Source organism: Pinus tabuliformis, chromosome X (assembly GCF_031772625.1).
Source record: "Pinus tabuliformis cultivar Carrire ecotype Pingquan chromosome X, CPIR1, whole genome shotgun sequence".
NCBI lineage: Eukaryota > Viridiplantae > Streptophyta > Pinopsida > Pinales > Pinaceae > Pinus > Pinus tabuliformis.
The window spans coordinates 699,402,756-699,474,844 of NC_142308.1; the positions used below are offsets into that span (position 1 = coordinate 699,402,756).

Below are 72,089 nucleotides of genomic sequence, written 5' to 3' on the forward strand. Positions count from 1 at the left end.
ATTCTTAACTGCTTGATTTTTAATTGGATTTCTAAATATTTTCTTCTCTTTCAAACCATAAATCTTAAAGGATCTAGTGAATTTTCCTAACCTGCCCAGTAATCTTAGCCTACAAAATTTGTATTCGAACACCTCAAACCTATGACTCCATTTTCCAAATGGCCTTTCTTCCCAGTTTCAACCCAACAACACAAAAACCCAAACCTGAACTTAATAGCTAGGCAAATACCTTCAGTCAAACAAAGCTAAATCATAAAGAGAGATCCCTCTCTAAAACTGGAAGGGCTAGATTCCTAGTTTCCAAAGTGGTTATGTGGTTACATTTGAAATTTCTTTCACAGCCTTAAGAAATTACAGAGTGATAACATCTTGGCGACCATACTAGGAAACAAATAGTTTCATCTTCCCCACGAAATATTATTAAATTTCAGATCTCATTGTTGGTGGTGGACAACAGTCGGACATATGATGGTTGACACATTCACCTGGAAACTCCATGTTCAAGAATCTGTAGCTCAAATCTTTCATGGCGACTCCACTGACCGAAGAATCCAGAGCTTAAATTGCATAGCTGGTTGCCACATTAGTCACAATGTCAGGATATGTAAAATTTTCTCTTTCTATTGAAGCTTTAAAATAATTCTGGGATGAGTTTGCAGATTATCAAACTGATGAAGTTTTTTCAAGGGTCATGTTTTATTGTGTGAAATCATGCAAATTTTCGTCGGAAATTAAAGGTTTTCTTATTGAGTCATTTGATGAAAGACTTGAGAAGTATATTGAACTCTTAAATACTCAGATTCAGTCCTATAGTTTCCAATATCCAAGACAATTCTTTGAAAATATTCCTTCGCTAAAACAAGAGGAGATTGTACTGCCCTTTGTTTTTCAGATTGATAAATGTTGTGTTTTTGAACACAAGACTTGCAATGTACAATTAAAATCATGGTTCAACATTGAGGATACAACTACAAAACTTAGCCACGTTAAATTGGTCATTGACTACCTTGAGGATCAACTAATATATTATGTCTTTATTTATCCCGTAGCAAACTACATGAAGGGTTTTTTCAGCTTGAGTTTTCAGCCATGTTTTCACTGTGAGAACCAAATCCATCATCAGTTGCAATTCTTACTACATATTCCAATTTTGATGTTGTTGAAGCACAATTAGGTAGCTATTCAACTGAGAAGTTACTTTACGACTTCACTAGCATTTTTGTGTTATTTGATATTGTAGTCATTTAAGCTTATTAGAGTGAGTAGGTGTGTGCCAATAAGCTCAGTACTATGAGCATCTTTGCAGTGTTTTCAGTTTCAGCTTGCAATAGTCTTTCAATTTTTTCAGTGTACAGTTCAGATTACAACTTGATGAATGGATTTGGTTTTGTTTGAGGATTAGAATAGATGATCAATTGGTTTTTAGTTGTAGTGGTTTCATGGCAGAGCATATGGCAGGCTTGGTTTCATCCCAATGGATCAGACTACTAGTCTATGATGTTATTTGTCACCTCACTGGGAGGATTCCATCCCCTGTTGGAGCCACTGTTAGGGCCATATGATTCGTAAAATCAAATGATGATTGAATATTATCTTTCAGTTGATGGAATTGTAAATAATATTGTATTTTACAAATTATTTCCAAGAAAAAAATAGAAAAAGTAAATAAGGGGCTTGCAAGACAAAATGCGCCCTTAGGGTTAGTTCAATATGTTTTAGAATAATAATCTTGCTTATAATAATTAATCATGTCATTTAATCATGATTAACCATTTGTAATAAGGCATTTGGCACTAAGGTTTGGTTTTATGATAAAACAACAAAATGGTTTGTCGACATGTGATTATCAAAGGCACAAGACTCAACGACGAGATCTCCCCCACCCGGATCAAGCGAGGGAGTGTTTTCGGGTCCCCCTGAGCTCCATTGTGTTTTATATATGTGGGGGCGGGTGTCTGAAAGGGTTGGACCCAATCTTCTGTTTGTCACCCCACAACATTTCACACCCCCCCCCCAAAAAGTATTCCAATGTTGACCGCTCACCCCGCCTCCATGTCACCTCCCGCTTCCACACCATATATCCATTCCAATCCCACTCCTACCATATCAATAGTGAATGTTGGAAAATTAAATTCAACACCGAGTTGGAAAAATAATCAGTTAAAACAATGTTTTTTCCTATATAACACAGTGATTTCGAGCATGGTTTCCAAACAAATAAGAATGATTTTATCAAAACTAAAAGAGGTTAATGTCCAGAATGGACCCATTTAAAAATTTCTATCTTAGTTTTCTAATAGCTATTATGGTTTAGGATATTTAAATGAATATTTGAAGACATATTTTCCATAAATTTCCTGTTTTAAGCCACTGTTTTCAAATGCGGTTTTGGGACAGATGAAAACCGTCATGGTTTGAGATATACAAAGGGATCACTGGACCCTAGTTTTCATAATTTCGTGAGGAAAAATCTCATGGGTAGTTAGTGACTTGGATGCCACCTCATCAATTAAGACTTGCTATCAAATTCGAATTGCTGTTCCTTGTCACCAAAAATCCTCAAAGATAGTGCCAAGCAAATTCATTAGTTTTGAATGTCCTATATTTTAGTCCTATTTTTGTAATACAGTTTTCAGATATTTGTAATAAATCTTGATATTTTTTATCAAGATATATAAATACTTCATCATTTGAAGTAATATATGTGGGGACTTGTTTTGAATAAAATGAGTTGTATTGTAAAGCAACTCACAAAGCCACCGTTGATCAGATTTTCAATAATATAGTGAAAATCATTACATGATTCTTGTGTCATTTTTATTGGTGAAGTGCATCTCTCTTTGTCAAATTGATTTCTTTTTATTTTCATGTGTGATTCTAAAATCTGAATTATTATAAGAAGATAAAGAACAAAATTTGTTTGAATGTAAACTCTGTCTCTGGCTTAAGAATATATACTTTTTTTTTTAATATGTTTTCCACTGAAGATTAAAATCAAATTTCTTAACTGCTCTATTTTTAATTGGATTTCTAAATCTTTTCTTCTCTTTCACACCATAAATATTAAAGGATCCAGTGAATTTTCCTAACTTTCCCTATAAATTTAGCCTATAAAATATGTATTTTATCACCTCAAACCTGTGACTCCATTTTCCCAATGGCCTTTCTTCCGAGTTTCAACCTAAGAACACAAAAAAACCAAATGTGAACTTAATAGCTATCCTAATACCTTCAGTCAAACAAAGCTAAATGATAAAGAGAGATCCCTCTCTAATACTAGAAGGGCTAGATTCCCAATTTCCAAAGTGGTTCTATGGTTACCTTTGCAATTATTTTCACAGCCTTAAGAAATTACAGAGTGACAACATCCTAACGACCATACTAGGAAACAAACAATTTCATCTTCCCTAGGAAAGATTATCAAATTTCAGATCTCATTGCTGGTGGTGGACAACAATCAAACATATGAAGGCTGAAACATTAACTTGTCAAATCCATGTTTAAGAATTTGGAGCTCAAAGCTTTCACGGCGACTCCACTGACTGAAGAATCCAGAGTTTAAATTGTACAATTGGTTGCTGCATTAGTCACAATTTCAGGATATGTAAAAGTTTCTCTTTCTATTGAAGCTTTAAAAGAATTCTGGGATGAGTCTGCAGATTATGAAATTGATGAAGTTTTCTTAATGACTGTGTTTTATTGTTTGAAATCATGCAAATTTTCGTATGAAATTAAAGTTTGCTTTCTTGAGTCATTTGTTGAAAGACTTGAGAAGGAAATTGAAATCTTAAATAATCAGATTTAGTCCTACAGTTTCCAAGGTCCGAGACAATTCTTTGAAAATCTTCCTTCGCCAAAATGAGAGGAGATTGTATTGTTGTTTGATTTTCAGATCTATAAATGTTATTTTTTTGAACACAAGACTGACACTGTATAGTTAAAATCATGGTTCAACATTGAGGATACAACTGGAAAACTCAACCATGTTAAACTGGTCATTGAATACCAGAAGGATTGACTAATAGATTATGACTTTATTGATCCCGTACTAGACTACATGAACTGTTTTTCAGCTTGAGTTTTTAGCCATGTTTTCATTGTGAGAACCAGATCCATCGTCAGTTGGCATTGTTACTACATTTTCCAATTTTGATCTTGTTGAAGCAAAGTCAGGTAGATATGTCAACCGAGCAGTTACTTGACTGGCTTCAATGGATTTCTTGTGTTATTTGATATTGCAATCATTTTAGAAGATTAGAGTGAGTAGGTGTGTGCCAATAAGCTCAGTAATATAAGCATCTTTTCAATATCTTCAGTTTTAGTTTGCAACAGAGTTTTTCAGTTTTTTCAGAGTACAGTTCAGATTACAACTTGATGAATGGATTTGGTTCTGTTTGAGGATTAGAACAGATGATCAATTGGTTTTCAGTTGTAGTGGTTTCATGGCAGAGCATGTGGTAGGCTTGGCTTTAGCCCAAGGGATCAAACTACTAGTCTACGATGTTCTTTGGCACCTCACTGGGAGGATACCATCCCCCACCATTGGAGCCACTGTTAGGGTCTTATGATTCATAGGATCAAATTATGATTGACTATTATCTTTCAATTTGATGGAATTGTAAATAATATTGTATTCTGAAAATTATTTCCTAGAAAAAAATAGAAAAAGTAAATAAGGGGCTTTCAAGGCAAAATGCTCCCTTAGGGTTAACTCGATACATTTTAGAATATTAATTCTACTTATAATAATTAATCATGTCATTTAATCATGATTAACCATTTGTAATAAGGCATCTGGCGCTAAGGTTTGGTTTTATGATAAAACGACAAAATGGTGTGTTGACATGTGATTATAAAAGGCACAAGACTCAATGGTTGAGATCTCCCTCGCCTAGATAAACGGCGGGAGAGTGTTTCAGGCCCCCTAAGCTCCATCGCATTTTATCCACAGGGGGGTGGGGGGGTCTGAAAGGGTTGGATCCAATCTTCTACGTGTCACCCCCACAATGTTTCACACCCCCCTGCCTTTTCACTCATCGCGTCCCCCCCTCGAAAAGTCTTCCAGCAATGACCGTTCACCCCTCCTCCATGTCACCTCCTGCTTCCACGTCATATATCCATTCCATCCCACTCTCGCCAGATCAATAGTGAATGTTGGCAAATTAAAGTCAACACCGAGTTGGAAAAATAATTAGTTAAAAATATGTTTTTTCCTATACAACATAGTGATTTCAAGCATGGTTTACAAAAAAATAAGAACGAATTTCTCAAAATTGAAAGAGTTATTTTGTCCAAAACAGACCCAATTAAAAAATTGTGTCTCAGTTTTCTAAAAGATATTATGGTTTAGGATATTTGCATGAATCTTTGAAGGCATATTTTCCATAAATTTCCTGTTTTAAGTCATTGCTTTCAAATGTTGTTTCTTAACATATGAAAATGAAATTTAAAAAAGGGAAAGAGGTTTTTGTTGGTAACATCCTTCTCTACAAAAATCTCTCTTAGTCTTTTAATATCTATCATGGGTTGAGATATACAAAGGGATAAATGGACCCTATCAAATAAGACTTGCTATCAAATTTGAATTGTTGTTCCTTGTCACCAACAATCCTAAAATATAGTGCCAAGAATACTCATTAGTTTTGAATGTCCTATATTTTACTCCTATTTTTGTAATACAATTTTCAGATATTTGTAATAAATCTTGATATTTTTTGTGAAGATATTATGTGAGGGATTGGTATAAATACTTCATCATTTGAACTAATAGATGTTGGGACTTGTTTTGAAGAAAAATCTTGTATTATAAAGAAGCTCATAGAGCCACCATTGATCATATTTTCAGTAATACAGTGCAAATCATTACTGGATTCTTGTGTCATTCTTATTGGTGAAGTGCATATCTCTTTTTCAATTTGCTTTCTTTTTATTCTCATATGTAATTCTAAAATCTGAATTATTCTAAGGAGATAAAGAACATAATTTGTTTGAATGTACACTCTGTCTCTAGCTTAAGAATATTTTTTATGTTTTCCACTAAAGATTAAAATCAGAATTCTTAATTTCTATGTTTTTATTTGGATTTATAAATCTTTTCTTCTCTTTCACACCATAAATCTTAAAGGATCCAGTGAATTTGCCTAACCTGCCCTGTAAGTTTATCCTATAAACTCTGTATTTGGTCAACTCAATCCTATGACTCCATTTTCCCAATGGCCTTTCTTCCCAGTTTCAACCCAACAACACAAAAAAACCAAACCTGAACTTAATAGCTAGCCTAATACCATCAGTTGAACAAGGCTAAATCATAAAGATAGATCCGTCTTTGAAACTGGAAGGGCTAGATTCCTAGTTTCCAAAGTGGTTTTGTGGTTACCTTTGCAATTTCTTTCACAACCTTAAGAAATTACAGAGTGATAACATCCTAGCGACCATACAGGGAAACGAACAATTTCATCTTCCTTAGGAAAGATTATCAAATTTCAAATCTCATTGTTGGTGGTGGACAACAATGAGACATATGAAGGCTGAAACATTCACTCGACGACTCCATGTTCAAGAATCCATAGCTCAAAGCTTTCATGGAGACTCCACTGACCGAAGAATCCAGAGCTTAAATTGCATAGCTGGTTGCTGCATTAGCCACAATGTCAGGATATGTAAAATTTTCTCTTTCTATTGAAGCTTTAAAATAATTCTAGGATGAGTTTGCAGATTATCAAATTGATGAAGTTTTTTCAACGACCATGTTTTATTGTTTGAAATCATGCAAATTTTTGTTTGAAATTAAAGTTTGTTTTCTTGAGTCATTTGCCAAAAAACTTGATATAATGTTCCTAAATAGGAATAAAAGTGATATAAAGAAAATAATATGTGCAACAAAATATAAAAACGAAATACACATTAAACACCTATGAAAATGCTGCAAATATGGAACTGCTAAGCCATTTTATTACTTATTTGAGGGAAAAATACAATGGATAACAAAATGGTGCACCTGGGCTTGTCTCAATGGACAAGCATGACCAAACCCAGCTGAGAAAATGGTTGATCCAATGACTGCTCCAACTGTTGCACCAATCTGCATTGCACTGCCCAAAAAACTACCCTTTTGCTAGGTTCGAATGGCTAAAAAATCCACTTCCTATGCCTAGAAAATTATAAAATTTTAATCCCAGACTCCTTGGCCCAAACGAAGAAAAACCCACGAAGGAATTTGGCTAGTTTAGACTTCCAAAATTCGACCCCCTTTGAGCCCAACTTCAACTGCAACTGCAGAACTCGGCCTGTTGGAATCTGCCTGTAAATCCTCTCAGAAATGGTCCCAAAGTGCTGGGCTAACCCCTATTATCAATCCACTAACTTCCTGGATGGGATTCCAGCCTATGGTACCTTCTCCTAAGCTCCACGAAAATGTTGGACTGACTGTCTACGCTGTCCCCAAGCCCAGTAATTCGAACTGCTGGGATGCTGGCTCTGCTGGCTCCAAAACTCATAAGAAATGATGGCCTACTAATGCTCTCGCAATCCTCTAACTCTCCCAGAAAATAGTTTATCAATGATAGTTTCAACTCCTCCTGTGTATTCTCTAGCTAGAAAAAAATATACACTCCCTGCTTGTGGCTAAATGGTAGTGCTGTAACAGACTCTCAAATCTCCCAAAATGAGTATGGAACTGCCTCCCTAAGGCGGGCACAGAAGGTCCCCTGAAGGAAAGGTTGAATCTCCCACTTTAGATATTTGTGGCTAAACAGTGGATTGACTCAGCTAAACATCAGATCGAACAATCAAGTATTTTTGATTGCAAGGTGTAAGAATGAATCCAAATGAGAGCTTTGTCCTCCTTATAACTCCTTGGGCCTTCCTTGCCTCATATGGGCCCCTCCATCCAGCTATTCGACTTCCCTCCAAGCCATTCGAATGGCCCAGTCCTAATTCTCATGTAGGTGGACCCCACATTCCACTAGTTGCCAAATAAAGTCTAATTGCTTCCTAAGTCCCTAAGTCGAAAATGCTGGGTTCTCTTCCTTAGCCAAAATTGTGCAACATTGTGTAGCAACACCTTGTTAAAAATGTATTTGAGAAGGGACATGACAGTCCTACCCTCCAAAATGTTTATTTCCCTCAAACAACCTCAAAGCAGGGTGCTGAAAATGTGCTCACCCTCCCAGGTGGCATCTTCATCTAGAAAGTTCTTCCAATGCACCAAGAAGTCCCTGATGGTCCTGCTCCTCAATTTCCTTTCCCTGATCTCCAAGATGGCCTCAAGTTCCAAAACCAAGTGGCCCTCATCATCTAGTGGGGGTAAATTAGCTGCTATTGTCACCTATTGTCCCAACACCTTTTTAAGGCACGAGACATGAAATACATTATGGATCCTGCTCCCTTGAGGGAGCTCTAGCTCTTAGGCCACCTCTCGCACTCGTATAATCACCCGGTAGGGCCCATAGAAGTGTGGTTGTAGCTTCTCGGCCCAATTTTGCTTCAACGTGGACTACCTGTAAGGCTGTAGCCAGATGTACACCAAGCCCCCCTCCTCGAAATGCCTCTCTGTCCTATGCTGGTCTGCGTACATCTTCTACTGATTTTGGGATGTCACCAAGTTATCCTTGAGAGCCTTGAGGACGTCTTAGCTCTCTTGGATCCAGTATTTGGCCTTTGGGGCTTGGCTATCTCCAAAACCAATGTCAGTAAAAGATAATGCATCATATCTATATAAATCATGGAAACGAGTCATACCAATGGACATGTGGTGAGTGGTCTTGTAGCAGTACTCGCCTAGATGTAACCACCGAATCCAAGCTCTCTGTTGACTGGTCATGTAGTTCCTTAGGTACCCCTTTAGCCATTGATTAACCCTCTTAGTCTAGTCATCAGTTTGAGGTTAATAGTTGGTGCTAGGAGTGAGATCGATCCTCGCCAATATGAAAAGTTCCTGTCAAAAGCCTCCCATGTACTTGCTATCCCTGTCACTCACAATGTTCTTGGGGAGCCCATGCAACCTGAAAATCTCCCGAAAGAATAGTTCTGCAACCTGTGCAACCGTGTATCTGGTGGGGATGGCAAAAAAGTGGGCATATTTGGTCAATCTGTCGACCACTACGTAGATGTAGTCCTTCCCCTTCACTTTGAGGAGCCCTGTGATGAAATCCATAGAGATACTTTCCCATTTCACCTCAGGGATGGGAAGTGGTTTTAGTAATCCTATAGGGTGGATCAACTCCCCCTTGTTCCTCTGACGTGCCTCACACTCCTGTACGTGCTTCAACACGTCCCCCTTGAGGCCCTTCCACGTGAACCTCTCCCTAACTTCCATATATGTTTTCCAGAACCCCTGGTGCCTGGATAATGGTGAGTCACGTACTTCTTGGAGCACCCTCTCTCTCAACTGCGAGTTTGGTACTAGGAAAATGTGCCCCTTGTAATAGATGACATCATCCATCACTCAGTAACGCTCATCTTCATGGGTACCCTCCAAGACCTCACATGCCCTCTTGTTCTTAGAGTACTCCACCAATAGTTGAGCCTTCTAATCATGGCAGATGCTCATGAGGGATAACCCAGTTGGTCTTCGAGATAGAGCATCGGCCACCACATTGTACTTTCGTCGCACTACTCTATGTCGAAGTCATAGGCCTGCACCTTACTGACCTAGCTCTGCTACCGGTCATTGAGGCCCTATTGCCCCATGAAGTGATGAAGGATGTTGTGATCAGTATTCACTCGAAACCTATTGCCCACCAAGTACTGTCAAAATTTGGCTAATGCATGCATGATGGCTAACATCTCTATGTCATATATGGAATATGATATCTTATGTGGTAGGAGCTTCCAACTCTCGAAAGAAATGGGATGCCCCTCTTGTGATAATACTTCTCCAACTCTCACCCCGGATGCATCACACTCCATGGTGAAGGGCTGGGAAAAATCCAGAAGTGCTCCATTAGTCCATGTGAAAGCCCCTCTCATGGTCAAATCGGTTAAGGGTGTTGCCAGCTATTAAAACCCCTTGACAAACTTCTTATAGTAGGTGAAAATGCACATCTTGGGGTATTGGACAATCCCGGATGGCCCGTATCTTCTCCTCATGGATCTTCACTCCATCAACACCAATTATATTCCCTAGGTAGAGCATCTATGTCAAACCAAACACGCACTTGGATAACTTGGCATAAAACTATTGCTCATCTTGGATTCGTAGTACCTCCTCCAAGCTGGAGATGCTCCTCCCATGTCTGGTTATAAATCAGATTGTCATCGAAGACAATCAACACAAACCTCCTCAACTTTCCCCCAAAGACATGGTTCATGCATGACTGGAAAGTGGCCGGAGTGTTGGTCAGCCCAAATGGCATGACCAGGAACTCAAAGTGTCTATAGTGGCACCAGAAAGCTATGTTAGGGATATTCTGATCCCTTACCTTGATCTGGTGGTACCTTGAATGCAAATCGATCTTAGAGAAGTACTTGGCTCCTCTAAGCTCATCCATCAGCTCATCTATGTGGGGAACGGGGTACCAATTCTTCAGTGTCTTCCGGTTGAGGGCTCGATAGTCAATGCACATACGAAGGGTTCCATCCTTCTTCTTCACTAGTACTACAAAAGAAGTGAAGGGATTGGAACTTGGCCTGATATGGCCCAATGCTAACAACTCCTGAATGGCCTTCTTTATCTCATCCTTATAGCCCTTGGGATGCCTATAAGGGGTGGTGATCACTGTGTGCACACCCGGCTCCATCTTAATAGTGCGCTCAAATCCCTTGTCTGGTGGCTGCCCTGGTGGAATGTCCCCAAACAAAACTAGGTATCTGTCCAACAAAGCCTGTATGTCTCATGGTGGTGGCTGAGCCTATCCCCCAACCTCTGAAATCCTTAGCTCTACTTCCCATGTGATGTCCTCACGTCGCAGATCTACCTCCATCTTGTGGGCCAAGACTATCTGAGGTGGATAAGATTGCATGCCTCTCAAAACTACAAGTTTGTCATCCAGCCCAATGAACTCCATATTTGGCTTCCTCTAATTCGTCGTGACTCGCCCAAGGGAATATAGCCACTGGACACCCATCACCACGTTGGTGTCTGGCACATCTACCACAAAGAAATGGTTCGTGATCGAGTAGTTCCCCATAACTACTTTAAGGGAAGGCACATATCGAGTGCACTAAATGGTACAGTCACCTGGTACTAGGACTGAAAATACCTCGAAATCAGCCATGGTGAGGCCCCTCCTTTGAACCAACTAGGCATTTATGAAATTGTGGGTAGCCCCACTATCAACTAGGACTGACACCCTCTACCCCTATACAATGACTTTGATCCTCAATGTCAAAAATTTGGGAATCTCGCATAAGGAAGCAAGGACTCCCTCGGATGGGGCAAGGGATGCCCATCCATGTGGAGGTGGTGGTGGTGGCCCTCTATTTGCTATAATCTCACCATCTCCCACACCACACTCCTACTCCACATTGTCCTCCTGGTCACTGTAAAAAAAAACATCAATATAGTGTTCTCTACCTGAAGTGCACCGATGGCCTCACGCCTAGGGCTCCCTGCATGTGAAGCACAACTTCCTCCTCCTGAGGTCCTTTCATGTCTCATCATCTAGCTGCCCCCACCCCTATGTGGTCCTCTGAGGTGGAGGTCTAGTCTCATGCCCCTTTTGTGGAAAAGGGGTCGGTGCAGGAAAAGGTGCTCTAGTCTTGGGGATTTCCGCCACAAATTTGCCTCTTACAGGGTAGAGGGTTTGTGTGACTTCACCAGTCTATGTAGGGGCTCAAGTAAGCCCTCAATGAAGGTATACACCCTCCTAGCCTCCTATAGATCTGAAACCATCATTGATACTCACAGAAACTTTGAGATGTACTACTCTGAGTTTCCTGTTTGGCAGAGTTGGATTATCTCTCTGAAATGGGCCTCGGGATCTCTCTGGTCAAAACACTCCACCACCGTCCTAGTGAAGTCCTCATAAGAAGCTACATTGGCATTCCCTAGGGTGGCCAAGCCATGAAACCACTAGTCATGGGCTTCCCCTTCCATGTGCAGCATGGCCATCTTGATGGCTTCCTATTCTGTCATCCAGTTGAGTTGGAAGTAGGTGTCCATCTTCTCAACCCAAGCCCTAGCTGTGCACTTGGTAGTGCCATCAAAAGTAGGGAATTACATCCTCCCTATGGTCCTTTGCAGCTCATAGTTCTAGGTTCCCTGTCCTCCACAACCCATGTTATTCTCACTCTGCTTGAGCTTGCAGAAATCTCTGAAAGAGAGTGCTTCCTTAAAGTCTGCATCCATAGACTGCCACTCTCTGAAATAGTCTCCCATCTGAATAGGGTCTCCCCCCCTTGTAGGTTCAATTTGTGGCACTGGTACAAAAGAAGGCAGTATGGCATGAGTTGGCCCAATATCTAATGGGTGTTGCGCTACTGGCGAGGGATGATCAAATGCCTGAGAGGCCCCACAAGTTTCCCCAAACAGAAACCCTCTAGGAGTGGTCCTCTCTTTGTTCCACGACTTTATCTCTTCCAACATATGTTTCTGACCCTTGGCTAAATCGTTCAGGGCTCTCAAGAGGCTATCGAAAGCCATCTCTTCCCTACTCTTGGGTTCCATGATGTCCTCCCCTTCTACCACTGATTTCCTTCTGTCCTCTGTGTCTGGAGTAATCTCCAAATCTCTTTCTCTTCTTCGATACCTTTTCCTTTGATAGGTGATGTTTTGCTGGTTGCCTTCTCTCATAGGAGACAATCCCCATAGCCGAGCCAAGAACTAGACTCTGATACCATTGTAATGTTCCTAAATAGGAATACAAGTGATATAAATAAAATAATCTGTCCACAAAATATCAAAACGAAATACACATTAAACACCCATGAAAATGCTGCAAATATAGAATTGTTGAGCCATTTTATTACTTCTTTGAGGGTAAAATACTATGGATAATAGAATGGTGCACTTGATCTTGTCTCAATGGACAAGCATGACCAAACCTAGGTGAGAAAATGGTCGATCCGATGACTGCTCCAATTGCTGCACCAATATGCATTGCGCTCCCCAAAAAATTTCCCTTCTACTAGGTTCAAATGGCTAGAAGGCCCATTTCATGTGCCCAAAAAATTATAAGATTTTAACCCCAGACTCCTTGGCCTAAACCCAAAAAAACCCACGAAGGAATTTGGCTGGTTTAGACTTATAAAATTTGACCCCCTTGGAGCCCAACTTTAGAAGCAACTGCAGAACTTGGCCTGCTGGAATTTGCCTGTAAATCCTCCCGAAGATGGTCCCAAAGTGTTGGGTTGACCCCTACTATCAATTCCCTGACTTCCCATATGGTCTTCCGGCCTATGGCACCTGCTCCTAAGCTCCAAGAAAATGTTGAACTGGCCCATTGCGTTGTCCCCAAGCCTAGTAATTCGAACTATTGGGATGTTGGCTCTGCTCTCTCCAAAACTCACAAGAAATTTTGGCCTGCTGCTACTCTCCCAATCCTATAACTCTCCTGACAAATGGATGATCAATGGTAGCTCCAAATCCTCCTGCGTATTCTCCAGCTAGCCAGAAATATGCACTCCCTACTTGTGGCTGAATGGTAGTGCTGTAACATACTCTCGGATCTCCTAAAATGATTATGGAACTGCCTCCCTAGGGTGGGCATGAAAGGTACCATGAAGGAAAGGTTGAATCTCCCATTTGAGATATTCATGGCAAAACAACCAGTTGACTCAGCTAAACAGTAGAGTGAACAGTCAAGTAATTTTGATTTCAAGGTGTAAGAATGAATCCAAATGAGAGCTTCTTCCTCCTTATAACTCCTTGGCCCTTCCTTGCCTCATGTGGACCCCTCCATCTAAATATTCAACTTCCCTCCAAGCCATTCGAATGGCCCAGTTTGAATTCTCATTTGGGTGGCCCCCACATTCCACTAGCTGCCAAATAAATATGAATTGCCTCCTAAGTCCCTAAGTCAAAAATGTTGGTTTATCTTCCTTAGCCAAAATTGTGCAAAATTATGTAGCAATACCCTGTTACAAATGTATTTGAGAAGGGACATGACACTTGAGAAGGATATTGAACTCTTAAATACTTAGATTCAATCCTACAATTTGCACGATCCGAGACAGTTCTTTGAAAATCTTCCTTCTCTAAAACGAGAGGAGATTTTACTGCCCTTTGATTTCCAGATTGATAAATGTTATGTTTTTTAACACAAGACTAACATTGTATAGTTAAAATCACGGTTCAACATTGAGGAAACAATTGGAAAACTCATCCATGTTAAATTGGTCATTGAATACCAGGATGATCGACTAATAGATTATGTCTTTATTGATCTTGTAGCAGACGACATGAAGGTTTTTTTCAACTTGAGTTTTCAGCCATGTTTTCACTTTGAGAACTAGATCCATCTCCAGTTGCCATTGTTACTACATTTCCCAATTTTGATCTTGTTGAAGCACAATTAGATAACTATTTCAACTGAGCAATTACTTGATTGGCTTCACCGACATTTTTGTGTTATTTGATATTGTAGTCATTTCAATAGATTAAAGTGAGTAGGTGTGCACCAATAAGCTCAGTACTCTAAGCATAATTGCAGTATTTTCAGTTTGAGTTTGTAACAGACTTTCAGTTTTTTCAGTGTACATTTCAGATTACAACTTGATGAATGGATTTGGTTCTGTTTGAGGATTAGAACAGATGATCAATTGGTTTTCAGTTGTAGTGGTTTCATGGCAGAGCATGTGGTAGGCTTGGTTTCAACCCAATGGATCAGGCTACTAGTATACAGTGTCCTTTGGCACCTCACTAGGAGGATTCCATTCCTCATTGGAGCCACTGTTAGGGTCCTATGATTCATAGGATCAAATGATGATTGACTATTATCTTTGAGTTGATGGAATTGTAAATAATATTGTATTTTGCAAATTATTTCCAAGAAAAAAATAGAAAAAGTAAATAAGGGGCTTGCAAGAAAAAATGTGCCCTTAGGGTTAATTCAATATGTCTTAGAATAGTAATCGTGCTTATAATAATTAATCATGTCCTTTAATCATTATTAACTATTTTTAATAAGGCATCTGGTGCCAAGGTTTGGTTTTATGATAAAAAGACAAAACGGTCTATCGGCATGTGATTGTCAAAGGTGCATGACTCAACGACTGAGATCTCCCTCGCCCATATCAATGACAGGGGAGTGTTTTCGGGCCCCCCTGAGCTCCATCGTGTTTTATCCATGGGGGGGGGGGGTCTGAAAGGGTTGGACCCAATCTTCTACGTGTCACCCCAACAATGTTTTGCACCCCGCTTGCCTTTTCACTCATCGCACCATCCCTTAAAAGTCTTCCAGTGTTGACCACTCACCCCGCTTCCATGTCACCTCCTACTTCCACATCATATATCCATTCGATCCCACTCCCGCCAGATCAATAGTGAATGTTGGAAAATTAAAGTCAGTGCCGAGTTGGAAAAATAATCAGTAAAACTATGTTTTTTCCTATACAACACAGTGGTTTTGAGCATGGTTTCCAAACAAATAAGAAGGAATTTCTCAAAATTGAAAGAGGTTTTTGTCCAGAATGGACCCATTTAAAAAATTATATCTCATGTTTCTAACAATTGTTATGGTTTAGGATATTTGCATGAATCTTTGAAGGCATAGTTTCCATAAATTTCCTTTTTTAATTCACTATTTTCAAATGCGGTTTCCGAATATATGAAAATGAATTTTAAAAAACAGAAAGAAGTTTTTGTTGGTAACATCATTCTCTAAAAAAGCCTCTCTTGTTTTTTTCACAACTATCATGGGTTAAGATATACGAAGGGATAAATGGTCCCTATTTTTCAGAATTTTGTGAGGAAAAAGCTCATGGGAAGTTAATGACTTGGATGCCACCTCATCAAATAAGACTTGCTCTCAAATTCGAATTGTTGTTCCTTGTCACTAGAAATCCTCAAAGATAGTGCCAAGCAGATTCATTAGTTCTGAATATCCTAGATTTTAGTCCTAATTTTGTAATACAATTTTAAGATATTTGTAATAAATCTTGATATTTTTTATCAAGATATTTTGTGAGGGATTGGTATAAATACTTCATCGTTTGAACTAATAGATGTTGGGACTTGTTTTGAATAAAAGGACTTATATTGTAAAGCAGTTCACAGAGCCACCATTGATCAGATTTTCAATAATACAACGCAAGTCATTACAGGATTCTTGTGTCATTTTTATTGTAAAGTGCATCTCTCTTTGTCAATTTGCTTTATTTTTATTCTCGTATGTGATTCTAAAATATGAATTATTCTAAGAGAAAGAACAAAATTTGTTTGAATGTACACTCTATCTCTAGCATAAGAATAATTTTTATGTTTTCCACTGAAGATTAAAATCAGAATTCTTAACTACTGCGTTTTTAATTGGATTTCTAAATCTTTTCTTCTCTTTCACACCATAAATCTTAACAGATCCAATGAATTTGCCTAACTAGCCCTATAATTTTAGCCCGTAAACTCTGTATTTTATCACCTCAAACATGTGACTCCATTTTCCCAATGAACTTTCTTCCCACTTTCAACCCAACAACACAAAAAACCCAAACTTGAACTTAATAGCTAGCCTAATACGTTCAGTGAAACAAATCTAAATCATAAAGAAAGATCCCTCTCTAAAACTGAAAGGGCTAGATTCCTAGTTTCCAAAGTGGTTCTATGGTTACCTTTGCAATTTCTTTCACAGCCTTAAGAAATTACAGAGTGATAACACTATGTATATTTCCCTTGCATGTATTTAGTATAGTCGTGATTTTCTACAAGTCTTAGCCAAAAGAAAATCATTGTCTTTGCAGGGTTTATAAGTGATCTCCTTACTAAAGTTTGATTATGTACCTTGCTATGATAAGCACAAAAAGATAATTATTTGTAAAATAGAAGTTTCCATCATAAATTCAACTCATCCTTTCACTTGTTATTTTACTTTCTACAATTAGTGGTTTGATAGTTGTTTAAACATCTTACTTTTATCAGTTAGACATGTAATTTTCTACCAAATGGATGGTATTGTTTCATATGTTGAACTATTATTGTTTTCATGCATTTAAATCACTCACGTCATCACTTTTGTAGCTACTACTTTCATCTCTGCAAACTGCTCGTATGTTGAAATATTCCTAATTGAGCTACAAGAAACTTCTAGTCTTGTTTCTTCGCTAAATAATTTGACTCATTGAGTGTACTTGAACTTGTTAAGGTCACATTTACCCTTTCAAAACCTCCAAGCACATTTTCCACCCTTCAAACCACTCCCGACTTCATAATATTTCTCTTGGATGTTTCCTATAATAAAATGAGGCATTATGCAGAAATATACGAAATTGCTTCAAATCAGCTCTAGAATTGCACCAAAAGTTTGTCCTTCATCCCTCATTACCCAAAAAATTAATTTAAACCTTGGAGATGGAGTTTTGAGGATCAAAGACTCCTTAAGAAATTTTCCTTCATATTTGTAGTTTTCTTCTTGCAATTAAGTTATGATGCTTCTTCTATGTCTTTGATTTGTTTTACACCATAAAGTAGTTTTGATTTACCTTAAACATTCTTGGAATATTTTCTTTGTATTCTTGCAAGTAGAATAGGATTTACTTAATCATTTCCTTTCTTGCAATAACCTAGATTTACTTTCTACAAATCAAATTAGGGTTTCATTCTGCCATTTACTTTTTGCAAATAAGATTAGGGTTTCATTCTGGAATTTACTTTCTACAAATCATATTAGGATTTCCTTTCTATCATTCAATTATCTACAATAGAATAAGATCTATTCCAATTGTTTCGTTTCCTACAAGTTAGAATAGGTTTGCTTGTCATTCACTGAACTTCCAAATATTTCCTATAGCATAGCGGTCTTTGTGCATCTTGACCTCCCTTCACTACATCAAATCAACCTAAGTAGAATATATTACCTATTGTACATATAGCATTCGATACCTCTTAAGTTTGTATGAACCCCCAGTTGATAATTAAAGTTGAACCCCTCAGGAGTTCCAACACTCTTGTTATAATATTGAGGCCCATCACCTTTTGGCACTGTTTTCATGGAGTTGTCAAAGTAGGAACTATTTTATTCTTTAATTTGTTCATTATAATTTCATTTTATAAAAAAAGTAAAAAAATGCATCAATACTTTTGTTTATAAAACACACAAAAAGACAAAAAGAAGGTGTTGGCCCTCATTTTCCATCAAAATTTTCTTATTAAAATACACCTAATTTCCATAATTTTCAACCATATACCATCCATATACACCTTATTTTGACCAATTTATGCATATTCAGGTATATAAATTATGTTTTTAAATTTTTATATATTTTTGCAAAAATTGGGTTTTAAGTGTATTTTTGGATAGTCTAACTAAAAATTCTCTTAATGGCTCCATTGAAGTCATACTTGCAGGACACCTGGGCACGAGATGAGCATAGATATGGAAAGCTTGGGAACCAAGGATGGATGTTTACCTATTGGTTCGGTCAAACCGAGCTAAAACAAGCTTGGTCAACTCTGGTCAAACATGACCTATTGTTCAGAAAATCCCTAGGAAATAGGCCAAATTTAGTATTTTTTAGGATTTTCCAAATTTTGTGTAACTGAATGGATGGATTCGACCAAGATATATGGGATTAGGATAGATATGACTGTTAGAGACATTTTAGTCAAGTTTGTTTATTATTTCTCTATTTAAGCCAAGACTATTGAAGGCTTGAGCATGTAGAATTTTATGTAATCTGATTTTGAGACTCTTTGAAGACTGAAAGTTAATTGAAGAACCTGTTTCATTTCATTTGTTGTTCATGCTTGAGTGAGTAACTAAGTTTGTTGTAGCTGATATCTCTTCAAGTGTGCAAGGAAAGGGTGGAGGCCCCCCACACCAAGCTAAGTGCACTTCTTGGTTAATTTAGCATAATTTTTATAAACTAGTTTTTGCTTCAGATTTCTTTAGATGTATGAAGATTTATTATGATTGTTGAATGAATATTGATTTAATTCTAATCTGCATATGAAGGGACAAACAAGAATTCAAGTTAAATTCTCCTTTTATTTGATTATGAGCTATAATTGAAATTCATTCTCATTTTCTTGTTGAGTTATTTATGAATTCTAGTTTCAATGCAATAGTAATAATGATGGAATAAAATTGTAAGGAAGGACAATCTGGACCTCCTTAGTTAGAAGCCACTTCTCTCTACATTTTATGCATCATAAACTATTGTTAATCAATTAATTTTTGTTTCTCTTCATAAAAGTAATATTGTAGGAAAGGACAACCTGGATCTCCTTAGCGAGGGGCCTCTTTCCTCATTTACTATATATTGAATCAGAAACTATTAAGTTAGATTTTATATTTGTAATATGCATTTCCATCAATATTTATATTTCATCTTCTAAAATTGACTACAACTAAAATCCTTATACTTTGGACATGCTTCCAAGCTTACAAGCCCGAATTGATAATTAAATACTTGTGTTAATTTGCATAATAAGTTGACCAAACAAAAGGTCATTTATTTCATGCCTTGTAGAGCTAGGGATAACACAAGAATTTGTTTTCCTAAATCCCCCACTTCTACAAACAATCAACCTTCACTTTTTTATTGATTGTGGGTATCCTACTCTCTCTACAGAGGAATTAGAGGCCTTCTTGGGTGAGCAACGAGATATTTTTGAGGAGCCTATAAGAGGAGAAGAATATCCATCACCTACTGAGAATATGGATGGAAATAGATAGCCTGAAGTCTTTAATATCATGGAGACAAATGGGGAAGATTAAATGAAGAATATTAGCCCCACTTCTCTTCCACACTTCCATGGAATGGCTTCTGAGGAACATGAACCCTTCAGTTTGAATTTTCTATAGTCTACAGAACATATTATTATACCTGTGATGAGAAAAAGGTCAAATTGTTTCCTTCTACCCTCAAGGATGTAGCCTTGTGTTGGTTCATGAGTTTAGAATGAGGCAACATTACTACATGGGCCTAGATATAGTAATCATTCAACACAAAGTGCAAGGACTACAAGAGAGATAGGGACACAAAAGAATACATTTTTAGAATGAACCAAGGGCTAGGTGAATCACTAGAACACTTTGAAGAGATATTTTAGCTCAGTTACATGAGGGCTAAATGCACCCTTGATTTGGAATCAATGAAGCTATTTTTTCCCTGAGGGGTCAGAGAAGAGTTGATGGAGACCCTCAATACGTTTTCCAATGGATACATTTACCAAATCAACCATGAAGACATTCAAACAGTATTCAAAAACCACTCTGGAGCTATAAGAATGAGAGGTAGATCCAATCAGGGTATGGTAAGTTCTTCACCTTCTACTCCAACTGTTAAGAATGAAATAAGAGGTTGATCTAGATCTTGGGGGCCAAGATATGAGAACATAGAGAATAATCAGAGACAATTCTATTTAGAATAAGAAAAACCATTACAACTACATTGTGTGGACAAATCTGTCCTTATACAAATTGAGGCATGTTATTTATAGCCTTTGTCAAGTTAAAATACCATGGGTAGATATGATGGGTTGATACCATAGGTAAATACCATGGGTCAATACCATGGGTTATTGCTAACCTCTTTTTTAAGTTACAATACCATGGGTAAATTCCATCTTCCCTTTAGATCAATCCTCCCCCCAGGAAGCAATGGTGCCCATTCCATGAAGTTCCCACTGAGAAAAACTTTGTTGAATAGGAGCATAATTGTGGGTTTGTGGATTCATCCTTGAGGATTGCATAGTTTTGAAGGTTTTCCACTTGGTAATTGGCTAATCATCCACAAGGAACAACACAAGCAAATAGGAGCTTGGAGGGTAGAGAGGAAGGCTTGAGAGAAGCCAAGATTGCCTATGAGCATCTGTCAGGATTGTACTGAGAGCTAAGGCTTTGTATAATTCCTATGCATTTCCACCATGTATGATAATACAATAGTATGGGGTTTTTCGCTGAGGCTTTCCCTAAAGTATTTTCATGTGTATTGTGCCATTGATTCTTCTTCTTTTGGTTATATTGTTCAGCTCGATATTTAAGCTTCCGCAAATTAATAGGAGAAGTAGGTTATAGTATTCTACTTTTATTTATATTGCATTATCAGGTTAACCTATCACCATATTTTCTACATGGTATTAAAGCTCTGAACAATTTATTGAGAAGAGAATTCTAAGTTTGAAGTTCAAGGTTGCAGGTGAAAATCGAATTCATATCATACTTCAAGGTTGGCTAATGGTGTTCTATGGCTTGAGACTTGAGTATGCCTTGGAAGCTGGCTCGAATTACATCGCATGGAAAGATAGAATGGAGGTTATATTAGAAGACAATGGCTTGAAGGAATTCATTGATCAAGAAATCCCAAAGCCAACTTCAACTAATGCACAAGAGTTGGCTGAGTGGAAGAAGTGTGTGGCGAAGGCGAGATAGATCATCCTTGAGGGAGTTCGAGACCATATTGTCTCGAGTCTCCATGGGAAGGATACTCCATTTTCAATGTGGAAGACATTGAATAACCTCTACTAGAACAGTAGCGACCAGAGGAAATTGGCACTCAAGGATAAGCTTCGAATAATCAAGATGGAGAAGGGCGATACTATTTCCACATATCTGAACAAGCTCACCACTTGCAGAGATGAGCTTGGTAGTGTGGGAATAACCATTGTCGATGATGATATGGTGAGCCTCACTCTCCTTGGCCTTCCAAAGAGTTGGAATAGCTACCAGGACTATGTGAATGGAAGGGAGAAACTACCAGATTGGGAACGACTGTGGTTGGATCTTATGTAGGAGGAGATCAGGAGGAGAACACGAGATGGTTCTTCATCCAAGAATGATGATGAAGAAAATCTAGCCTTAGCAGGTAAGGCAAGGAAAGGGAAGGGGAAGGCTTCCCATTTCAAATCGAAATCTTCTCATGGAGGGAAGAAGGGTGACATGTCTAAAGTAAGATGCTTTAATTGTCACAATATGGGACATTACGCGACTAATTTCCCATCGAAGAAGTCCAAAAAGGGATCCTTGGAAGGATCAAAAGGTGAAGCATTAGCCTCTCAGTTTGAAATGGACTTTACCCTCATCGCATGCATGGTGTCACTAATGATGGGTTGTCTCTGATATCTTGACAGTGGAGCCTCATTCCATATGACCAGTGATAAAATTTTATTCAGTGCCATGGAGGAGAAAGACCTCAAGATGCACATAGAGATGGGTGACGATGGAAGGCATAATGTTTCAGGAGTGGGCACGGTCGCTTTTCATAGGGAGCATGGAGCTCCTCTCACCTTCACAGATGTGATGTTTGTGCCTGGACTAAAGAAGAACTTGGTATCGATCGCAATGTTGGAGGACAAAGGCTATGATGTTGTCTTCAGTAAAGGAAAGGCGTTCCTAAGACACATAGCCACGGGTCAGACCAAGAGGATAGGGATTCGGGTGAAGAATCTCTATAAACTAGAGGTAGATGATTGTGCAGCATTGAGTACGAAATCATAATTGGTGCAAAGCCAAGATATTGGCGAGTTGTGACACAGGCGATTGTGCCATTTGCATCATGGGGCTTTAAAGATAATGCAGCAGATATCTACAGGACTTCCCAAAGATAAACTTGAGCAAGTTGACACATGTAAAGGCTGTACCTTGGGAAAGTGCACCAAGTCTTCCTTTCCTGATCGAGACAGTCGAGCAGAGGCTATCTTAGAGCAAGTTCACACTGCTTTGTGTGGACCATTCTCGACGGCATCCACAATGATGCAAAGGTATTATGTGATTTTCATTGATGACTATTCTCATAAATGCTAGATTTATTTCATGTAGAAGAAGACCAAACTTTCACAAAGTTTTGTGAGTTCAAAGCTTTGGTCGAGAAAGAGTTAGGAAAGAATATCAAGGCCTTGAGAAGAGAAAACGATGGAGAATATGTCTCTCAAGAGTTTAAGGACTTCTGTGCAACGGAAGTAATTAAACGAGAGTTGATAGCACCTCATAACCCACAACAGAATGGGGTGGTCGAGAGGAAGAACATAACTATTGTAGGGGAAGCACAGGCAATGCTGCATGACCAAGGCCTACCACTTCACTTATGGGCTAAGGCATGCAACATAGCTGTCTATTTGCATAATATAAGCCTGCATCACATACTTGGGATGTAGACACCAGAGGATGATTTCTTCGGTAAGAGACCAGATATGGGTCACTTCAGGATCTTTGGCTCATCGGTATATTTCCATGTGACAAAGGATGCACGGAGAAGTTTGAGACGACAGCAGAGTTGGGGATATTTGTGGGGTACACTGATACACCTCACAACTATCGGGTGTACTCACCTACCAGTCGGAGGATAGCGGTTCGCAGAGATCTCAAGTTTGATGAGCAGAAGGCCATGCGAGTTTCCCTTGAGAGGGAGCTCCAACTATAGGCTTTGGAGAAACTATTGGTTCCTAAGGAGGAGGAGCATCAGATTGATGTAGAGTAGCCACATGCAGAGGTTCCAGGGGTGGATACATCTACTCAAGTAGAGTATTCCAGAGATGGGCGGAAGCACACAAGGGAAGCTGACAGATTGTTCGAGGATGCGAGAGAGAATGTGGGAGCACCATCTTCTCAGTGCAGACAGAGGAGGTCACCTAAGAGGTACACTAGGTACATGGCCCTTGCTGGGGAATGCGTTGATACCGAGCCATATTCCTTTGAGGAAGTAGTGCAATAGCCGATTCGGGTTGATGCTATGGTGGAGGAGTATGACTCCATAGTTCGTAACTGTGTTTGGGACGTGGTTCCGAGACTGGAGAACAAGTCAGTTGTGAGTTCCCGTTGGCTTTACAAGGTAAAGCAAGCTGCTGATGGTAGTGTGGAGAAGCATAAGGAAATATTTGTTTCCCGTGGCTTTTCACAGGTCGAGGGGATTGACTATGACGAGACTTTTGCTCCTATCGCAAGGTACTCATCTATCAGATCTATGTTGGCACTATCAGCATTGATGGGTTGGAAGATCCATTGGATGGATGTGAAGGCTGCATTCCTCAATGGCTATATTGATGAAGAGGTGTACATAGAGCAGCCAAAAGGTTTTTAGACCTTCGATCATGAGTCGCATGTGTGCCGACTCAAGTTAGCATTGTACGAGCTAAAGCAAGCACCTCGTGCTTGGTACACTAGGATAGACAATTACTTCACTAGGTTGGGCTTCACAAAGAGTGAAGCAGATGCGAACCTATACCACATCGTGGTGAAAGGTAAGTTGTTAATCATCATACTTTATGTTGATGATCTCATATTGACTAGTGATGATCAGTTGATCGTGTCTTGCAAGGAGGACCTTGCAAGAGAATTCGAGATGAAAGACATGGGTCTCATGCATTACTTCCTTGGCATGGAAGTGTGGCAGAAGGATGGGGAGTTGTTTGTGTCTCAGGGAAAGTATGCCAACAAGATACTTAGGAGATTCCACATGGAGAAGTGCAAGCCCATGCAGACTCCTCTAGCAGGTAACTGGAGGAAGAAGGTTGCTACTTCAAGAGAAGTGGTAGAGGCTACTATGTACAGGCAACTTGTGGGTTCATTGATGTACTTAGTGAACACATAACTAGATTTGTGCTATTCAGTGAACCCATTGAGTCAAGCGATGGTTCAGCCTACCAAGATGTTTTGGAAGGTGGCAAAGCATGTATTGAGATACCACAGAGGCACATCTCAGTATGATTATGGTACCAATGGATAGAGGGACTGAAGCTACACGGTTTCATTGATGCAGATTGGGCAGGGAGTCCATCAAATCAGAAGAGCACATCAGGAGGGATTTTCAACCTTGGGTCAGTGGCAGTTTCTTGGTACAGCAAGAAATAGAGGTCGGTTGCACTCATCTCGACAGAGGCAGAATACATGGTTGCAAGTCAGGCAGCATGTGAGGCCATCTGGATGCGGAAAATCCTAGTTGGTTTATTTGATTAGAGGATGGATCCAATTGTGATCTATTGTGATAATCAGAGTTGTATCAAACTCTTTGAGAATCCAATATTTCATGATAGGACCAAGCACATCGACATCCGATATCATCATCTCAGAGACTGTGTAGCAAGGAGGATCATGTTGCTATAGTATATTTTGATAGAGGAGCAATATGCTGACATTTTGACAAAGGCATTGTCAAAGTGTAAATTCGAGTTCCATAGAGACAGGACCGGGGTGGTAGATAATCCCTTTCTTGTTGAGAGGGAGTGTTGAAATATGGCAACAAGAATATTCCAATTTAATTTGTCCTCGAATTAAATTATGAATTAAAATCAATTTTAGTCTTAACAAATACTTGGAAATAATTAATTTATTTATTTTAAATTAATTAGTTGGAGAAATTCAAGTTAGAATTCTTTCTGAAGTCACGCAGGAGTTATCCCTTAAATTAAGGGGATAAGATTGAGTTATATTTGAGTTGTAATTAGTTAACTCAGTTTACTCAGTTAAGTCCAGTTAAATTAATTCCAAACTGTTTGAGGAACTAATAGTGAGTTAACAGTTAGTTGATGCATTAATGCACTCAACTAGTGCTACACCAGTTAACTAAAGATTCCCTCATCAGAAACTCATTTATGTCTATTATGAGAAAGACCCAGTTGAGATTAAAGTTCAAGGACAATGTATCAGTTGCATGTGTTTTCTCATGGAGAAAACTCATGCATGCAATCAAGGATTAATCCTTGAGGATTGCATAGTTTTGAAGGTTTTCCACTTGGTAATTGGATAATCATCCACAAGGAACAACGTAAGGAAATAGGAGCTTGGAGTGCAGAGAGGAAGGCTGGAGAGAAGCCAAGATTGCCTGTGAGAATCTGTGAGGATTGTACTTAGAGCTAGCTAGCTGTGAGAGCTAAGGCTTTGTATAATTCCTATGTATTTACACCATGTATGATAATACAATAGTGTGGGGTTTTTAACTGAGGCTTTCCCCAAAGTATTTTTATGTGTATTGTGCCATTGATTCTTCTTCTTCTGGTTATATTGTTCAACTCGATCTTTAAGCTTCCGCAAATTGATAATAAAAGTAGGCTATAGTATTCTGCTTTGATTTATATTGCATTATCGGGTTAACCTATCACCATATTTTCTACAAAGAGAAAACCCTAAACAACCAAAATCCTAACCCCAAGAGATGTAATGCCAAGAGTTTGTGGGCCCCGTTGGGGTTAGTTGGGCGACCAACTTCCTGGGGTCGTAACTTGGTCATATTATCTCTGTTTGGCGTGTACAATATCTAGTTGGAAAGGTCTCTTTGAGAACTATAGGATTTGAGGCATTTACCTACTTATGGCTATGGGCATGTGTCGAACCTAAAAAAAATGCCATTATGGGGTCAAAACTGCTCCAAAAGTTTAGGACCCGAAAAAATACTAAAAATAATAAATGATGAAATAAATAAGGAAACATATGAAATTGACTAGAGGTCTAGGTAGAATAGGTTGGTGGACACCAATATCTACCTGGATCATTCCTCTCCCATTAGGAAGCAATGGCCCCCATTACGTGTAGAGCCTCCATGAGGTGAGAAAATTTCTGTTGAACCTAGTCCTCGGTGAACCACTTCACCCAGTGAAGGAGTTGGCCTGCTTTGACAACTCGATATAGATGGATCCTCTGTTCATGAGTTTTCTTGACTTGCTTGTCATGAGATGATTAGTTGTGTCTTGTTCTATGCAGTCCGGGTTGAGCTCTATTAGTGTTAGTCTTTCTGCAATATCAGATGTGTCCAACAATGGTGGAAAGGGTGGCCAAAGGTGGTCTACAATGAACACTGGGTGCAGACCAAGAACAATGGGATGTTGAGCTCAAAGGCATTGTCACCGATAGCCTTGGTGATGATGTATGGCCCATATCGAAGTGGGTGAAGCTTGTGGTGAGGTCTAGTAAGGCGCTCCTTCTACAAATGTAGCCAAACTTTGTCGCCCACCTGGAACTTGTGCGACACTCGATGTTGATCATGGAACTACTTATACTTAGCATTGGCTCTGTCCCATATATCATGGACTTGCTAATGTATGTGTTGAATGTTCTCAATGAAGGTGTTAGCCCTATTGGCTTTAGACTGGATGTGAGTCGAATCTGCTTGAGTGGCTGCAAATGGTATGGCCACATCAATGGGACATAATGGTTGAAATCCCAACCCTACCTGAAAGGGGTTTGTGTCCATTGAGCTGTGGAGAGCTCTATTGTAGTCATGTAAGAAATAGGGGAGACTTTTATCCCATGTGCATGGATTCTTTGAGTTTTACATGCGTCGAATGTGTACGATCATCCTGTTGAAAACCTCTGTTTAGCCCTTAGTTTGGGGATGGAAAGCCATGGACTTAGTAAGTTTTGTATTCAACATCGACAAGGGACTTGACCAAAATGCACTCAAGAATCTGTTGTCTCAATCTGAGACAATGGACTATGCGATCCCAAAGTGTACCCTCACTCGCTCAAAGAAGAGCTTAGCAGTGGCCTCTACTGTGATACTCTTCTTGCAGGCCTCCATGATGGCCATTTTAGAGAATCTATCGACCACCACGAAAACACACTCATTGCTGTGCTTAGTAGAAGGAAGGCTCAATATGTAATCCATGGAGATAGATTCCTAAGGTCGACTAGGAGTAGGTAGAGGAGTATATAGGTCTTTCTTTTTTATGGTTGGATTGGAAATGGTGCAGGCAGTCCATGATCTAATGTACTTCCTAACATCCTGACGAATTTTTGTCTAATAAAAATATTTCTGTAGTACTACCACTTTTTTCTCTACTCCAAAATGTCCAATGACCTAACTGTAGTGCACCTCCCAAATCATCTTAGCACGCTCTCTTGAAGGAACACATATGTGTCCTAGGTGGCATAATAGTGCATCCTGAAGGTGAAAATTTGGAACTTTCTTTCCTTCTAGGAGTGTCTGGTATGTGTTGCCAAATTCTAGATCGATATGGTAAAGTTGTGGCCACTCTAAAGTCTTGTGTCCATAGGAGTCGAGCACAATGATCATCGCTATGAATGGTGGTCGGCTGAGGCAATCTGCAACATTGTTGGTGCTGCCCTTCTTGTACTTAATGTTCAGATGGAACTGTTGCACGTAGGTGGACCATTTATGATGACGATCATTCTACAACTTCCCTTGTGTCTATATGAACTACAGGGTCGGTGGTCTGTGTGGATGATCGTTTCCTTCCCCAGAATGTAATGCTTCCATTGATGGCAGGCTTGCACAATGTAATACATTTCTTTGTCGTAAGTGGGAGTCTGAAAGTGTCTCACTATGGTAAGCCATTATATTCCCTTACTAAGTAGGAACTAAACTAATATCATGGTTGAAGTCATCTGTCTCAATCTCAAACGGTTACTACATGTCTTGTAATGTGAGCACTGGTGCAGAGTAGAGCCGATGCTTCAACTCGGAAAACGCTAGTTGTTGGGTTTCAGACCAATATATATATATATATATATATATATATATATATATATATATATATTTTTAATTTTTAATTTTTAATTTTTTAATTTTTATTTTTTTGATCTTCCCTTAGTGACTTACTTAAAGGCCAAGTCAAATGAGAGAACCCCAACACAAACTTGCAATAGAAATTGGAAAGACCCAGAAAGATGTAGAGCTCTGTTAGACTGGTTGGGGCTAGCCAATCCTGAATGAATTGTATCTTGGCTGGGTCCACATGTACCCCCTGCTCATCAATGATTTACCCCAGATATTGAACCTGGGTCATGCCAAAAGTGCATTTCTCCAAGTTAGCACAAAACTTGTGTTGTCACAGGGTTTGATGGAACTGTCAAATATGGTGGAGGTTCTCTTCCTAACTTTGGTTGAAGATCAAGATATAATCTAAATACACCACCACGAATGCATTGGTGAAGGGTTGCAAGATGTCTTCCATCAATCTCATGAAGGTTTTAGGGGAATTCATCAGCCCTAAAGGCATGGCCAACCATTCGAAAAGGCCCTCCATCTATTTGAAGGCAATCTTCCACACATTGGAGGGTTCGATAGGAACCTGGTGATAACCTACCTTCAAGTCAATCTCGCTGAAATATTTGGCCCCTTTGAGCTAGTCCAGAAGGTCATCAATCCGTGGGATTGGGTAATTATTCTAGACAGTGATCTTGTTAATCTTCCAATAGTCAATATAGAGTCTCCAGGTCCCATCCTTCTTCTATACCAATATAGTCAGGCTCCCATAAGGTGATGAGCTTAGCCTGATGTGCCCTTTCTACAACAGTTCCTGAATCTGTCTCTTGAGCTCATTGTTCTCTAGAATAAAGCGTTGATAAATCATTCCATTGGGAAATGATGCACCCAGGGTTAGATCGATGGAGTGCTTGACCTGAGAGTGTAGAGGTACCCCTGTAAGTGAGATGAAAATGTCCTTATAATCCTCCATGACCTTGTCCATCTGCTGCTATTGTGTGGAGGAGCCCTGTTTAGAAGCTGTGACCACAACCTTCTTCTTGCCCTGAGGACAAATCATAAGGAAAACAAATTTCCTGGTCTAGGAAATGATCTTATTACATTGCTTTGTCGTGATGAAAGAGATGGAGGTAGGTGGGGCTACCTTCGGTATCCTGTACAACTTATTAGCCAAAGCAATAATCATAGAGCAAGGTCTAGACTCATATACAACATGTCACTTCCAGAAGTATGGTTGTCCTAATAATACATCACAAAATTCAAGAGGAGAAACATCACATAATACCTCATCCATGAAGGGCTTGATGCTATAGGGAAGACCACACTACTGGCTAACACAGAGATCTCGTCCTTGGTGAAGCCACTCGATGGTGTATGACTATGGATGTGTTGTAATCTTTAGGCCCAACCACTTCATGACCTATGCTAAAATGAGGTTCTTTTGGCTCCTGCCATCGACAATGAACTGTAGCGGAGAACCCTTCACCCACATTTGTGAGTGGAAGAGGTGTTCCCCCTCCTCTGGATCTTCAGGCTCATTCTTTTGGATCTTGGTGGTGGCCACCATGGCACTGGGCTCCGCATCAATGGTCTGCTTCACTTTTTCATTCCCCTTATTGGGTTCTAACCTAGAGTTGGAACATGCTTCTAATTCGGAGGCCTTCATCTTGGCCATTAGTGACTGCTTGGCCTGACTCTCACTTTTGTTGTGAGTGGAGCTCTTATGGAACTCACACCATTTTCCCATGTCCTTCTTTGTCTTCATGGTGTTGCTCCTTTCTTGTGGCTTCGACGGGTTGTCTTGGATAACCCCACCTTGGCTCTGTCCTTTTCTATGTGGTTTGGGAGCTCCTTTCCCTTGCTTCAGATTCGCAGATCCAAAGTCACGCTTATTTTGTTGAAACTTCTACTCAATCTTGATAGTGTATCAGTATGTCATGTCGAGAGAGGAAATGTCCAGGAACTCCATATCGTCCTGGATGTTCTTGTGTAAAAAACCATGATACTTGAGTACCAAATTCTGCTCATAATCCTTTATACCTAGCTTCGCGTGAAGGGTATGGAAAACATTTGTGAACTCTAACACATCTTGTTCCCTTCCCTGCCGTAGTGTGGTCCACTTTATGTATTTATCTTCGTAGCTCCCGACAGGGTAATATTGTCCTTTGATGGCGTCTCAAAAAGAATCCCAAGTGGGTGCAATTGAAACAACAAGGGTTCACTCTTATCCTTTTGTTCATAGTAGGTTTCCCACCAATCTTTCATGTGTGGGGTGGCTTTGAGAAGTGTAATAGTAATCTTTTCCCGCTTGGAAAAGTCATGAATTGAAAAATATCCTTCCAATAGATTTAACCATTTATCTACAACGTTTACATCTACCTGACCTTCAAATATGGGAATATTGAAGTTAACTTGTACCTTAAAAGGAGCGACATCTCCAAAGTGGCTGCTGGATGAAGATGTGTCGCATGTGGGTAGTCGTTGAAGGATCTGGGCAAATTTATCCATCATCGTATTCCTTTGTCACTCTAGGGATTCCTCGAGAAACATTTTGAAAGGATCTCCCACCCCCTCATGTTTCTTTTCTTCTGCCATGGGAGGCCATCGGGGTTTACGAGGCTAGTCTTGTAACGGTTCAAGAAGATCGAGCCCTAACTCCTTATACCCTGACCTTGTTGGGGACATGAAAAGAAAAATAAAGAAAGAGAAGACTTCTCTGATACCACTTATCCGAAATTAAATAGGAATGCAAAAATTATTGATGTAACCATAAATATAGAGATGCAGTAGAAATGACACTTCAGTTCATTAATAGAAAAAAACACTGAACTATTCTTATAGACATAATGGAAATCAACTAGCTCGGGTGATAGTAGCTTATCTCTGAGAAGAGATGTGGAAGCTACATGCCTTTGAACTAAGTTACAATGAGGCTCAAGGGCATATTTATTATTGAATAACAAGAGAAATCCCTAAACAACCAAAACCCTAACCCAAGAGATTTAACGCCACGAGTTTGTGGGCCCTGTTGAGGTTAGTTGGGCAGCCAACTTCTCGGGGTTGTAACTTGGTCATATTATCTCCGTTTTGTGTGTATGATACCTTGTTGGAAAGGTCTATTCAAGTACTACAATATTTGCAGCAATATCTTACCTATGGCTATGGGCTTATCACAGATCTCAAAAAAATGTCCTTTAGGGGGACAAAACTGCTCTGAAAGTTTAAGACCCAAAAAATTGCTAAAATTAGTAAATCCTAAAATAAACAAGGAAACAGATGAAACCGAATCGAGGTCTAGGTGGAATAGGTGGGTGGCCACCAATATCCACCTTGATCAGATTCCCATTGCATTCTCTCCAAGAATCAGGTGCAAACCATAGTCTAATGTCCTGCTCGTTTTCCCATATAACGCCCACTACACAATTTTCTTCAATAAATCATATTCATAAACAATGTTGTTTGAAGGAACATGCCACATGGCATCTGTACATATCATATCCTAATGCATCCAAGTTCAATCTAGTAGCAATTAAATATGTATCACCTTGTGCTAATCCTAACGGTGTTGCATAATAGTGAGCATTTATTGCCTCACTTGTGCTCTCTTGGTTTCTCCCATCTGTAAATTATGTGATCCCGCTTTCCCATGAATGGAGCTTCCATAGTTAAAAAATTCCACAACTGTGGGTATAAAATTTACTTGTTAGGATTCTAAGTCATGAAATCATTCATTATGTCATAAACCTAAGGCTTGAATTTTAGATCCCAACTACAGTTGAGCTTGAGCTTGGCAAGTACGACAATCGCATAACAAAAGTACCCAAAGTGGAAATGGTGATCATTATATACTCCCAAGCCAGAATTTGCTCAATTTTGAGCAACATTTCTACTGATTAATCCATCACACTTGTTATCATAAAGGAGTGCATTCCCTTCAAAGCTCCCATTGAGCCCTGAAGTTATGGATTCCTCAAAAAATTCTCGAACACAAGGAGTGATTTATTGGAAAATCTTGTAGCTCTTGCAAGTTGCTTCCTATCCTTTCTTCTTTCATTGCTAGGTTTCCATGAAGGGGTTATGTAGGTCGATGCTTCCATAAGCTTTATTGAACTGATCCAAAATATGCTTTTTTTCACCTGCGACTTCTCCATTTTTCTCTAAGAGTATACTTGTTCTCAAGATGCCTTGATAGGATTTATAAACACTCAAATCCTTGTTAAGAAACAAAGAATTGGAGCGACAAATGAGAGACAATGTTTCAAATATTTTAGCCATCAACCTCACACCATCCACACATTTTTTTAAGGTCCTAAGGGTGTTTATAATAGTTGTATCAAATAGGAATATTTTCTCAAGGATCCATGGCGTGAAGTAAAGAAGCTCCCCTCGGTAGTGGATACACCAACTTCTTAATAATATGCAACAGATCAACCTTCCCTACAAATTTGGTGGAGGAACTTATGGGCACAAAAATAGACATCCCATCGGGCATCAAGTTGGAATTATAGAGAAAAATATCTATGTAGATCGTCATAGAGACCTTCATGTTGGTGGTATTGTCAGCCTTGATTTTCTTGGCGAGGATGAGTGCCTGCCCCACTAGTGAGCCATGGTACAAGATGTTAGTGGTGTTGTCACTAAGCTTGAAGCTGGAAACCTTGTTGGGGTTCTTTTATCAAAATTTCTGTGACGACAGTAATGTTTAGGTGGAGCTTCACCATGGCCAGATCGATGTTGGAGCTCAGGCCCTCTAGTGTCACGAAATTGGTGTTTATCGTGGGGTCCTTTGTCTTGAAAACTGTTAGTGCCAGAACCACGATGATAATCATGTGAGGCTCGCAATGCCTTAGGCATTGTAACTTTGTCGGTGTCACCTTCACCATTTCTTGACTCTGAGTTAATCATCATCATGCAACAGGGACTTGACACACAAATGTCAAGTGACATGTTGTTGTTGTTCTTTGTAGCTTAACTGGCACTCCATGGTGCGTGGCTAAATTGTGAGCCTCAAGTCATCACTGTGTCCATTGGATTCTACCATGGCCAGGAATTGAAGCGGGGAAAAAGTAGTCTTCATGCTTCCTGGCTACCAATCCCCAATTTTTTTCAAAGGGAAAAGAAAGGGGGCGAATCCAATTCTTGATTCTTGTTTCAGAATCCTCCATTGCAAGGAATTCAACTTCACCCTTTCTGAGAAGATGTGGTGCTGAGTGAGGGTGAAGTCAAGGGTTGAAATCAGAGAAGTGAGTTTTTTGATCAACTAGACATGGACTACATGCTAGATGCAATAAAAGATACCTTTCCAGATCTTCTTGAAGTCGAGATAAAAAATGTGGGTTTGGGCTTTAGGCCATCTCTTGAGAAGCTCGATTTCTCTGTCACGAGTCTTCTTGTTGCAGGAGGCCAGGTTCTTTACTAACCCCATTTATCATTCTCTTTGGAGGCTTCTTCTACCATCCCACAATAAATGCAGGAAGAATCAAATGGCTTGTCTGCTACCTCTTAATTGCCCCATTTTACATTTAAGCTCTTAGACCAACAAACCCATCTCAATAAACCTTGAAAATTCAAATAGACACCTTCAAAACCATTACACACTTACTATGTGAATCTTGTTTGCCATGGATTTGTAACCTGCTCTGATACCACTGATCCATATCTTGGTGTTGTGGGGAAAAATTCCTATGCAGGACGATCCTATCCACCTAAGGTGTGACAGTGCCTTAGCAACAAACGAGTACAGCTATACTGGTTTCTTCCTTTATGAAATGTGAAAGAAGAGAGATCAATAGACTTACCGGTGTCTTCCGTTTGTCCCTCGATCCGGTCTCCCTTCTCTTTGGGTGTTCACAGCTACTTGCCTTCTTGCTTATCCAGCTACAACTTCCTGCAAGATCACAAGAGAACAGCTACTTGTGACAAGAGAACAGCTACTTGAGACAAGAGAAGAACACTACACAAAGACAGATGTTCACATTCATAACTAGTTTAGGATTAGAAATAAACCAAATACACTAATACATTCATACATCAAAATACATCAGCATATAGGAGAAACCAAGATAGCTTTATTGATGAATAACAAGGTTCAGGAAGAGATACAACCCAGAGGGCTCCAATCCAGCATCTCCTTCCCAGCAAATGGAATTCCTCTCTTTTCCCCCTTCAAAGCATTAAGCACCCAATGATTCCAGTCTCAAACCAACAGCAATTCTTTGCAATAACAAAATTCCAGCCTCCGGATCTCATGGAGGAGAGATCCATATATAGATGTTTGGAGAGAGGATGAGTCAGCTTGAGATCTGACTAGTGTCCTCTCCCTCTGTCAGTTCTTGAGTCCACTTGGAGGTTCTTGCTTCCACTTGGAGATTTGGAACCTCTTACTCATCACCAGTCGAATTCCCTGAGGCAAGTGTCATTTTGGAAGCTTCCTGGGTTTTGACACCTTGAGAAATGAGCCTGCCACTTGTCCACTCTCGTTCAGCGCAGGTAGCCTTTGTTCCAGTTGACATTCAACGCAGGTAGCTAGTGTTGGCTTTGACATTCAGCGCAAACAGCTAGTGTAGCCACTAAAATGATCCTGAATTGACTTGTTTCTGAGCAGTTTCAGGTGGAGAACTTCTGTGAATTGCTGTGGTTTGTTAGCCTTGTTCCTCTAGGGGTAGGAACAACATGTTTAGGGACTTTGGATCCCTTAGATTATGGACATTTCATGCTCAATGCTGCAAGGCACAAAAATGTCTATAACAGTTGCCCCCTAAAGTATGAGGTTGTTTATCGGGAGAAATGCTTTATCAGGGGGATCCGAAGTTCATCCAATGTTGGGAAGAGACCTGTAATAACATACAATGCAATACATTATTTTTCATACTGCTTTCATGATCTAGCTGAGGCGGGCATTCCCATGCTCAGCTTTATAAATTCATTTTTCTGTACATAGAACAGACAATCGTCTGATGGTAGACTGATAATTTTGATGAAATTATGATCCTTTGAGTAGGATGATTATTTGCTGCAATGATGTACATGTCAATGTCTTTACCTTTCCTGAATATATATCGCAGCCCGGATGGATGAAACAAGATCCGGGGTCTTCAAACTCGTTCGATCTTCACTCTAAGTACAAGTCGATCCATGTGAGAAATGTTCTGAAGTCAAACATGGAAAGACATCGCTTGATTACCGGTCAATGATGTAAACCGTTAACAAGCGCGTGAGGAATCACCGATAATGATAATGACCCTCAAGGTACTGCAATACAATTCACGTGGTGTGAATAAAGGACTTGGCGTCGAACACCACGCAAAATCTTTCGGTCGAAGGTCATTGATGTATACCTGTCGCCGGAAGTGAGAAACTTGTCATTGTGGCATGCAAGCTTCAAAGAACTGAAGGGGTTGTTCCTAGATCAACTTCTTGGATAATGAGCTGATGTCGACAAGAAGCGATCCGTCAAAGGAGGGCCTTGATGAATCCCACATCAGTGACACGGAACGGAGCTAATGATTTTAATGGAGGTGAAAACGATCTGTGATATATGATTCAGGGTGGCGGTCATGAATGGATGAAGGATAATGTATGGCAGTGGATGGGACACGGTTGACTCTTTCTGAACGACTTCTCTTGAACATATGGTGACACTGATGCGATGGATTGGTAGCATTACCCCAAATATGGATGGTATGGCGAGACCATGGTGATGTGACCGGTGAATGAAAACAACCCAACCCGATTGTGGTACAGAGGAAAAGTGTCATGTTCAAGACCGACTTGCTACCATCAAAGTTTTCTTTAGTTTCTCCCAATTTTTCCCCAGTCATTGCTGACCAGTACCTCTTTATTTTTGTCAAGCTTGAGGAGGATAACATATGCTTGTTCTATAACCTGCCCTTCGGGCAAGCCCATCGCTATGTTTTAACGAGCCTAGCGATAGTGAAACTCGTTCTCGTCTAAAGACAAGTTTGTCGCTATTTAATGATTTTAACGAGTCTAACGACAAGGATAACTCGGTCCTTTTCATTTTTAGAGAGTCTGAAAAGGTACATAAAGTTAACTCCAAAAGTCCTTTTTCGTCATCTAATCCCTTAAGTCCGAAAAAGTATAAAACAATACAGAAGGGATGAGTTTTCGATAGTTTTAACGAGCCGAATAAAACAAGCGCTCGATCTTTTTGTGCAATAATCCCTCAGGTCCAAAAAGATTAAAATCTAGAGGAGGGATAGCTCTTCCGGTCGCTTTAACGAGCTGGAAGGCCAAAACTCGGCAATCTTTTCATATTTTACGAGTCAGTTGAAAAGAGCTTAAAGAAGACTCGTCTTTTGAGGAACGAGTGATAAACAGGGATAGCAGCTGATTCGAGGTACAGGTTGGAATTTTCCAATCACGGCAGTGTCACAAGGATGGCTAGGTGAAATCACTCTTCGCAGCTGTTCCTCAAAATGGGTAAACAATCATATGGAGGTGAACGATCGGCCAAATGAAAAGTGGAGGTGACGGTGCAAACACGACCAAGGCTTTAATGGCTGATGATATTACATTCACAGTGGTTATTTACCGGGATAGTTCATTTTTTAGCGAGCTTAAACGCGGGTGGAAACATTTGCTCGATCTTATGTTTATTTTTTAACGAGCATGAACTATACGCTAAAACTGCTCGGATCTTGCGTTTATTTTTTAACGAGCATGAACTTTGTGCTAAAACTGCTCGATTACCTAGTCATATGATAAGAGTGTCTCATCAAGATTCTATTTTTTATGGAGCTTCATCTCACTAAGCTTTGCTCCGGATCCTTTCTTTATGCAAGTTCGGAAACGACTAGTCCTACGAGTTTAAAGGGTTAGAGGTCCTAAAAATTTAAAAAATAAATAGCCGCCCCTTGCTAGCACTCCAAAAGGTTTGCATGCCCCCAGGTATAAAGTACGATTTCAAGGTTACCTCTACTTCTCTTCCTTCAAAACAATTGTTTTAAAGAGAGAGACTTCACCTCTTTCAGGTTACCCAAAGATTGTCTCGTTAATCTTTCAAACAAAACACTTCTTCAGCAATGTCTACCGAAATAGACAAAGGTGAATGACTTTAGTGCCAAACACGTAACTTTGACAAAAGAATCTTATTCTATAATAACCCCTCTTCCTCTACGGACGGGGTACAGACTAGTCATATTCTCCCGCGGAAACCTACCCTATACCCAAAGTTTTCCTGCCAAAGCAGACCAGGACGCATGCTCCCTGGGTTCCAGTCATATCCTCCCGGATTACTCGCGCTCATCAGGAGGACGGACCGTGGGTTGAGACACTTCTTGTGTGAATAGACCATTTAGGGATGGTACATGACTATTTGCGATGCGTGATCCGGGAAATGAAAGTTGGTCCACGAGCTTGACCACTCTTCCTCCATGCGGAAAAAACATTACTCTAAAGAGTGAGGAGACTATAGCTCCCATGCAATATATATAGTCTCGTCCAAGGAGTAGGTTATAATCCAAGGGTCCTTGAACGACCATCACGTTCATTTGAACGGTCTTCCATTTCAATGTTATGGGCACATTGGGGAGGATCCCTAAAGGTCGACTGGTTCCTTTATCAAAGCCTGATAGATTTCTCATTTCAGGAAAAAGCGCTGGCGAACCAAGCGCTTTCCAAGCAATAGAGGAAAGGATACTCACAGATGCCCCCTCATCAATGATAGTGCCAGCCATTACCATTCTGTATATTTGAACGATAATTCTGAATGGTATGCTTGCTGGCAACCGGGGTCTGCCTAGTTGGTTCCAGTCAAAGGACACAACCAGGTTGCTTGGTAGTGGGACCGAATAAACGGCCGGATATCGCTCTGACGAACTTCCTTCCTGTGATAAAGGAATGGGGGCATTGCCCCCTTGTTCATCAGAGTCAGTGTTGATGAAGAGAATTTGGACGGTGTCGTCTTTATTCTCCTCTGTGATGGTATCATTCGAAGATAGAGCCTTCGAAGGTAAAACCGAGTCAACTGCCGTATCAACCTTTTGACTTTCGTCAGGCATGGATCCAGACGGTTCATCTTCAATGATAGGCGCTTCGGCTGACCACTTGGGCGGGCCAGCCGGGTTCTCAACTAGTGGAGGACTTAGCAGGAGTTTTTGATATCCAGGAGGAAGTTGCGCTCGTAAAATCGGGCGATCTTCCAGAACTCTTTTAGCCTCGTCTAAGAAGGGACAACGGTGGATGGCGTGATCGCCTTCACACAGTTTGCAGGGAAATCTAGCTTTCCCTCTCTGTCCTGGGACTTCACTTTCACTAGTCGACGGTGAGCAGTCAACATGGCTATCAGAGGTTGATGCTACCGAATTGTGCAAACGGGGAGACTAGTCCCTTAGTATTCGAGGGATACAGGGACAATCTCTATGGAAATGGTCTCCCTTGCATATGACGCATGGCGATTTAGGCCTGGTCAGTGTTGTGTGTGGATTTTTGTCAGACGACACTCGTTTGCCCCCAATCGCCTTTGGCTCCTTCTTCTTCTTTTCTTTCTTCTTCTTTTCCTTCTTCTCCTTAGGAACTTGGTTTTTTGTTTTACCAGTTCCATCAAGCGAAGAGGAAGGAGGAGAGGAAGATGAAGTAGAAGGCTGGTTTGCAACTCTGGTCTGGTCTAACTGTTGACTCGACTGTTCAGGAATGGTGATGTTCTGAATGACATTGGTTGAAAAGAGCCAGACTGGCAGGCCAATTGTCAGTCCTGGAAGCGACAATGTGGCCATGTGGGGCGCACCAACATCTCCCCAAGAGGAGAAGGGACTAGTATTTCCACCAAGGGAAATTCCTTGGTTGGTGTGCTCCATTTTTTCAACCTAAAGATCAACGCAGGAATTAAAGGGTGATTGTTCCGTTTAAAATAAATTTTAATGACGCTTTAGACACAACTTGCTTTTTCAGTTTTAAAGAGTCGAGAAAAAGCTAAAGATGACTCTAGTCTCCTTCGATGTTTTAACGAGCCCGAAGTGACAAATGCTCGGATGGACTTTTTCTGTTATAGAGTCTGAAAAAGGCCAAAAGGAACTGCTCTGGAGTTCTAGGCAGAGGGTGTGCCAAAATTTTCGCAAAACCGCAGAATACTTTTTAGGGTACGGGCGGTCGATCTTCCTGAATGCTGTGTTCAGTGCATTGCGATCAGTAGGGCGGCCGACACGGCTTCCTAAGGATAAAGGTTTTATGCCTATAGGGGTCTCCAAATATATACGCGACGGTACGTGGGAGCACAATCCGTACTGGCGCTATCGTCCCTCAGGAGGAATCACCCACCATCCACGAGATCGACAGTCACCAGGCTTAACGACGCCGAAACACGTCTCCAGCCTAGACCTCTATGTTGTGCGTTATGTTGCAAAGCGTTGTTAAGTTCATTCAATTTATTTTAGGTTGATCTTTTTAAAGTTTGCCTTTCAAGGTTCACCACGAGATGTATGATACAAATTCCTAAATGCAGTCTAAAGATGATAAGCAAGCTTTATATCTTTTCAACTTTGAAAATCCTAGCTACTAAGGGAAAAGAAAGACACCATCTTTTCTCAAAGAGCAATCAGCACACTCTAATGCACTTTTCCTAAATCCAACATGCAAACTATCAAATGCAAATGCACAATGCAAGTGTTTGTTTTCCGCTTTCTTAGTATTGATGCCTACAAAGAAAGCTTTTTGTACAACTTTGAATTTGCTTTTAAATGATCAATACAAACAAGTTTACTTTTTCGAAATCAGAGAGGGTAGAAGAGATTACAACACTTAACGATTTTCGAAATGAATACTTGTTTTGACACTTAAAAGAGACAAATTCAAACCAATAAGCAAGAGTAAATGTATAATCAATCTGTAAATAGCCAATGAACTCTCTTCTAAGATCACAATCAATAGATCTGAATCAAGGGCTACAGGATGACTATTTCACTCATGCAAAGGAAAACTGTAAATGATGCCACAAACACATAAAAACACTCACAGTCTTTTTGTACAAAAGGAGGCGGAATCTAAGCAGAGAAAAGGGGTTATCAGACTGGTACCTATGCTGGTTACAGGCTGCAAAAATCAGAGATCAAAACAAGGCAAAACAGAGCAGAGAACCCCAGCTGCACATGAGCAAACTGGTTCAGCGCAACCTTAACACAGGGGTTTTGACATTCAGCGCAGGTAGCCTTCACGGGACCTGTGTTGAAATGCAGAATCCCTTCACTGGGTCTGCGCTAAAGGAGAAACTCTCGTTTCCCTCAGGTTCTGGGTCACAGTTTGCTACTTAATCAACTGTTTTAGGCCAAATAAAAGCAACAAGCAAGGTGTAATCAAAGGGATACTTTGAAGGCTACTAAGATCTATCACAAGGATCGTCAAATCATTTGTGAATCCATTGTTCAGATCATAGACAAGTCCAGCAATTGGATCAAAGCAGCAACTTTCTACTTTGCATCCGGGAAAGATGCAGTTCGACTGTTGCTGTCAAGTCTATGAAACAAACAATGATAGAAACACAAATAAAATGACTAAACAGATCTCCCCAGTGGAGTTGCCAATTTGTTGTGGGGAAAAATGCCTATGCAGGACGATCCTATCCACCTAAGGTGTGACAGTTCCTTAGCAACAAACGAGTACAGCTATACTGGTTTCTTCCTTTATGAAATGTGAAAGAAGAGAGATCAATAGACTTACCGGTGTCTTCCGTTTGTCCCTCGATCCGGTCTCCCTTCTCTTTGGGTGTTCACAGCTACTTGCCTTCTTGCTTATCCAGCTACAACTTCCTGCAAGATCACAAGAGAACAGCTACTTGCGACAAGAGAACAGCTACTTGAGACAAGAGAAGAACACTACACAAAGACAGATGTTCACATTCATAACTAGTTTAGGATTTGAAATAAACCAAATACACTAATACATTCATACATCAAAATACATCAGCATATAGGAGAAACCAAGATAGCTTTATTGATGAATAACAAGGTTCAGGAAGAGATACAACCCAGAGGGCTCCAATCCAGCATCTCCTTCCCAGCAAATGGAATTCCTCTCTTTTCCCCCTTCAAAGCATTAAGCACCCAATGATTCCAGTCTCAAACCAACAACAATTCTTTGCAATAACAAAATTCCAGCCTCCGGATCTCATGGAAGAGAGATCCATATATAGATGTTTGGAGAGAGGATGAGTCAGCTTGAGATCGGACTAGTGTCCTCTCCCTCTGTCAGTGCTTGAGTCCACTTGGAGGTTCTTGCTTCCACTTGGAGATTTGGAACCTCTTACTCATCACCAGTCGAATTCCCTGAGGCAAGTGTCATTTTGGAAGCTTCCTGGGTTTTAACACCTTGAGAAATGAGCCTGCCACTTGTCCACTCTCGTTCAGCGCAGGTAGCCTTTGTTCCAGTTGACATTCAACACAGGTAGCCAGTGTTGGCTTTGACATTCAGCGCAAACAGCTAGTGTAGCCACTGAAATGATCCTGAATTGACTTGTTTCTGAGCAGTTTCAGGTGGAGAACTTCTGTGAATTGCTGTGGTTTGTTAGCCTTGTTCCTCTAGGGGTAGGAACAACATGTTTAGGGACTTTGGATCCCTTAGATTATGGACATTTCATGCTCAATGCTGCAAGGCACAAAAATGTCTATAACACTTGGGGGCCAAGATCTAAGAGCACAAAGAAAAGTAAGAGAACACTCAGAGAAAAAATTATTTAGAATAAGAAAAATGATTACAACTACATTGTGTGGACAAATCTGTCCTTATACAAAATGAGGCATGTTATTTATAGCCTTTTTCAAGCTAAAATACCATGGGTAGATATGATGGGTGTATACCATGGGTTATTTCTAGCCTCTCTTTTTTTAAGTTACAATACCATGGGTAAATTCCATCTTCCCTTCGATCAGAGGTAAGTTATAGGATTCAAAAAGTGAAATCTTAGATACTTTTTCCCTGTAGATGGACACATTGTAGATTAAGAAATAACATGAGGAGGTAGAAAGGGCATTGGACATATTCTGCCCTAGATGCACCAAGAGGCACCCTAGAAATGAGTGCCCATTAAATATTATAGAAATTTGCTATGTGTGTGAAGAGAACCTTCCAATTGATAAGTGTCCATATCTTCCAAGTCTGAAAGTAGCATATCAAGGAGGAGAAGGATGCATGGAGAAACTTTGCTTCATCAACCAAAGGATGGCACAAGGCATTAGGCCATATCAACAAGTTATGAATTATCCCTCCTCTTTCAATACAAGTCATAATGCACCTTTTTAGTCTTGGTATGTTAGGTCCCTATAATACTAGTGATTACCCCATTACTATTGTAGTTGTATCCCTTATTAATATTGTTGTGCCCCTATTGTCCCCATATTGTTATTACTGTGTGCCATAGAATCCCTCTATTGTTATTTTTGTGGCTTTATATTATTATTGTTAGGTCGGCTAGGTTATATTGTGACTCCTTAGACTGCTATATATAGAAAGGAGGTTTTATCATTTGAATCATCCAAGAATTGTTCATTTGTGTAATGTAAAGGAGGTTGCCCCCTTGAAGATGCTGAATTCTAAGGCGTTCAACTATCTTTTCTATCTTTTTGTGAGCTGGTTTCATAACATTTGGTATCAGAGCTTTGGATTCTAGGGTTTCGCTGCTCCAAATAGGTCATCGTGGCATTTTCACTATAACTTTTTTCTGCGATGTTTTAGAAGCTAAAAAAGAACCCCATTGAGACGAAATTGCAATGAACCTTGGATCCGAATTTCAGAGCTTTTCGCACTATATTTGCGGAGATATGATATGAGGAAGTTGGTCTTTTTGTAGACTCCTGAATTACATTCCAAACAGGTGACTTGGGGAAAATTGTCATAACTTTCTCTCTGAGCATCCGATTGAAATTTCGTAAGAAGGTACAGAAAGAGGACGGACTGTAGTTTCTTGTATATATTTTTCACAGCCAAATGTCAAAACAGTGACTCGTGGCACGTTGTAAAAATTCGCTCTACTGAACTAGTCTATAATTAGGTCACTGTGGGAGATTTGGCATAACTCTTCCCTGAAGAATCAAATTTGTATCAGATTGGTGGCATTGGAAAGAGGACGCAGAGGGCTACTGCAAGTCACATTTTCATAACTGGATGATCCAAAATTACAAAGATACATCAGATTCAATATCAAGCTCCTACAAAGTGAAAAAAGGTGTGTAGTTTTTTTAAATTTTTGCATAAGCTTGGTTTGAAAAATTAGTTTGAAGGAATTCGAAGGGCATAGTAAAGCATTATTATCGGTAATTGATGCCCCGAGGAAAGAAAATGCAAACACCTAGTAAGAAACCTAAAAGCTCTAGCATGACTCATGAAGAAGAGGAAGAAAGGCAACATGATATATCAAAATTATGAGACCAAGTGCAACAAGTGTCACTTGCACAAAAAGTAACAGAATCTAAGATGGATGGTTTAAAGAAAGATGTAGAAGCTAAGATGGATGGTTTAAATAAAGGCATAGAAGCTAAGATGGATTGTTTAAAGAAAGGCGTAGAAGTTAAGATGAATGATGTGGAAGCTAAGATGGACGATTTGAAGATAGATTTGAAGACAGATTTGAATACAGATTTGAAGATAGGCATGGAAGATTTGAAGACAGACATGGAATATTTGAAGACAGATTTGAAGATAGATTTGACAAAGTTTCTACAAGAAATGCTTACTAATGGTGAAAGGGTAGTAATGGAAACTCATGATGAGAACAAAAGAAATGTTAATCATGATTTCATAGACTCTAATGTTGGATCGAAGACCCACCATATTCCAAAAATCGATATGAGGATGTTTGATGGCAAGGATCCCGCAACATGGATATTATAGATGGAGCAATTTTTCGATCTCAATAATGTGCAAAAGACACAAAAGGTACGTATTGCAACTTTATATTTGGAACCAAATTAGTTTGTATGGTATCAATGGCTTTGCTGTTGTAAAAAAGTTATCACTTGGGCAATTTTTTCGGAAGAATTGACAGCACGTTATGAGGATACAAAAAGCAACACTTTTTTTAGCCAATTGATAAGTCTCAAACAAAAGGGTTCAATAATGGAGCACATTGAGGAATTCCAAAAATTGAACATAAGGTTAAAAAATATTCCAGAGGAGCATAGGATTGATGTGTTCATAGGGACTTTAAAGGATAATATCCAACATGATGTTCACCTTTGGGAACCTAATTCATTAGAGAAGGCATTCAGGTTAGCAAGAAAAATGGAAAGCAAAATTATGGCAACCAGGAAGCATGCCACTCACAACTATAAATATGGAAGTGTTGTTGCCCCTAGTCTTCCATAACATATAAGGTTGACACCACAAAAATTGGAAGAAAAAAGAGCAAAAGGGCTTTGTTACAGTTGTGATATAAAATACACTAAAGGTCATAAATGTGCCGAGAAGAAATTATTCTACATAGATTGTGAAGAGGAAGAAGAAAAGGAGCAAGAAAGGTCAAAAGAAGAGGATATACTCCAGGAAGAAAGCCTAGATAAAGAAGAAATGAATCCGACCATATCTTGTAATGCATTGGCTGGAATTACCACTCCTCAAACCATCAAGATAGAAGGACAAATCAAGAAGAAAAAGGTAATAGTGTTGATTGATTCAGGAAGTACCCACAACTTTATTCATTGTAAGATAGCAAAAGAATTGAATTGCTTCCTATATCCAGCACCAGAGTGTCAAGTGATGGTTGCAAATGGAGGAACTTTAAATTGCTCTGGAAAGTGCCATAATATCAAGCTATCCATGGGAGAATATGTATTGACTAGCCCAATGCTTTCCATTCCAATGGGAGGTGTTGATGTTGTACTAGGAGTCCAATGGCTACAATCCTTGGGTACAATAGCTTTTAATTTTCAAGAACATTTAATGAAATTTTCTACGGAAGGAAAGGAAGTTGAATTAAGGGGTATTGCAGGGAAACCGGGAAAGATAATCAGCTCTAACGGTATGACAAAACTTCTAAAAAAGGAACAAAGAGGTGTAATTGCACAGTTATGCTCGCTAGATGTTTCCACATCAGAATCATCTATTTCTCTAGATCTCCAAAAAGTCTTGGACAATCATTCCAAGGTATTTGAGACTCCCAAAGGTCTCCCACCTATTCGTGATCATGATCATGCTATTCATCTGATTCCAGGAAGTGTTCCTCCAAACATCAGGGCGTACAGATATCCCTATGCCCAAAAGAGTGAAATTGAACATATGGTTGCAGAAATGCTAGAGGTTGGTATAATTCAACCTAGTCAAAGTTATTTCTCTGCTCCAGTAGTATTGGTGCACAAGAAGGATGGATCATGGTGCATGTGTCCAGATTATAGGGAGCTCAACAAGCTCACTATTAAAGATAAGTTTCCCATTCCTGTCATTGATGAATTACTGGATGAATTGCATGGATCAATTTACTTCACCAAGTTGGATCTTCATTCAGGATATCATCAAATGAAAATGAAGACTAAATACATTCCGAAAACAACATTTAGAACTCATGAGGGTCATTATGAATTTTTGGTCATTCCTTTTCGCCTTACCAATGCACCTTCTACATTTCAAGGTTTGATGAATTCCATTTTCAAACCCTTCCTTAGAAAATTCGTGTTAGTATTTTTTGATGATATACTAATCTATTGCAAGTCTTGGAAGGATCATGTTGAACATGTTGACAAGGTGCTACAACTATTGGAGGAGAAACAATTATATGCAAAAAGATCCAAATGTTTCTTTGGAGTACAAGAGGTGGAATATCTGGGTCATATTGTATCTCATGAAGGAGTTAAGGTAGACCCTAGAAAAATTAAAGCCATTAAGGAATGGAGAATCCCCACATCCATAAAGCATCTACGAGGATTTCTCGGGTTGACAGGGTATTATCGCAAGCTTGTTAAGAATTATGGGAGAATAGCAGCACCTCTAACAACATTATTGAAGAAAGATGCATTTTCATGGACTCCAGAAGCAAAAAAGGCCTTCGAACATCTTAAAGAGGTAATGTGCCAAGCACCGGTCTTAGCTACACCGGACTTCACAAAAACCTTTATTGTGGAATGTGATGCTCCAGGAAATGGAATTGGTGCTATTTTAATGCAAGATGAAAGACCATTGCTTTTGAAAGTTGTCCAATCAAGGGAAAGTTTTTACACAAAGCTATTTATGAGAAGGAAATGTTGGCAACACTACATGCACTTAAGAAATGGTGACCCTACCTAATGGGAAGACACTTCAAGGTAAAAACGGATCATGATAGCCTTAAATACTTTTTAGAACAAAGATTATCCTATGAAGAGAAACAAAAGTGGGTCACAAAGATGTTGGGTTATGACTTTGAAATCATCTACAAAAAAGGGAAGCAAAATGTGGTGGCAAATGCACTCTCAAGAAAGGATGAGGATGTGGAATCATTCTTGTGCGCCATTTCTATTATCAAACCAGATTGGATAAACGAAGCAAGGGAGGAATGGAAGAATGATGAAGAAGTGTGGGCACTTATTCGAAAGTTACAACAAGATTCTAGTACATCTGATACATTTAGCTGGCAAAATGATTCGTTATGGTACAAAGATCGCTTATACCTCTGTAAGAATTCCCAACTCAAACATTAGATTCTTATGGAATTGCACACCTCCCTTAGGAGGGCACTCAGGATTTTTAAAAACTTGCCAAAGGGTTAAGAAGGAATTATTTTGGGATGGCCTTAAATCGGATATTCAAAAGTTTGTGGCGGAATGTTTGTTTTGCCAACAAAATAAAGTTAAAACAATTAAGACCCCGGGTCTATTACAACCTTTATCCATTCCAAGCCAACGTTGGGAGGGGGTTTTAATGGATTTTATCACAGGTTTACCCAAGTCTGAGGGAAAGAGTGTCATCATTGTGGTAGTTGATGGTTTTTCTTGGGATTAAAAATATATGAAAGGAGTTCACCCCTATGTTTGTAATAATCACATATACATCAAATAAGACCATAAACTTGTTCGCCTACCTTAGAGAAGGGTGAACCCTACACTAAAGGACATTGGAAAAGAGGAATTGCAGAAATCATTAGATGTAAGTTTTATTTATCCTATTTCATACAGTGAGTGGGTGTCACCTTTAGTAATCATTCCCAAGAATAATGTGAGATGGAGAGTTTACATTGATTACATAGAACTTAATAATGCCACTAAGAAAGATCAATTTCCTTTACCTTATATTTAGAAAGTTTTGGATGCTCTTGTAGGAAATAAGTTCTTTTCATTTTTGGATGGGTTCAATGGGTACAATAAGATCTAAACCAGTCCTGAAGACCACATTAATACTACCTTCACTTGCCCATGGGGGACCTTTTCCTACAAGGTCCTTTCATTCAACTTGTGTAATGCCCCTACCACCTTCCAAAGGGTGGTGTTGAGTATTTTTATTGATCTTGTACATTATTCAGCTAAGATTTATGTGGATGACTTCTCACCTTATGGAGATGTTTTCCAAGAAGCCCTCTCTAACCTACACAAATCTTTGAAAAGATGCATATAAATGAATCTCTCTTTAAGCACTGAAAATTGCTAATTTTTTGTTAATGTAGGAATTGTTGTAGGCCACTTATTCTCTGAGGAAGGAACTTATGTTGACCCTAATAAAATTGCAATTATTATAAAGGTTCTTGTCCCACAGAGTGAAAAAGATGTTAGGATCTTTTTAGGATTAGTTGGATACCATAGGAGGATTAGTAAAAATTTCAGTAAAATTGCTTCACCTTTATTTGGTTTACTGACAAAAGACTTATATTTCTATTGGAAAAAGCATTTTTAAAAGGCATTTGAAGAGTTCAAAGAAAAGTTAACAATTGCACCAATTCTCAGGGGCCCAAATTGGCCCTTTCCCTTCCACATTCACAGAGATGCATCAGATAGAGTAGTAGAGGTGAAATTGGGACATCTGGAAGGTGAATTTCCTTATGCTATCTATTTCATTACTAAAACAATTTCCAAGGCTAATGGAAGTGACCAATAGAACATTAGATGACATCTTGACTAAGGTTGTTAGCAGTATCAAGGAGATTGGGAACACAAGCTTGTTGAGGTCACTTATGCCTATAACACTTGAAATAACACCATTATATTCACCCCCTTTGAGTTATTCTATTGTAAATAATATTTATTGTCCATTGAATTTGAGTATAATACATTAAGAATGGCTACACAACTTGACCTGGACATCACAAAAGGTTAAGAAGAGAGATTTCAATAGTTTAATTCTCTTAATGAACTTAGGTTGTAGGCTCTTATGCACACTAAAGTGATTCAATCACAGAGAAAATTTTGGCATGATAAGCACATCAATGCTAGGACATTCCAGGAGGGTGATTGGGCCCTCATGTATGATTCTAGGATCAAAGAATTCAAATGGAAACTCATGAATAGATGGTTGGGTCCTTACCTAATGTATAAATTCCATGACAATGGCTTAGAGACAATTGATGAAGAAAAAATCCTACTTCTAGTGAATGGTTACATATTGAAGTTTTATAGGAAGCCCCTCTCAAGGTTTTAATTTACAAGTTAAATAAGTATAGAATTGAATTTGATTGAGAGCATCAAAACTCTCAATCCATTCAGTCCCTAAACAATAAAGGAAAAAATGAAAAAATGGAAAAAATAAGAAAAACTCCATGTGAAATCCTCCTTTTAGGCACCCGATGGAGGTTCATAGGTTGAAAACCTCCTTGAGTGAGCCAATGGGCCTGAAGACAAAAGAAAATAAAGACATACCCAGGTGAAAACCTCCCTTGAGGCACTTGGGTCAGACCTACTTAGGTTGAGAACATCAATAAGGTAGTTCGTGGGCCTCAAAATAATAATAATAACAAAACAAGAAGAAAAAGAAGGATGAAGATATAAAAAGACCATCTTTATTTTATTTATTCTAACAAGTGATGCAATCACAACAAAATTCCAACAAGTAGTCACGAAGATCAGCTTGGAGACCAAGAAGTCATCTTCAGGGCCTTCAACCCACTTCTTTGCATCCATCTCACTCATTCTCTCACTTTTCTCGAGCTTCCTCCATCATTTCCAAGTCCCTTCTATCCATTTCAATGGATGTCCTTAAATGCTACAGGAAATTGTTGAGCAAAAAAAGAAGGTGAAAAACTAAATCTTTCCATCTATGGGAAAGATAGAAGGTCTATGGAAACCCATAGCACCTACCCATTCCATCAACCTTCAATTTTCTCATCATTGTTCCACTAAACACCCACCAAAATTCAACCTCCCACCTCTTTTTTCACATATCACCAACAAAGAATGCCTCTCCAATCACCACAAGCAACCTTCCCTTGAATTATCAAAAGTTTGAAGGCCACATCTAGAGGAAATTATGAGCCTAAGGAGATCATGTGGTTGTTACAGGAAAACACACAATCCTATAGTAGCTTTCAAAGGCCCTACAAGCCCAAATTTGTAACATCAATATAAGGAGATTTGAAAACCACCATACTCCAAGAACCTAGAAGACAAAACTGAGCAGCTATAGGATCCCTTGTAGGCTACTACATGATCCTCAATCATCACTAATCAGTAGCTTCAAGTTAGCTACAATAAAAATACTTTGATATTCTGAACTAGAGAAGTAGCAACATCTGTAAAAACTCTTAATCACCTCTAGAAGCAATGAGATAAATATTGAAGCCTCTAGATAGCATCACCAACAACTTCAAGACCATCAAGGGTAACTCCAATAGTCACATAAACAACCTTAACATCACCTACAAAAGCACACCCAGGGTAAGGCTCAGGTATGAAATACTCCAAACCTCTCTTACAAAGTTATCTTAGCTTGAAAAATGTTACCATTGTATGGAGAAAGAGGTTTTATGGGCCAAATTTAGTAAATCAGTCTCAACCACATTTAGCAGTCAACTCCAGTCATATCCAACATCACCCACATGTGTGAAGGAGAAAGGAAAATGAGGGGATGATAACTCAAGGAGGTGGGCCAACATACCTACTCATCATGAAGTGATGTTCAATGTGGAAGGTGGGGGCCAACTCACATAGTGTGTTGATCTCGCCACCTCAACTACTAACAACATAAGTCAAGCCCATGAATCTAATATTGCATGAATAATATATTTTAAAGCCCAAGGGATGCTCGCCAGTGCTACAGGACGATGACATGGCTAAAGACATTTCTTACACACCTTGCTACAGGGAGATACAGGATCTACCAACTAATGCTACAAGAAAGTGACATGATGCTACAAGAAGCTTGATTTTGGAAAAAATTTCCATCTGACCCTGATGAATAAAGGAGAATCATCAAGAAAAGGGTAAGAAAAAATTTTCCTCAGCAACATTTGATATAGGAACTTGAAGGAACCTTTCAATTCTCAGAAGAAGAACCCTATAATTTCCACAGTTTTAAATTTTAGTAGGGGAGATAAGTGAATTACTAAGTATTTATGTCTTGAATATGATCGGCTAAAGAGTAGAAGCGTATTGAACAAGGAAGAATTGCATTTTGAAGCTTTTTCTTTCCCCTTAGCCTTGTAGAGAAAACTACCCAAATTTCCTCTTTTTAAGCCTTCCATAGAGACCCCAACATCTTGTAGCAAAGAAGGGAAACTCCTCGTTCCACTCTGATAAAAATCTATTGAATACATGGGAATGAGATTCAAAAAAATAAAACATACATACCCCTCCAGTTCCATCAACACCTTAATTTAGTAAAGAATTTTTTTACAAACTATTAGTGGTTAGGGTTTTTCAAAAAGTTAAGTGGTTTTGTGATGAGATTGCCCAAAATTTTGCCTTAAACCTCTAACGGTTAGAGGGACATGATGCCATCACTATAGTTATGGGCCTCATCATTTACATAAATGAAGAAGTTGTCAGTAGGGTCACCACACTTCCCATAGGAGTAAAATGGAACAAAGAAGAGAGATTTAAGGACATTAAAACAAAGAAGAACTTCTTTCTTCAGGATGAGAAGGCCATAGAAGAGAAAAATGGGGTAAGAAGGGAGCTTTCCCTACCCTTGGGATGAAGTAGCCTACCATGTTCTAAAATATATCTCATGTGAAGGGAGACTCAACTTTGTGTATGCATACCAATTCGGGTTTCTTTATCAAATTAGATTCCAAATAGAATCGTCTGTCTAAGAGAGCCTAAGCATCCCTCATTTCCTCCTTCGGTCAATCAAATAAATGAGGCTCAAGGTGAAAGGAGGAAAAAATTAGTACCTAGCAAACCATGGGATGATAAATTTGATAGTCATTGATGGTTTAGAAGGCTCGTAAAACCTTGTTTCTTGGATTCATTTTTTAGATATGGACAGAGAGGAATTTTTAGAAACACAAGACCAACATCTTCTAGAAGTAGAAGGAGCATAAATAGAGGGAGAATTTAAGGAAGAAGTTGAGATGTAAGAAGAAGAATAAAAAAGGAAACCATAAGGAGTAGAAGAGGAAGAAGGAGGGATAGAGACACAAGATAGGTAGAAACAGAGACAAAAGTGGCTAAGGAAGAGCTAGCCAAGCTTGATTTAGCAAAACCAAAGGAACAAAAAAATAAAAATTGGAGAGAAAGAAAACAATTCATAGGGGAATGTAGATTATGAAATTGATGCTACTCTAACAGTCTTAAGTATACCAAACAAACCTAAAATAAGGAAACCAAGGAAAGCCCACATGTACTTCAAAAGGAGAAAAATTAAGAGGATAATACAAGGGAAACCTCAAACACCTTCTCCAACCCAATCACCATTGAATAATCTATTAGCCATTAGGAGGAAGATTCCAAGAAAAAGGAGAAACAAGAAGTTGAGATAACCTCTAGATAAGTCAAGGGAAAATAACTACAGGTCCCACAAGAAAGGATAAGCACCAAGGGAAAAATGTTTCTAGAAAAATCCACCAAGCTATAGGTAGGACCTATAAAGATACAAGAAGGATCTGTGAAGATACAGGAGAAAATAAAAAAGCTATAGAAATGGACTATGAAGATATAGGAAGAAACATAGAAGCTACATGGACCATGAAGCTATAGGAAGAAACTAGGAAGCTATAGGAAGGGACTATAGAGATACATAAATTGAATCTCAAACTATGAGAGAATAATATTGACATAGAGGAACCATATCCTCAACCTAATCTCAAATCTTACTATGCATGGATTGATGCAGAAAAGATACTTCCTATCCACTTTGCAGTTTAGTTATTATCCGAGTTAGAGAAAGAGAGAGGTAGGACTCAAAGATGGATGCAAATTACCAAGTCAAAAGGGGTTGAAGAGGTTGGTATTATGAAAGAAAAGATGAAGAAAATGGGGGAGGATATGGTTGACCTAGGGTTGAAAGAAGAAAATATAAGGGACCATCTGCAAAGGGAGAATAAAAAGTTGAAATCCCAAATATAGGAAAAAGAAGAACAAATTTCCATAATGGCTAGTTTATCCATGGAAGCCATACACAGTAGACACCCATAAAAAACACACTCTTTGTTCCTCAAAGACTAGTGGTGTGAATTTTAGACTAAAACATTAGCCAAAAAATGCCCCCTTCCTTTCCAAAACATCAAGAAATTCATTTGATTTTTCCTTAGGTGTAGCATTGAAGATAGGGCCAAGATGGAAGAATTTTATATGCACAATTTAATATTTCCTAATATGAATGTGTGAGACCCGAACTCTCAACTAGGTGATGTGAAATTGATGGAATTAGACTCATGGATGACCCATGTGGACATGGTAGATCTACTAGCCCATTGTCTCATCACTTCTAACCACAGACTCAGAATAGAAGTTACAATGATGGTAGTTGTCTATACAAAAAATAAGATCAGACAATTCTTCATTTTGAAGATACCTTCATATTGGTGGGAGATGAGAGCCTACAAGAATGCCAAAGAAGGTGGCATACCTTGCCACACAATTTAAGAATATGGGAGTATAATTCACAATAGAGGTTGAGGAATGAATTAGCTGGAACACCTCTATATAAAAGAATAGTCCAAATATTGGGAGTTCACTAGATTGGGATCAATTTTAGCCCCCCTCTGTTGTTGGACCTAAAGGAGAATAAGGACCAGGAAAACGAAAGTAGGGAATGGGCTAAGATTGAGGAAAATTTAGGATTCACCCAAAAGATATCACCCCTTATTAGACACATTGGGATGTCAGGGAAGCCACTAGGGCAATGAATGAGGTGCAGTTAGATGTCTAGGTTGCTCAAAGGATGAGCAACATTTTTAGTAGGGGGTATGATGGGCCTCCCAAATAGGTATAATTTAAGGCCCATATGCCCATACTTTTGCATGTTTAAACATTTCCTTCTACATTTTATAATGTATTTTTGAAGTTATAATGTATTCTTAGGAAGGTTGGGAGATATTTGCTACATATTGTATGCATGATGCATGAGTTATGTAGAATATTGAGAAGTTATTGCACAAATCACACAGGAGACCAACAAGAGAGGATTATGTAGGCTTGTTCCTTGTTACATGATAATCATCACTCGACTAGATCATGAAAAATCACTACTTCTTTGTGGCTACAAGAACACTAGGGAACCAAATACACATTTTTCCTATCGGATTTGAGTTCTAGGAGAAAGATAGTGATTATAAGAGAGAGAATTCTGCTTATCATTTTAGTTGCTACATTTCATGTATGAAAACTTTTGGAGGTTAATGAAATTAATTTCCTTGCTCTAATTTTGACTTTACTCCAAGGACCTGAGTCTCCTTAGGTTAGAGTCCAACCAAAGCGATCAAGTCCCTTCCTATGTTTATTTCCTTTGCATGCATTTAATATAGTTGTGATTTTCTACAAGTCTTATTCATGGGAAAAGCATTATATTTGAAAGGTTTATAAGTTATATCCTTACTAAATTTTGTTTATGTACCTTGTTATGATAAGAAAAAAAATAGTTTTCTTTATGTAATAGTAGTTTCCATTACAAATTCAACTCATCCTTTCCACTATTATTTTACTTTCAGCAATTAGTGGTTTGACAATTGTTTAAACATCTTGCTTTTATGAGCTAGACATGTACTTTTTCTTGCCGATGGATGATATTGTTTCATAGATTGAGTTAGTATTATTTCATACATTGAAATCACTCACCTTTTCACCCACTACTTTTAATCTTTACAAACTGTCCATATGCTGAAATTTGTGTAATAGAGTTACAAGAAACTTATAGTCTTGTTTCTTCCCTACACAAGTTGACTCATCGAGTGTGAATAAGCTTGGCAAGGTCACATTTACCTTGTCACATCCTCCAACCACCTTTTCCATCCTTCAAACCACTCCTAGACTTCATAATATTGTTCTCGGGTTTTTCTTGTAGCAAAATAGGGCATCTTATAGAAATACGTAGATTGCTTCAAATCACCTCCAGAATTGCACTAAAAGTTTGACCTTCATTCCTTCTCAACCAAGAAAATAATTTAAACATTGAAGAAGCAACTTTGAGGATCAATGACCCTTTAGGAAATTTTCCTTCATAATTGTAGTTTCCTTCCTACAATTAAGTTATTTTACTTCTTCTATGTCTTTGACTTGTTTTGCAACATAAAGTAGGATTGATTTACCTTAAACATTCTTGGAGTGTTTGCTTTGTCTTCTTGCAAGTAGAATAGGGTTTACTTCAGCCATTTCCTTTCCTACAATGGCCTAGATTTGCTTTCTACAAATCAGATTAGATTTTTGTTCTGTCATTTACTTTCTACAAATCATATTAGGGTTTCTGTTAGGTTCCTATACCAATAGGTTTCATTTTTCATGATTGACTGTAGAAGATCCAAATATGTTCATCCTTCCATGCTACAAAGGTTCCATATTTTGTAAACAAATGAAGAAAATTAAAAAAAATAATAAAAAGAGGGTATGCCCTAAAAGAAAAATCAAAGGGAAAAAATAGTGAATTGGTCAGAAAAAGTGATAAAAATGAACCCCAAACCTAAATACCAGGAAAGTGTGCTAATTTAAATGCCACTACTATTCCATTTTTGAAGAATTTCATTGTGTACAGGTGGTTGATTCTTGACACAGTTGATGAATAGCCAGACAGTTCAATCCTGGTTAGATCATGTTTGAATTTACTTGTCTTTAGAATAGAGAATAAAGATTTGTCCAAACAGTTCAAGCTTGGCAGATGAGTAAATAGGTAGAGAAACAATGGAGCCCAACTGCTTAATCTGGGCCCTTGGAAGAGATAAGGGTAGACTTAGATAGGAGTGCATTCAAAAGAAAAAGAGGAAAATCAGGGTTTGCTAGTCCAAATGCACCCAATCAAAAGGAAGAAAAAATGTTAGGTGTATTAGGCTAAGTAGGCAGTTTGAGGTTGCAGAAGCAAGTTTGTGATCACTTTTTTGTATTGTCAAGAAAGACTTATCTCATGGATGACACAAGTACCATGGCAGTTGTTTGGTTGCAGAACAGTGGAAGCATGACTAATTTCCCCTTTCATTCCCCAGAAATCATTTACTAACATCCCCTCAAGGACATTTGGATATGCCCAGTAGTCCTAATTCACTTCATTTTATGAGAAATGCTAAGTTGAACTCTGAGTTTACTTAGTTAAAACACGCCACATTTCTTGTGTAAAAGATCTTACCATTTTACTTCATTTCCCTAAAAACCTAAGTTTTTTCCTTATAAACTTAGCATTACCTATCCATAAAATCATATTAACATTGACTCTATTATATAGCTCCTTTATCATTTTCCTACCCCTATTCTATAAAAAACTATACAAAAAACCCAAAAAATACATAATATTCCTACCCCTGGCAACTATAGCCTTATAACACAATTTCGGGAATTATTAGTCCATTTGGGACCTTAATAATAGCCCCTCCGCATTCAAAAACCTTGGGGTTTATTTGACATCCGGTTAAATAAACAACCGCACTAAAACCCCCCACCTAAACCATATGTTAATTCCTCGCGCGCATGTACATATCGGGTTTCATTTAACATTCGGTTAAATGAATAACCGTTCCACCATAACCAAAGGTTTTATACCCCCCGAAACATTATAAAACATTGAAATATTAGCGTGGGTCTCGCGTTAATAAACCCCCGCTACTTGCATTACCCGTCGACCATCGAATCCCGTGCCATAGATCTAACGGCTGGCGGCAATATCGGAAGCTCCCATCTATCGAACATTAGCGTCTGGGGATGGGCAGTATTTTTGCCGTACCCCTGCCACGCGTTGGCTTCCCGGCATGATCGGAGCCCCCTCCTCCAAAACCACCATCGGCCAAAGGCGGTGCAGGGAATACCACTTACCGCCCCGCCGCCTATCCCCTGACGTCATACCACGTCACCTGATAACGTCGCCATCCACGTTGCCTGCCACCACTCCATATCAGTGCCATGTCATCTGCTAACATCACCACCTCACCTCCATGTCATCCGCCATGTCATCCAACATGTCAACTGACACGTCATCCTCCATACCCGCTACATGACAAAAAATACATCATGATGACGTCATCATAAAATAGTACCAAAAGCCCAAAAAGGCCCGAAATGTGTTAAAAGTCGCGAAAATGATTGTTTTGTGTTTATTTCTATTTGTTCGTTAGTGGAGACCTCTGCATGCGATTTTACGACCAATTCGCCACCAAAGTTGCATAGTCCATCACCCTGCAAATTTACTTCGTAGCTCGACCCCGCAGCTCGAGTCACCCCCACTAATTGCTCACTTCGCCATGAAAACAGGTATTTACTTACAGTTGTGCCCAAACCCTATGATTTTCAGTTTCCTCTGCTAAATTGCTTATGAACTCCAAAATTTAAGTTAAAACCCATCAAAATACCTACAAAAAGTGCACCATAACTGCAATTTTCTCCAATTTTTTACCAAGAAATCCTGTATAAACGTAGTCTCCCTTTGCAAAATTTCTCCCGTGGACTCGAACTCAAGTTCACTCTGTTCTATGAATGCCAAAGGAAAAAGCCCAGAGCTGTCCATATCCAGTTTCCGCTAAAGAAAACTCTGCAGACTATCTTTTTCACTGTCATTTTCACCCTATGAGTTCATTCAGCCGAATTTAATCTGTAAAATTCCACAGAAAGAGGCCCAAAGCTGTTGTTCTACTCATTTCGTCCACACAAACCTTAGTTTCCAAATTTCACACTAATATAATTGAGCCATGGAGACTCCAGTGGCCTTAAACATTACTCCTCTCAATGCACCCCACAAGGAATTGGAAACACTACCTTTGGCTGATAGGGATTATCTAATCCAAGACTTGGTTGGTGACAGAAACCACCTGCAGACATTCTGTGAGCTGAGGAACAGTTATTTGAATAACAATGATTTGTATGGGATATGGGAATCAAATTTGCCCATATACTTCCTCCCCTCTGTCAATATCTTCCCTGAGATAATTCACCTCTGCTGTGAAAACTATGAACCAACTCAAAGGGCAGTCAAGTCTCCATCTGGGAGCATCCTCTTTCATATAACTCCTGACTCCATCAATCAAATGCTAAACTTCAAGCCAACTCAGCTTTTGTTCCCTCTTTCTATGAAATTCTTGCTTGATGAAGGTCCCAAACTCTCCAGCTCAGAGATAGCCCGAATTGCCCAAGTATTCATGAGAGCAGATCGCCAGCCTACAGGGCCACCTCCTTTTCTCTATGTATGTTTCAATGAAGTGGGTAAATTACTTGTTGATATGATATCTTATGTTCTGGGTTTCAAGACAAGTGAACATATTGATGAAACTATATTGGTCTTACTGTCTGCATTTACCCCAGGGCAGCCCCCTGCTGTCAAATACAATTATGCCAAATTCATTGCCAACAAGATACATGACCAACTAGTGAAACTAGATAGGGAGGGAGTCTTCAAGTATTCATCCTACATCTATCATCTATTCCTGTATTATTAGCCAGACTGTTTCCAATGCCCCATCAAAAGATTGGACTCTAAAGGAAAAAAGAGGTCTGTGATTTTCTGGACCTCAGTCTTTCATGAAGTCCGTAGCTCTCCCTACTCTTACTCTGAGTTCATTGACATGTTTGTCTATCTAATCTCTTCTCTCCCAAAGAGAAATCTCCTCCTAGACTATCCTATGACATGCAGAAAATATTGCAGCTCTCAAAGAACTACAAAATAGGTGACTGGTACTTCTACCAGAATCACACTGTCATCAGGATATATGGTTGTGAGCTGTGTCCCTACAGGCTGCCAAGATATGTGCCAATGAGACTGTTTTCCTTGGAATATTATAGGCAATTTATCAATTCAGATTTAACTCATTTTCATAGCACCAAGAAAAAGGCTCAGTTGAAATTCAGAGACCAACTAGGCCCCTATGTCATGAACAAAAAAGAAGGATGGCAAGATGCTGATCAGATATTGGGTGAAAAACTCAGATTAAAAAGGAGTTTTTGGTGGGTACCTTATGACCCAAATGGCTTTATCAATGCAAGAAAAATAAAATATAGGCTGTCAGCTTATGAACATTGCAAAATCCCACAGATAGAACAATTTGCCAACCAAGATGAGTGGGTAGAAGGCACACTAGTTGAACAGCTCACTGAGGAAGAGATAATGGAGCAAAATGTGAAAGATTTGGAAAAGACTCTTGACTTGGATTCTTTTGGGCAGGTGTCATTCAAACTGCCACAACAAGTCGGAGAAGGCACATCAACTACTGCAGCTTCACAAGCTGCCCAAGAAAGGACTACACCAACAACAGGTACAACAAAGGGCAAGGAGGTAGTAGATACAAAGCCAAAAACAATGACAAAGCAGCCAACTACCTCAAAGGAACAGGGTCAAGGGCAAGTCCCTCCACTACAGACAGAGGCACCACAGGTGCCCGCATTACAGACTCCTCTCAATGAGGAAAGAAGCAAGAAATGGGACAAGGAAGAGACCACACCTGCAAGTGGGTCAACACAGCAGCCAGAGGCCAAAAGGCAGAGAATAGATCCTCAAATTGAAGAGGAAATTAGTGAAGAAATCATAGAAAGTCCAAGGAGAGAGAGGGAAACCAGCCAGAAAACATCCACCAGCTCTCACAGACAAGAAAGGGAGAGGCAACATGGTATGGAGGTGTCCTCCTCAAAGCAGCAAAGCAAGAAACCATCTGGTATTAAAGGAACATTCATGGAAATTAAGGCCCAAAATGAATTATTGAGAATACAGCTTTATGATCAACTTCTCAAGACAACACCCTCCAAACAGAAAAGGCTGATGGCAGCTTATGACATTAAGGAGGAAAAAAGGATTTTAAGTCATTTCAAGCCTAAGGTTCAGCAACCACAGACAACTGCAGACTACATAAAAACAAGTCTAGAAGTCCTCGCCAAAGACATACACCCAATGGACCAAATTGAGCTACACAAGCAAACAGGTGAAATGGTCTATGCTACATTGGCAGACAAGGCAATGCTAGCCCATCAATTGAACGAGTCATTAAGCAATACATCTACCCAATTGGATTTGGAAAGAATATCTTCCTTGGCTAAAGACAACAAAATAAAGATCCTGGAGGAAATTATTGTTGAGCTAGGGCATGACCCTAAGGATGCCAAGGGCATCAAAGCCCTCATAAGGAAGAAGGAAGAAGATATTGCTACGCTTAGAAAGCAATTGAGGCTACCTGCAACCATGCACACACAAACTACAGAACTTGCAGAAGAGAAGGTAGAAGGAGATACAATGGATTTGTTGATGAGGATGAATCAAAGGATAATTCAAATGGAGCAAGAATTGGAGAAAGCATTGCAGTCCAAGTAGGGAGAATCGACCTCCCAGCCACCTGAAACAGCTCCAGCAGTTGCCACTGTCCCTCCCACACTTGCAGCAACAATCCCTCCTATCATCCCAGCATCAACAACAGGTACATCAACTACAGATGCTTCAGCAGCAGCAGCAATGACAACACCAGAATCTAGCATGAGTATGGAAGAAATGATGAGAGCTATAAAAGAGCTAGAAGTTCAAATGATAGAGCTGAAAGAGGCCAAAGAAAAGTTGGCCAAGCTAGAGGTAAGCTATGACAAGTCCAAGATAACAGTGGCTGAAAAAACAAGAGAAATAAAGGCCTTGGACAACAAAATAAAATCCTTGGAAAAAGAGCTTACTCTTCATAAAACTCTGGTTGGAATCAAGACAATTCTGTGGGCCAAAATTGGCCAATCTATCATTGACCAATGGCAATCAATTCAGACTATACATGAGCAAATAGAATTGATAGGGATCGCTCAATTTGAGACTCAAAAGGCCAGAGCATTATTGGGAAACATGCCTGAGCAGGCCAATAGAATGATTCAATTTTTGAATACTCATACCAGAGAACAACTAGCAGCGTTGGATATCAGGAACAGAACAGACACCATTTTGATAGTGAAAAAGGTGCTGACCCTGAGGAATTTTGTACAGACTTTAGAAAGAAAGTGCTAGGAAATGCAAACAGAGATAAATGCCTTCAAAGAAAAGTTTGCAATATTGCAGAGTAAAGGGTTACCCAGCCTATTGACCAGCAGTGGGAGACTGTTAACACATGAACAATATGCTAACAGGGTAAATAACTATGTTTCCAATCAAATTACATCATCCTCAAGCACCTCAGAAGACACAAGGCCTCCCTCTGGACAGATATTATACGACAAATTAGAAAATCTGTTCTACATTGAACATGAGATAAATCATCTTTTTGAAGTCCAGCCCAACTTCTATAGATATACTGAAGCTGATGAGACACTAATAAAAATAAAAAGACATCAGTTGCCAACAGACCAATGGTGGCAGGAGATGCTGGAGATTTTACCAAGGTAATTTCAATTCTTTTCTTTTTTGATCAGCTACAGCTCAGCAAATCCAAATGCACGGGCCACCTGTCAAAGAGTGAAAACAGCAAAAAGAAGAAATCAGATTGTGACTGCAGCTCATTTATGCAAGACCAAGCACTGATGACAACACAAAAAAACATCAAGACAACAAACGCAGGAACGTAGAGTAAAGACGCAGCTACCAGCCGAATCACTCAGTCCAAAAAGTCAAATATATCTAACAGACTAAACAGCCAGCACACCAACATTTACTGCTACATTCATTTCTCTCATTTACTTCATTTGTAGAGTGGGTGAAGGAAGTTATTGCTTGATATCTTATCTACATGATATTTTGTATCTCCTTTTTGTATAAATGCCTCCCCATGAGATGTATTTGGGGTTGGTGATTTACTCTCTGGACTGCGCTGTAACTCTGAGACTTTTTAATACAAAGGCTGTTGAATTTCATTGTTGCTGGACTGTCTAAATGTGGATTTGATGTTCTGGGACCTGCTACAGAATTCCTGTGTCTTTCTATGGATCAATAAGTTGCTCTAACCTGCGTTTTATGTCTTCTATGTTTGCAAAATTCATATATGTTTCATAATCTTAGTAATGGAGAAAAAGAATAGCCCAGAATTTGTTTAAATACACTCTGTGCTCAATCTCTGTTGTCAATTATGTTTTCTTCAGAGTTAGCATAAACAGGAATTCTTAGCTGCTCCTGTTTCCACTGATTCTTTCACTTTGAATATTGCTTAGGAATTCTTTACTGCTCCTTGGTAATATTCATGCACCTTCCCTCTGCCAGCATGATAAAGGATTCTTAACTGCCCTTCATCCACTGGCTTACCTTCCATTAATTTCCAGATTTCAAAATTGTTCCAAGATCGATTATCTTGCTCTGTAGTATTGCCCCTTACCAAAGAAAACACTCTTAGCAGTTCGTCCTCATTGACCCCATTTGCCCAATGGTATAAACTGTTTTAGACTTGCATCTCAGCTCTACTTAAGATCACCATCCAACAAACTTAAAACCAAACTCTGTGCATCATAACTAGCCTAAAATATTTCAAAACAAAGCTAAATTACAAAGAGAGAGCCCTCTTTGGTTGCAGATTGGCTAGAATCTGCAGCTAAAAGACTGGTTAGTGGTTACCTCGGCCGTATTCCCCGCTTGGAGGTTTCCTGGGGAACAACCTGAGTGATAACAGTTTCATTCTCACATTTACTTTCTACAAATCATATTAGGATTTTATTTCTATCATTCAATTCTTTGTAATAGAATAAGGTTTATTTAATTTGTTTCATTTCCTACAAGTTAGAATAGATTTGTTTATCATTCAATGAACTTTCCAAGCATTTTCTATATCATAGTGGTCTTTATGCATCTTGACCTCCCTTCATTGCATCATATAAACCTAAGTAGAATATATGAGTTGTTTTACATATATTACTTATACTTCGTAAGTTTGTGTGATACCCAGGTTGATAATTAAAGTTGAACCCCTTAGGAATTCCAACATTCTTGTTGTAAGACGTAGGCCCATCACCAGATCTAGTTAAAAATAATGGAGAAGAGTTTTATTTATGTGGCATCAATTAAAAAATAAACAAAAAAATAGGAGGGGGCTTGCAAGTTTGACCCCGGGACCCCCAATCAACTCCCATCCGTCGTTGACAACACTAACAACTCACAATAGTATGCCACACCGCATATTGTATATATTTGTATGTTGTTAGAATGATATGCCAAAGGTGGGGGAGGCCCACGAGCTTGACCTCGGGGCCTCCCCAACCACCAACTTCTAATTTCAAATGCACCAATTGTATGATCTAATGTCTCTTTGGTTATTATGCCCATCATATAGTTATATAAAACATATCATTTGCGTATGGGACCAATGGCAGACAAATATAGGTCAAGCAAATTATAACTCAACACAGGAGCCTTAAGGGACTTGTGCCCAAGTAGGCACAATTTTCGAGGAAGATTCCCAAAGAATATTCCAAGGAATGAATATTCCTGAAATATTTGGATTTATTGTGGTAGTCATGAATATTCCTTGAGGGGTTTAGAGGTGAAGGTGATTCAACCATATGAACTTTATACTCATTTTTCTCGAAATTTATATACGAACCCATTGGTGTAGTTAGAATTATCATCTAAATCATGTATTTTTTGGTCATCCCTAGATGTGAGGTATTTCCATGTATTTTCCATTATTTTGTTGATATAATAAAGAGGCATATCCACTTTGAAGTTGGGCCCAGAGATGTAGTTCATACAACGTGAGTGAACTTCATTATCGAGTCTTGGTGCATTGTGTTGTCGCTTCTAGAGACATCATTGGATTGCTTACAAGACCAGTTCCTGGTAACATCTATCTTTTATGTGTCTCATATGATCTTCAGGAAACCAGAGACATCATATACATTTTATACACATAGTAAATACATATATACAATAAACAACATGGATCCGTTCCTTCATCCAAGGACATAAGCCATGTATTTCTCGTTCTCTTTCACATATACAACTCATAGGGATATATGTATGTACTAGTGGAGGCCAAGTAGTTCGAGGAACTACAACTTATTTAACTTTAGCAGAGAAATGGAAGAAGAAATGGAGATATAATATCTCATCATATAGAGCTTGAAACCTCAAGAATTCTATATTTATCACATAGAGCTTGGAGCTTCAAGATTTCTACACTTATCTGGATTACAGGTAGACATAATGGATAAATGAGAAATGGATGCTATGATTCATGGAGTGAAATTTAAAGATATAATCTCAAAGCCACATATAGGCATTTGCATTAACAAGTCAACACAAATGAATCTGTAAAAGCATATGAAACATTTTTGGCGGCTACAATTACATGAAATCAGAGAGGAAACATAATGGTAATGGAATTTAACATAGGGAAAACGTATTATAGTACCCAAATGTAGGAATCACCACCATTTTATTAATATTCTAGAATATCCAAATCTTGAAGTAATATAGTCACAAAAATAACATGTGGTTTTTTCTTCAGAATCCAGAACCTTTTCTAAGTGTTTCTTCCTCCCTTTTACAAGGAAAGGGGGAGCAAGGAAATAAATTACAAAAATATCTCCTGGCTGGAGTTTACAACTGTCTATATGACTAGATGTCTCAGCGTGCAACTTTTAATTATTACAATAGTAAGATAACTTTCTTGAAAATAAAATAGAATAACAACACAGTGATAAAAAACAACAAAACATAACTAATCCAATGAAAATGAAATGATGGTTCTGAAAATATCTCCATGCCACTCTTATTTGCTAGCCTCTTGTCTAGGTCTGTTTATGCTAAATCATGACTAATCCTCTCTCAGTCAGTTCCTTGTCACTTTCAGCCTTTAGCAATCTTGTTCCTTCTCTTTCACGAAGTGGGAGCGGTCACCCATCATGGCGATAACAGACTCTGAACACGACATCCAACTCCTCCGCCCTCCCAGAATGCTTGTAAAACACTATCGACACCTTGATATTCATGGTGATGCAATTATGGTGTAATATGGAGGATTTTCTGGTGCTGACACTTATCACTAAAAAAATTACAAAATAGGCAAGTTTCAATCCTTTAGACTCCTCTCCAGGGGCCTTTTTCCTTTTATACATAGAATCCATCACATTGACGATTTCTTATGCTCACCTTCAGTATCTCCCCTTGACACTTGCGATCACCGATCCGCGGGATTGGGCCCAAACGAGATATCGCAATCACAATATAGGAGAGAGGGCATTTTTAACATTTTTCCTAGTGTTTTCCGATTGCCCAAACGCGATGGTTTATAGAATGCATCACATAAAATATCGCATCCGGGAAGGGTCTCACATATCACAATTGCAGGTTGGAAGGGACTTCAGCGGAGGAGGGAATTTAACTTGTGCGATTGTTGATTTGTGGTATTGATGACATCATCAATGTCACGTGTCACCCAGATATGCCCCCATAGGACCCCTAAAAATGCTAAGTCTGCATGCCACGTGTTCTCCATACCACCACGCCATGCTGATGTCAGCCGCCACGTGGGTTTATTAGGACCAATAGGATTATGCCACGTGGGTTTATTAGGACCAATAGGATTATGTCACATGGGTTTATTAGGACCATTAGGATTATGCCACGTGGCCCCCCTGGAGGAGAGATAAAAGGGCCCATCCACCCTTGGTTTTTATTTGAATTCCTTTGTTAAATGAAATCGTACCCTCCCAGCACTTTAACACTAAAGGCCTAAAATTCAGCAATTTTAATGTTATCGCCATTCGGCGACTTTCATGACACTGCATTTGTGTGCACCCTTTTTCACCTATGATCGCTGATATACGATATTGGTGCTCTGCATTGTGAAACACTGATATGCTATGCGCCATGGGCCTTCGACTGTCGATATCGCATATCGGCGATCACTGATCACAATATTTGCTCTAACCTCCCTTGTTGCTACTTTAGAAAAATGCCGATTGCGATTTACAATGCACTCCCAGACCTCCAATATCCTTTTCTCCTTCACTTCAAAGGAAACAGAACCCCTGAACTTCAGCAGGCCATATCTTCTGATAAGTCCATTTTTAGACTTCCATATACTGTTGGAAAGCTTGTTCCGAGAACTATAGAAAGGAGAGGGCGTGATTTAGATTTGAGAGCTTCCATGGCTTGAAATATGGCTTCAAACTTCACTGCTCTTTGGCACTTTGTTCAACTGAAAACTTAGAATTTAGTGAGTGAAAACATTGGCTCCAACTAGGGACAATGCCTTGCTGGAAAGGTGATGAGAACCTGCAGATCTGTAGCCTTCTTTCCATTGGGCATGGAGTCATCATAAAAATTGAAAAATTAATTGACTAACTACAAACTGACTAAATGATTGTAAGATTTACTAACTGACTCACTTAGATAGCTGAAAACTTAAAAATAAAAATAAAAAAATTTGACAGCACATCACCAAAGTCTTAGGGCCTTCTCCTCGAGCTTCAAACTTGAATGACAGTTGTCCATACCTACTGAAAGTATATATACTAGGTGATCTCTTCTCTCCAATGCAGCTAGTTAAGCAAATGGCTACTTGACTGAGTTCTTCTCATACCTCTTATGAGTAGGCAGAAGAAGAAAGGGAGTGGCAACTCAAAATTCAACTGATTTTGAAAACCAACCTTCCAATGACACCATCTCAACATCAAGGTACTGGACCTTATTCCATTGTTCTCTAGAAATTCAACAATTAAAACCATCATGTACCTCATAAAATCTTTGGACATAAATTTTAATATGTGTCCCCAACTTGGTAATTGATGCTCAACTCTTTTAATCTCCTCCATGAACCTTCTAATTGAGTTAGTGAACTCCCTACCTACTTCTATAAATCGTTTGATCTTCTTTATAATCAGCTTGGAGTCTCCACGCACAGTTAAGCATTTGATATTCACATTCCTTGTTGTTTGTAGCCCAAGGAGCAATGCTTCATGCTTTGCCACGTTGTTGGTTTCCTCAAAATCTGACTTGGATGAGAGGGGTATGAAGCTACCCTCAGGAGGTACCAACAATACTCCTAATCCATTTCCCTCTTTGGAATTCGCTTTGTCAAAGTATAAATTCCACACTTGATTTTTATCTGTGTGGTGGTGGTCTAATTGCAACGTTAGATGTACTTGTGTTTCTTCTAAGATGGTGTCATCTTATTCTACGAACATGTAGGAGAGGTCGCTTTCTTCTCCATACGCTGGAGAATTTTTAGAACCTTCAGCTAGGGTCACAATTTTTACAAATCTGGACTCTTTGTATAACCTTCTTTCTTCACCTTCAAAAGTGGAAATAGTGGCATAAGTTAGATCTAATTTGATAGAGTCCCCCACCTTGGAACCTCAAGACCTAGATAGGAGAATGCCGAATCGAGGGGGAATATATTCCACTACTATGTCCATCACTACGATCTTCACAGGGATCTGAGCCAGGTATAGCACTAGATCTTTTATCATTCCCATGCATTTGACCCTCTTAGAGTCAAAGGAGTATAGGTCCTTGTAGGGTCTGGTGATCTGCAAGCCAATTTGTTCCATCACGGCTAAGGGCATGAGGTTATGCGAGGCTCCAAAGTCCAACATACAGTTGTGCAATAAAAGGTCATGAATTACCAGGGTCACATAGAAGGGTGCAGTGGAAGGATCAAGTTCTTCAACATGAGGCCCAAAAACAACCATTGGTCTTTCTTCTTGAAGGTTTAGACAATCATGAGTTGGTGCTGAGGTGGATGGAAGCATGAATTGAGAGATTTTGGATTTATAAGTGGACTATGTTAGGATTTCAATTAGAGGAACAAGAATATTTAACTTTTTGAGCTCCTTCTGAAGATTGAATGCAAACTGGCCCTTTTCTATGCCTCCCAATTCTACCTCTATTCTTTATCACTGGTAGATTTTATCAGAATGGGTGCCTTCTCTTCTTTGTTTCCCTCAGAGCTATTGCATTCCCTATTTAAGGAAACTTTTACTTTGGATGAGTTAGGTTTCAAATTATCTTTCCCTTTATTTAACAATGGGGGGATATTTTAGGGAGAAATTTCATCTTGTTGTTCAGGTTCCCTCGACCTCTTTTTTGAATATCTGAGATCATACTCTCGATGTATCTGTGCTTGCATGAAATATAAAAATTGTTTACAATAATCCCCTATGACCTCCTCATTTACTGTTGCTTCTTTATCAAGGCACATCTCATGGTGAGCCATGTTTTCCTGTTCCTCTTCAGAGAAGGAGGAATACAAGCTTCCCTGTGTCTCATGTGTATCTGGTGTTTGTTCATCTGGATCATCTTCTAAATACAGAGGAGGAGGGATCTGATCAAGTTGATATTTTATTTCCCTTTGAAGTATCTGCAATGGTGGCCTTTAGTACTGTGGGTTGTAACCTCAGTTGTTACCTTGAGCATTCTGTTTAGGGAGATTCTTGTTCTCAAGCTCAAGCTTCACCACTTTGTGCGATAAACTCTTAATGAGCTTATCCATTTCTTCCCACTTCAAATCTAGTAATTCTTTACCTTGACTAGAGGAGGATGCTTCTTCTTTCCCCCTTTTCTTCTCATGAGGATTATTCTTTCCTCTTGACTTCCCTGCCGAGGTGAAATTTTCTTCCACCTCAAGAGCATCCACTTGGAGTTGATCTAAAGTATGAGACTTCCTCTCCCTCAGGGTAAAGCCAAATTCAGACTCAAGGGCTCCCAAAAATACTACATGAGCAACAAAATGTGGAGGGTTTATCTCAACAGGAAAATTATTATATTTCTTATTGAATCTTTTTATGAATTCTGAAATGTCCTCTTTTGGCTTCTTCCTTATAGCATTGAACTTTGTGAAGACATACTCATGGTCTCTCTGTTCACCCCAATTTTGTGTGAAAGAGTTTTCGAGTTCTTCCCAGGTGGTGATGGATGCATTGGGTAGGGATTTAAACCATTTTTTAGATTCTCCATGAAGGGATTGCACAAAGAGTCTTAGGACCACATCTAGTTGTTCAACATTTAGATTCTTAGCAAAAGCACAAAAGGTTTCAATGTGTCTTTATGTAGTGTTTTCTTCTTCCCCATTGAACCTAGGCAAAATATTTAGGTAGTCTTGAGGCATAGCACTTAGGGGTTGAGGTAAATCAAGAGGGGCATATTTATTCAATAAGAAGCTTGAAACAACCATCTAGATTAATGGGGGAGGATTAAGATTTACAAGAGGAACTTGGGCCAAAACCACAACGGTTGGAGTAACTAGGTTGACAGTAGTGTGACTGAGTGTATAATGGATATTACTATTATTGAGGATAGCTTTACTTTTTCAATCTCATAAGGAGAAGGAAATGAAACAAAAGGAGTCATAACTAAGATTTCTTTGTCTTCTATCTCTAATTTGGGGGCACAATATTCTAGCTCATCTTCTACAGGGTATGTAAGGACCTTAGGAGTAAAATCTGAGCAGTGGATGGCAGCGTGTTGGGAGCTAAAGGAGGAAGCTTAAAAGAATTATGAGACAACAACACAGGTAGTAGGAGTTTTCTCCTTCCAGACTCTCCTGAAAAATAATTTCTCTGGGTCATATACAGAAGGGGTTTTCTGCTGAGAGGTATCTGAGCGAGTGTGGGGCTTTCTAAAAGACAGGATGATAAATGACAATGAGATTTGTGGAGTCACCAAGGTGATGAGGATGCAATCAGAACGTCTTTTCTCACCTACACAAAGAGTGTTTAACTTGTCGTATCCTAGGGGAAAAATCCTTCAATACGTTCCCTGACAATGGTGCCAAAATATGTTGTCGCTTCCAGAGATAGCCTTGGATTGCTTACAAGACCTGTCCATGGTAACATATATCTTTTATGTGTCTCATATGATCTTCAGGAAACCAAAGACATCATATACATTTTATACACATAATAAATACAAATATACAATAAACATCATGGGTTGGTTCCTTCACTCAAGGACATAGGCCATGTAATTCTGGTGCTTTATCACATATACAACTCACAGTGATATATGTATGTACTAGTGGAGGCCGAGTAGTTTGAGGACCTACAACTTAATTAACTTTAGCGGAGAATTGGAAGAAGAAAGGGAGATAAAATAACTCATCATATAGAGCTTGAACCCTCAAGAATTCTATATATATCACATAGAGCTTGGAGCTTCAAGAGTTATACACTTATATGAATTACAAGTAGACATAATGGATAAAGGAGAAATGGATGCTATGATTCATGGAGCACAATTCAAAGATATAATATCAAAGCCACATACATGCATGTGCATTAACAAGTCAACACAAATAAATATGTAAAATCATATGAAACGTTTATGGCAGCTACAATTACATGAAATCATAGAGGAAAAATAAACATAATGGAATTTAACAAAGGGAAAACATACTGTAGTACCCGAATGTAGGAATCACCACCATTTCATTAATATTCTGGAAGATGCAAATTTTGAAGTATTACAATCATATAAATAACATGTGGTTTTTTCTTCAGAATTCAGAACCTTTTCTAAGTGTTTCTTCCTCCCTTTTATAAGAAAAGGGGGAGAAATGAAATCAATTACAAAAATATCTCCTAGCCAGAGTTTACATCTGTATGTATGACTAGTTTTCTCAGCGTGCAACCTCTAATTATTACAACAGTAAGATGGATTTCTTGAAAACAAAACAGAATAACAACATAGCGATAAAATATAACTAGTCCAGTGAAACTAAAATGATGGTCCTAAAAATATCTCCACGCCACTCTTCTTTGTTGGCCTTTAGTCCAGGTGTATTTCTACTAAATCATGGCTAATCCTCTGTTAGCCGGTTCCTTGTAACTTTTAGTCTTTAATAGTCTCGTTCCTTCTCTTTCACGAAGCGGTAGCGGTCACCCATCATGGAAATAACAGACTTTGAAAGTGGCTGCCAACTCATCTGCCCTCCCAGAATCCCTGTAAAACACTATCGATGCCCTGATATGCCTGGTAATGCAATTATGGTGTAATATGGAGGATTTTCTGGTGCTGGAACTTATCACTAAAAAAATTACAAAACAAGCGAGTTATGATCCCCTTTGGACCCCTTTGCTTTAGCCCCTCTCTATAATTCTCTCCATACGACCGGGGTCTAAAACTAGGTTCTTAGCCCTAAGGCATTAGAGCCTTTAGACTCCTGTCAGGGGGCCATTTTCATTTTATACATGGAATCCTGCACATCGGCGATTTCTTATTCTTGCATTTAGTATCTCCCCTTGACACTTGCAATTGCCAATCCGCGAGATTGCCCACACAGGATATCACAATCGCAATATAGGAGAGAGGGCCTTTTTACCATTTTTCACAGTGTTTTCTGATTACCCAGATGCGGCTATTTATAGAACGCATCACATAAAATATCGCATCCAAGAGGGCTCTCACATATCGCAATCGCAAGTTGGAAGGGACTTTGGCAGAGGAGGGACTTCGACTTGTGCGATCATCGATTTTCGGGATTGATGATGTCATTAGTGCCACTTGTCGCTTCCTGAGTGGTGACACGGGTTGCCCGAATATGACCCCATAGGGCCCCTGAAAATGCCAAATCTTCATGCCACGTGTTCTCCGTGCCACCATGTCATGCTGACGTCAGCTACCACGTGGTTTTATTAGGACCAATAGGATTCTGCCACGTGGCCTCCCTGGAGAAGAGAGAAAAGGTCCCATCCGCCCTTAGTTTTTATTTGAATTTATTTATTAAATGGAATTGGACCCTCCCAGCGCTTTAACACTAAAGGCCCAAATTTCAATGATTTTAATGTTATTGACATTCGATGATTTTCATGACACTGTATTTGTGTGCACCCTTTTGCAGCTACGATCGTCGATATGTGATATCGATGCTCTACATCGTGAAATGCTGATATGCTACGTGCCATGGGCCTCTGATCACCAATATGTGATATCGACTATCACTGATATCAATATTTATTCTGATCTCCCCTGTTTCTACTTTAGAAAAACACCGATTGCGATTTGCAATGCGCTCCTAGACCTCCGATATGCTTTTCTCCTTCACTTCAAAGGTAATAGAACCCCTTAACTTCAACATGCCATATCTTCTGATCTAGAAGTCCATTTTCGGACTTCCATATACCATTGGAAATATCATTCTTAGCACTTCATAAAGGAGAGGGTACGATTTAGATTTTAGAGCTTCTGTGGCTTGGAAGATGGATTCGAACTTCACTACTCTTTGGCACTTTGGTCAACTGAAAACTCATAATGCAATGCGTGCCAACATATTGTCTATA

The 72,089-nt window shown here is 39.2% G+C and overlaps 2 pseudogenes; both read right to left on the reverse strand.

Moving 5' to 3' along the window:
* Positions 1 to 3,127: 3,127 nt before the first annotated feature.
* LOC149141908 (glucan endo-1,3-beta-D-glucosidase-like) lies at positions 3,128 to 32,745 on the reverse strand (annotated as a pseudogene).
* Positions 32,746 to 32,821: 76 nt separating this feature from the next.
* LOC149141909 (uncharacterized) lies at positions 32,822 to 33,547 on the reverse strand (annotated as a pseudogene).
* Positions 33,548 to 72,089: the final 38,542 nt, after the last annotated feature.